The 72,089-nt window shown below is 39.5% G+C and overlaps 2 non-coding genes across 2 annotated transcripts; both read right to left on the reverse strand.

The window, feature by feature from the left end:
• Positions 1–13,674: 13,674 nt before the first annotated feature.
• Positions 13,675–13,778, reverse strand: LOC148574441 (small nucleolar RNA R71). Its single transcript, XR_015906627.1, has one exon. It is a non-coding gene; the product is annotated as a small nucleolar RNA R71 (small nucleolar RNA).
• Positions 13,779–35,251: 21,473 nt separating this feature from the next.
• LOC148574442 (small nucleolar RNA R71) lies at positions 35,252–35,355 on the reverse strand. Its single transcript, XR_015906118.1, has one exon. It is a non-coding gene; the product is annotated as a small nucleolar RNA R71 (small nucleolar RNA).
• Positions 35,356–72,089: the final 36,734 nt, after the last annotated feature.

The following is a 72,089-nucleotide window of genomic DNA, read 5'->3' on the forward strand; positions in this document are numbered from 1 at the left end:
GTGAAACGGGGAAGAAGGTGGCCGCGGCGGCGTCCGGCGCGGTGGCGGGGCACGGCGTCGTGGTGGCGGCTGAGGGGGCAGTGGCGGAGAGGGTTTAGGGTGAGTGATAGAAGAAGGGGGGACGGTTGGGTGACGGAGAAGGGGGGCACGGCTGATGGCCGGCGGTGGTTGGCGGTGGGCAGTGGTGCAGAGGGGAGGGGAGAGGAAGAAGGAAGAAGAAGGGAGGGGAGGGGGTTGCGGCGGCAGCGTCTAGATGGCGGTGGCGTCTGGGTGGTGGCGTTGGTGGCGGCTGGGTGGTGCTGGAGGAAGAAGGAGGAAGGAGGAGCAGAGAGGGGGAAGAGGGTTGGGGGTGGGGGGCTGCGTGACTGATAGGGTTCGCGGGCTGGGGGGTTATATTTTTGAATCCACGCGGCCGCGTGGGGCACGCGGTCGCGTGGTTGGGATGAAAATGGGAGTGACGCGATCGCGTGAGGCGCGCGATCGCATGAGAGGGGGGAAAGAAGGGTGACGCGATCGCGTGGGTCGCGCGATCGCGTCGCTGGAATTCGTGCTAAACGCATGACTCCAGCGCTGTTTTAGCGCAACTCTCTGTCTCCTTTTGGGGTGATGTACAATCCATGCGACGCTATCGCATCGCTCACGCGGTCGCGTTGGATTGGTATTGTGTAAGTGACGCGATCGCATGGGGCATGCGATCGCGTGGGCCAATTTGTGCGAAACGCACAAGGGCCGCACGATTCCAGCCTAACTTTCTGTTCGTTGGATCCTTACGCCGATATATATATATCACGCGGCCGCGTGGGTCACGCGGTCGCGCGGGTGGTGTTTTTCGCAATATGACGCGATCGCATGGGGCGTGCGGTCGTGTCGTGCACCCTCATTTTTTTTATGCATGAAAAATGCATAATGCAATGGTTGACATGAATGCTATGCTTGATTCCAGGTTTAATAAATTGAAATTAAAAAAGGAAAAATGAAAGCAATCAACAAGAAATAAATTGAAAAAGAAGCGACCATACCATGGTGGGTTGTCTCCCACCTAGCACTTTTAGTTAAAGTCCTTAAGTTGGACATTGGAGGAGTATCCTGTTATGGTGGTTTATGTTTAAATTCGTCCAAAAATCTCCACCAGTGCTTGGAATGCCAATAGCCTCCGGGTTCCCAAACTAGGCATGTGAAGCTTCTGAGCAGCTTCAAATAGATTTCCAGGCTCCCAGGACTATGACTATCAGGATAGAGTCCAGGATTCCAAGCCTTGCTTTTAAATCCGCCTCCGTCTTGATCTACATTTTTCCATCCGGGCGGTTTAAAAAGTAGAATCTCACCGTGGTGACCAAACGTTCTCCGTGATCCATGCAATTGAGCATGATACCAATCCGTGTACTTCGAGGTAAAGCGTGGAATCTTATTGAACCTTGTGCACTAGCTCTGAGTACGAGCCATTTCCCTCTTACTCTTAAAGCCGCAGAGAGCTCTAAGCTGGCCATCTGTTTCAAGCAAACCATATTCAAGTGAATAAGTAAAATTATAAGTTAAGGATTGTACCCACTTGAAGCTTGTATTAGGTGGTAATGGCCTTGGGGTAGGTATTTTTGGTGGTTCTGCAAGTTCCATTTCTTTGTACTCTTCTGTGAATTCCTCCACTTCTTTGCAAAGATCTTCAATTGTATCTGTGTTCTGGTCAAGGTCTTCTATGTCTTCCTCATCACTTGAGTCATAGATTGGAGGTTGAGAGAAATCTACCTCTGCATCATCTTCATATTCACTTGGGGAAGATTCTTCGATCTCAGAGAATTCACTTGCGGATGCAAGTTCATCACCAAGAGAGCTAGACTTGTGACTATCATCATTAAGGGAATTTGCTTCTTGGGTTATTCCGTCTGATTCCTCATAAACGACTTGCCTTGGAGATTGTACAGCATCCTCCTTAGCATCAACTGTAGCATCCTGGACGGAGTTTTCCTCAATTTTGGATTCTCATGGAAGTTCAGCATCTCCTAGGTCTTCAACCAACTCTTCTTCTTGAACAAAGACATCTTCTTCTAATTGTTCTAGTAAAAATTCATGCTCTGTCTTGTCCATTGGAGTTTCTGGTATCTCCTTCATGTTACGCTCTTCATTGGGCTGTCCACATGGAGCTGTGGCTGATCCTTGTGTATTTAAGCGCCTAGAAGCCCATTGAATTATCACTTGCTCCAGTTGTTGAATGGTTGTGTGAAATTTTCTTACTGTTTCCCTTAGGCGATCCTCTGCTTCTCGGGTTGCTGGACTTGGACATGATACAAAGGAAAGTGGTGGTGATTGGGAACGATTGAATTGGTATTGGGGTAAGGAAGGATCATATGGTGGCGAATGGTGAAGAGAAGCTTGTGAGTGTGTTGGTTCGAGGTTATGTTGAAAGGATGGTTTATATGCACGGGGTGGGGCTTGTTGGTAGTTACAAGGTTGTCCACCATGTCTTTCAGCTGGGTATGCATTGTAGAATGGTCTTTGTCCAGGATATCTCGGAGGGTGTTGCTGCCAAAAGGGTTGATTAGATCCTCTTGGTTCCATCCATCCTTGATTGGTCTGACCTTGATGCACATTCCTACTGTAACTTCTATTTTCTTTAACAATATTAGAACCAAACTCAAAGCGAGAGGGGTGAGAGTTCATAGTAGCAAATAAAGATAAAAAGGAAAAACAACAATAAATAAACAAGCAAAAGAAAAATATTTACAATAACCAATAATAAGGCACACGTTAGCAGTTCCCCGGCAATGGCGCCATTTTGACGTTAGGATTTTTGCCAATAAAGAATGTCATAAAAACAGTCACGTTGTAGATATAGTCTCTAAACCGACAAAAATCCCTTCGCACAAACATTTTGGGTGTCACGAGTAGCAAACCCTTTTAGAAATTGTTAACCGAGTATTCAAACCTCGGGTAATCTTCTCAAGGAACTGCGAGGAAGTATGTTCTTATTATTGGCTATAAAGGTTGTAATCGGGGTTTAGAAGATGAAAAGCAAGGAATTTGAATGACAAGTAAAGTAAATGGCAATTAGAATAAATAAATACTGTAAGGCAGACTTTTGGCAAGGTAAGAGAAGTTGGAGGTCCAACGTAGTTATCTCCCTCAACTATAATGAAAGTTGAATCTAAACTCCACTTGATCAACCTGTACTAGGGCAAAGGAAAGTCAAGGGACTAATTAAATTGATCTTTGAATCCTATTTATTTCCTAAGAAAAGGTTGGGATTACTTAAGTTCAGCTCAATTAGCAAGATAACGATTATCAATTATGTTGAGTTTAATAACTGTTGAGTTACTGAATTCTTAACCAGGACCAAAAGAGGAAAAAGTAAAATTGCTGGAATAATAAAAATATCCTTAGATGTGAAGCAGTGGTAACTTAAATCAAAGAGAACAATCATAAACTGAAAATACCTCAATTATCATTAATTCAAAGAACAATCTGTGACATGGAATAATTCATAAATCAAATTATAATAATCAATTCAAATATTGGAATAAATAAATAAAAGTAAAACTAAAATAAAAGAACATTAAACCTGGAATCCAGAGTTACTCTTAAAACAAGAAGAAATCCTAAATCCTAAAAGAGAGAGAGAAGATCTCCCTCTCAACTAAATCTAAATCATTGAAAGTAACAAAAATTGCGAGCTCCCTTTTGAATGAGTGCATTTCCACAATTTATAACCTCTGGTCTATGCTGTCTGTACTTGGATCTGGGCCAAAAAGGGCTTCAGAATTCGCTGGGGGCGTATTCTGTAATTTCTGGTGCGTGGCCTCTGTCACGCGTCCGCGTGGGTCACACGATTGCGTCATTCGAAGCTTTTCCTTGCCACGCGGTCGTGTCAGTCATGCGACCGCGTCATGTGCGTTCTGCTTAAGGCGCACGGTCGCGTCAGTCATGCGGCCGCGTCGCTGCTGATTCGTGCTTGGCACGCGATCGCGTCGTCTATGCGATCGCGTGAATACCAGTTTCCTTAAAAGCTCTGTTTTGCTTTCTCCTTCCATTTTAGTATGTTTCCTTTTCCATCCTTTAAGTCATTCTGCCTTAGAAAATCTGAAACTACTCAACACACTAATCACGGCATCGAATAGAAATAAAGGTAATTAAATTAATTAATTTTAAAGCTTAGGAAACATGTTTTTCATTTACATCACATAATAAGGAAGGGAAGGTAAAATCATGCAATTAATGTGAATAAGTAGGTGAAGGATTGTATAAATCACTCAAATTAAGCAAAAAAGAACTCATGAAATATGGGTTTATCAGTCGTCTCTCAAGGAATTGTAGGGAGGTGTGTTACTTATAATTGGTTATGAGTTTTCTGAGAAATTTTTGAATGAGGAATGGAAAAATAAATGATTATAAATTAAAGCAATAAAAATTAACAAGAGGTTTAATGTAATTAAAATAAAAAGCCTTGGCTAGGAGAAGATTAGTCAGAAGTTCTATCCTTGTTAGATTTCCCAATATTAATAGTAATAGGTTGTTGTTTCTACTTAGTTAATCCGTACCGAATAAAAGAAAGTCAAGTAGTTGAGCCAACTTCTATTCACAAGTCCTAATCCTCTCCCTTGGGAAGGATTAACGTTAGTAACTAGAGAGCCAGCCAACAATTCCCAATTACAAATTAACTCTTGAGTCTTCCAACTCAAGGGTCTCCAAATATTAATCAACTCCAAAGCCAAGTTGGAAGCCTACTCCATTGACATGGATGACAATTTTGCATACATGTAAAGGGAGTAGAAAGAAGACATGATAATTGTACTCAATTGAAAATAATTAAGAAATAATGAAATTAAATAGAAAAGTATCTTTCAATTAATAAATTCCAAAATCGAAGGTATCCATATAACTCTAAACAAAGTAAATGGGGAATAAAAAGAGTAAAGGAATAGGAAACAAACTATAATGATAAAGACTTCAACGGAGGTAGTAACTCTTCTCAATATCCAACTCAAAAGCATAAAACTAGGAATCCTAAAACCTAGAAAGAGGAGAGAGCCTCTCTCTCTAGAAAACTACATCTAAAACCTAAAATTATGTGAATGATGGGAAGTGTCTCTTCATTCCTCCACTCTGTAGCCTCTAATCTGTGTTATCTGGGACAAGAACTGGGCCAAAAACAGCTCAGAAATCGCTGGGAGCGAATTCTGATATGCTGAATTTTCGCAGATGCACGCGTGCACATGATGCACACGTGCACGCCGCTTATCTGCAAGGCAACTATGGGAAATTATATATCATTTCGAAGCTCCGGATGTTAGCTTTTAAACGCAACTAGAACCGCCTTATTTGGACCTCTGTAGCTTAAGTTATGATGGATTTAGTATGAAGAGGTCAGGCTAGACAACTTAGCAATTCCTTCAATTTCTTGTATTCCTTCCACTTTTGCATGCTTCCTTTCCATCCTCTAAGCCATTCCTGCCCTATAAACCCTGAAGTCACTTAACACACATATCACGGCATCGAATGGTTATAAGAGAGGATTAAAATTAGCAACTTTAGGGCCAAAGAAGCATGTTTTTAATCATAGCACAAAATTAGGAAGAAAAATGTAAAACATGTGAATTCAATGAATAAGTGTGAGTTTAGTGGATAAAATCCACTCAATTAAGTACAAAATGTGCCACGAAATAGTGGTGCATCAAATCTCCCCACATTTAAACATTAGCATGTCCTCATGCTAAGCTCAAGAGAAGCTATAAAGGAGTGAAGAGGAATGGTAAAACTTATGAAATGCAACCTATCTATATGAATGCAACTAAATGTAAAAATATTTCTACCGACTTGGTTAAAAGTAAACAAATTCTTCAAGATAAACATAAATCAGATTTCACTAATTCAAATCACACAATAAAAGGCAAGTAAACTTGTAAGAAGATAGCTCATGAAAGTAGGGAACATAGAATCAAGCATTGAACCGTCACTGGTAGTGTATATGCACTCTAATCGCTCAAGTGTCTAGGGTTAATCACTCTACTCTTCTCTAGTCATGCTTTCTAAAACTTTGTTCTTCATCTAATCAATCAACAAATTTTTAGTATACCAATGCAAACATCATGAGGTCTTTTCAGGATTGTAATGGGGCTAAGGTAAGGGTGAGGATATATGTATGGCCAAGTGAGCTATAATATGAATCTTTGACTAACCTAAGCTCTCACCTAACACACACTCACACACACACTCTATATAACTCTAAAATCATGCCTAGCTACCCGAAATTACCGCTTTTGCATCACATACTCATGCATAAACTTTTCTTTAATTTTATCACATATGCATTGATCCTTCATTAAACTTAATATTGGGATAATTTTGTCCCCTTATTTATTTATTTGAATATTTTTTATTTTTTTATTAAAAATATAAAAGTAAACATAACATATCAATGTACATGCATGGTTAAATTTTTCTGGTCTCTCATAAGTAGGTACCCAAATTTCCAATATTTTGTCAATGAAACACTGTACAATTTCATCAACCAAAGTTTTCACAGTTTCCCACACTTAATTGACACACAATCTCTATCTTATGCTAACCAAAGATTCAATTGAGGTAATTAATTGTTTTTCCGCTTAAGGCTAGTGATGTGGTAAAATATAGAATAAATGGGGATTAAAAGGCTCAAGGTGGCAAACAAAAGTGATTGAAAGGGTAGGCTATTTGGGATAAGTGAGCTAATAACAAATGATGGCCTCAATCATATGCAAGCATGTAAATACACTAAACAATGGACATATAGAATGGAACAAAATATAGATTACAGTCATAGAGAAGAAAACACACAAGAATAAAATATTATGGTTAAATAATGTAACCATATAATTAAGCTCAAATCTCACGGGTTGTGTGTTCTTAGCTATAATTTGTGTTCCAAATTACAATCCTCAAACAAGTTTAATACAAATTTTCAATTTAAATTAGTGAAATATTGTAAAACAGGGTCTTGAAAAGAAACTAATTACTCCAACCAAGTAGTGGTAGAAGAACATGCACAAAATCAAACAAATATGCAACCAAACATGCAAATGCAACAATTAACAAGGAAAATAAAGCATTGGTGTTGAAATAGGAAATGACTAACCCATGGAAGTCGGTATCGACCTCCCCACACTTAAAGATTGCACCGTCCTCGGTGCATGCTAAGATGTGCAAGTGGACGGCTGGCTCCAACTGATGCCTTTCTCTAAAGATTGTGCAGATGGACTTGTCTGTCGTCCCATGTAAAAGTTTTCTGTTTCCCTTCCTCGGTGGCCATCCTGAAAGAAGAGGAAAAAGAAGAAAAGTAACCCAAAAACAAGGATAGGAAACAAATAAAATATGGTTGGATTAATGCCAAATAATGAGAGTCTCAATTACATGGTAGCTACAACATGTACGTGAGAAAACAATAGGAGCACATGGCATATCAATAGTGCAAAAAAAAAATTACAACAATGAGGAGAGAGTGGGTAATGAAGGCAGTGCAAGTGCATATGTTTGTAAATGGAATACAAGTGTCATAAAAAATTAGCATTGACAGATAAATAATATCACCCAACAGTGTAAATAATCACTAAGCACCAAAATAATACCAGAAAAGATATAACAGTTGAATAAGAACATTTAACACCAACGGAGAAAGTAATAAACGTAGAAAAGAAAATAAAAATATGCACAAAAGTAAAATGCAATGAAGAAAAATATGCAAATGCAATAAAGATAGAAGTTAAAGAAATGAAGAAGAAGAAAGGGAGAAAGGAGAAAGAAAGAAGGAGAGAAGATAGAAGAAAAGAGAAAGGAATGAAAACGGGATGTGACGCGAGCGCGCAGGGCACGCGTACGCGTGGGTGGTCTGAAAGTGGAAGGACGCGCACGCGTCCAGGACGCGTACGCGTGGGTGGGTTATGTGCCTCTAGCACAGTACTATCCTGATGAATCCATATTTGATGATTATTTTTTGTTAGAATTGAATGGATTTTCATCACATAAACTCACACTTATTCCCTTGAATAGCATGCTTTTGATCTCTCCTCCCAATGATCATGAAAATATGCTCTTTTATACTTAATTTAATCTATTTTATTCCATTTGCCTTCCATTTGATGCCTTGATGTTGTTGGTGAGTGCTTTCAGGTATGTAAGGTAGGAATGGATTGGAGAAAATGGAAGAAGAGTATGCAAAGAGGAGGAAGCAAAAGAAATCAAAGGAGTGAGCTCAGAGACGTGTGCGTGCGCACACAGCCATCCAAGCAAAGCGCGTGGAGTGCAGCGAGCGCGTCCGCGTCAAGCCATGCATCGCCTAGTGTGCGAACACACGCGTTTGTGCGTCCGCACATGACTTCATTAAAATAGCACGTGCCTCGCAATTTGGGGGCTTTGGAGGCCCATTTCTGAAGTTTTCTAGCTCATATTAGAAGGGAGAATGAAGCCATAACATACTATATCATTTAGGATAGTTTAGGAGTAGTAGTAGGAAGTTTTAGTTTAGTTTTTCTCTAAGTTTTTCATCATCTCTATTAGGGTTTATATTAGGATTTTACATTCAAGTTCCATTTCCATTTTTTATCTTGGATTTTGCAAGCTCTCATTGTAAGTAATTTCTTGTTATTACTTTTTATAGTTACATTGTCATTACTCTTTCTTCTAATTCAAGTTATAGTTCAATTTTGCTTTTCTCTTGCAATTTCAATTTCTTGTTGATGAATTTGATGTTAGAGGTTGATTATATGCTCTCTTGTGTTATCTTTGTTGATTGAGATCAATTGTTGCTTTTAGTTTCAAGTCTTTACTCATTTTTCTCATGTTTAAGCTTTTTGCCCACCAAGTGTTTGACAAAATGTCAAACATGGTTTTAGGCTAAATTGTTGGTTCTTGGCTTGGGTAAAGTGAGCAAGCGGGTTCCTAGAGTTGGAATGTCCAACATTTAGTTTCAATTCTTGGGTTGTTAATTGTTCTTGTTCCCACTAACGATAATTTGTTGCTAAGGTAATTAGCAAGCAAGTTAGGATTTGTGGGTTGAGGACACTTATGCTCATTTAACTTACTTTCCGATGTCAGGGTTGATCAAGTGAGACTAATTCATTATAATTGTCATAGTTGTGGTTCCAACAAGGAAATGACCCTTAGCTCACTCCAAGCCAAGACTCCTTTTTGATGCTTTCAATCTTTTATACCTTTATATGTTGATTTCTTTTATACTTTACATGTTTATATTACATAGTCGGTTCTTTAATCTCTTAATTAATTCAATCATCATAATTTTGCATGTTCTTTTATTGCTTTATATGTTAATTTCTTAATTCACAACCCGTTGATCACTACAACCGGAATTACACACTCGTTGTTCTAAAGTGCTCCTAGGGAGACAACTCGGGAGTCTAATACTCTCGGTTAATTTGGATTTGCTTATGACATATCTTGTGAATTTTCAATTTGATCCGAGGGGCCAATTCGTGTGGTTGGGACTATACTTGCAATGTTAAATCCGTTTTCTTTGGATAACCGAGTTCCTAACCCACATGCAAATTGATCCTAGCCTCTCTCTTCATCACATCCCCAGACCATCACAACTCTCTGTTTAGCACGCTTTTACACCGATTTTCATGCCCACGTGTACGCATCGCTGATGCTTACGCGTGGGTTGAACTTTCTACAGGGGATGCGTACGCATGCGGTACGCGTACACATGGTGTGGCCTGTGCGCCACGCACCCCACCCGCGTGTCTCTCGCGCAACTCTCTGTTCAATTGCGCATACACATACAACGCGCACGCGTCGATCCCTCTTTTTTTTAATGCAAAATGCAGATGATGATGCAGAAATTATGAATGATCACTGATAAAAATAAAATAATATAAAACTAGGAATAAAAAGGGGCGATTATACTATGGTGGGTTGTCTCCCACCTAGCACTTTTAGTTAAAGTCCTTAAGTTGGACATTTGGTGAGCTCTTTGTCATGGTGGCTTGTGCTTGAACTCGTCTTGAAACTTCCACCAGTGCTTGGACTTTCAGTAAGCTTTAACATCTCCAGATAAATTCACAAAGCCTTGATGAAGTTCTCTACAAGCTTTGAGCTACCAAAGTTGATCCTCTCGTATGCCGAGATCCCAAATCTTGTTTCCACACCGGTCTTCTAGTTGATCATCATGATTCTAGTCGGGTGGTTCAGCCTTGGAATTCTTATTTAAGCGCCCAAACATCCTCCTGGACCCATTCACTTTGGTTCTATACCAACCATTGTTATCAAACCTTGAGTGTGCAACCATCATGAACCTAGAGTGATGCTTCCAACCACCACACAATTCCCCCTTACTCTTCAATCCGCAGAGAGCTCTAAGTTGACCATCCGTCTCAAGCAAACCATAGTCAAGTGGGAATAAAGGTTAAGGATAAGAATTTTACCCACTTGAATGTTGTATTGGATGGTAATGGCTTTGGGAGAGGTGTTTCTAATGATCTTGCAAGCTCCACTCCCTGATGCCAGGGCATCTTGGCCAGTTTCACTGACCTTTTCTTTACAGTTTTTAGGTTAGTTTCATGCATTTCTTTAGGAAATAAGCTAGTTTTGGGTAAATATTCACTTATACCTTAACTCAAGCATACATTGTGCATTTCACATGATTTCATGAGGATTTTGTATAAGTTTAGTGACAAATATTATGTTGCATTACTCATGACTTGGACTAGAGCTTTGATGCATTTTGTTACTTGATTTCAGGACCAAAAAGAAGCAAGAAAAGGGGAGGTAACTTGCAAGATTAATGAGAAAAGTGATTGCCAATAACACTCTCAAAAAAGCCATCAATGCCCACGTTAGAGAGTCATGTTAACCAAGTTAACGTGAACTCTAACGTGGAGAAGAGAAGTTGAGCCAACGTTAGTGACACTCAACATTGTCACTAACGTTGGCAATCACTCATAAGTGGCCACGTTAGAAGCCACGTTAACCTAGTTAAGGTTAACGTGGCCTCTAACATTAAAGGGGGGAAGAGAAGCCAACGTTATTGACACTCAACATTGTCACTAACGTTGGCCTATGGTGCAAAGTACCACGTTAACTCCCACGTTAACTTGGTTAACGTGGGAACTAACGTAGAGGATGAAGAGTTGTCGACAACGTTAGTGACACTCAACATTGTCACTAACGTTGAAGCAACCACACAACCACCAAGAGTCACGTTAACTTCCACGTTAACTTGGTTAACGTGGAAGCTAACGATGAGAAATGAAAGATGAGCCAACGTTAGTGACACTCAACATTGTCACTAATATTGGGATGGCTAAAAGATGGCCACGTTAGAAGCCACGTTAACCTAGTTAACGTGGACTCCAACGTGAGACCTAGGGGCACATTGGAACGTTAGTGACAATGTTGAATGTCACTAACGTTCTCGAAGGATGGCAAAGGCCACATTAGAAGCCACGTTAACCTAGTTAATGTGAGCTTTAACATGAAGCAAGAAGGGGCACACTGGAACGTTAGTGACAATGTTGAGTGTCACTAACGTTCTCGAAGGTTGACAAGGCAACGTTAAAAGCCACGTTAACCTAGTTAACGTGGGTTTTAACGTGAGGCAAAAGGGGTGCATTGGAACGTTAGTGACAATGTTAAGTGTCACTAACATTCCCGAACTTGGACTTTCACTAAATGATTAACACTCCTTACGCCCTGAGCTTAAGTCTCTGCCCACTCCGCACTTTCTCTCTGCAAGTAAAGCCAAGCCCAAATAAAGAAAGGAACTGCTTCAAACTCAAGATCCAAAGGCCCAAGACTTGAAGAGTGAACTAGAAGCTGAGAAGAGTAGTATATATAGGAGTAGCTTTGAATTGTAAAGGAGTTCTAGAGGCTGAAGAACCACTCTCTGTATTTTACTTTCTTTGCAATTTCTAGTTTTATGATGTATTCTCCATCTTTGTTTTCATTTTCAAGAGCTATGAACAACTAAACCCCTTTCATTGGGTTAGGGAGCTCTGTTGTAATTTGATGGATCAATACTAATTTTCATTATTCTTCTTCTATCTTTCCTCTTGATTTTACTTGAAAGCTTTCGATCTTCATCCAATTGAGTAGTTATCTTGGAAGAGAAGCTATTCAAACTTGGATCTCTTTTGAACCTTGGAAGAGGAATGAAGAGATCAAGCTAGAAATGCTTTCTCATGCTGGACCAAATTGGGTTTGGATGGGTATGTGACTGTAACCCTCTCAATACTTGGTTTGGGAAATGCATGTGGTATAATCAGTGACCATACTTCATCTCTTCTCATGAGCAATTGACCAAGGAATTGGCTATTGATCAAGATTTGAGAGATTGAATTGCAAGGAATTGCAATTCAATCACTTAAGATTGCCAAGGAGATCAATGAGTGTATTGATTGAGGAAGAGATGAAAATGAACTTGATCCGGAGAATTGCAACATCTCCTAAGCCCAATGAACTCCCCATCTCTAATCTTACCAACTCTCTTTAATTTCTGCGATTTACTTTTATGAGCAAATCCCCCATTCCCATTTATAATTCTGCAATTTATTTTCAGTCATTTACTTCCAGTCCTTTAATTCTAGCATTTACTTTTCTGTTATTTACATTCCCGCCATTTTATTTTCTGCAACTCTCAACCCAATTTCTGGATTCGCTCAACTAGAACATTCTTCTAATTAAAGTTTCTTGATCAATCAATCCCTGTGGGATTCGACCTCACTCTATTGTGAGTTTTTACTTGACGACAACTTTGGTACACTTGCCGAAGGAAGATTTGTTGAGAGACAAGTTTTCCCCGCATCAAGTTTATGGCGCCGTTACCGGGGATTGATTGTGCATCAACAATGATTAGATTGGAAGATCACTAGATTGAGCATTTTATTTTGTGAATTTTATTTTTCTGTTTGAGTGATTTACTTTTTGTTTTAGCTAAACTTCTTCCCTTCTCCCTCTACCCGTTTGTTTTTCTTTGTTATTTTCAATTCTGTTTGCTAACCCACTAACTGTTTGATATATTGCATCACCCACAACTAACAATAACTCTGACACAAATACTGTCTACACCTATTTTCTTTGCTTGTACTTGTTGGTTGTATGACAGGGAGAAGAAGCGGGGCTTCAACTTCCTTTGATTCTGAACCAGAGAGAACCTTCCTTAGACTAAGGAGGGAGGCAAAAGGAAAACGAGTAGTTGGTGCTGAAGAAGAAGAGGAACAGTTTGAGGAATACTTTGAACCAAACATGGAAGAAAACATGGAAAATCATCATGAAGAAGAGACTCACAACCATGGCAGAGGAGGTAGAGCAAATCATGCTGGGGAGGATAGAAGAGTTTTGGGCTCTTACATTAATCCAAACCCAGGCAATTGTGGAAGTAACATCCAAAAGCCAACAATTCATGCCAACAACTTTGAACTTAAACCACAGCTCATCACCCTTGTTCAGAACAACTGTTCGTTTGGAGGAGGTGTTCAAGAAGATCCCAACCAACATTTGACCACCTTCCTGAGAATATGTGACACAGTGAAATCTAATGGTGTTCATCCTAACGTCTATAGATTGCTCTTATTTCCCTTCTCACTCAGAGACAAGGCAGCCAAGTGGCTGGAATCCTTCCCAAGGGAGAGCTTGACAACTTGGGAGGATGTGGTGAACAAATTCTTAGCAAGATTCTACCCTCCTCAACGAATCAATAGGCTGAGAGCTGAGGTTCAAACCTTCAGGCAACAGGATGGTGAGACTCTGTATGAAGCATGGGAGAGGTTCAAAGACTTAACAAGGAGGTGTCCACCTGACATGTTCAACGAATGGGTCCAACTACACATTTTCTATGAAGGGCTCTCTTATGAGTCAAAGAAGGCAGTAGACCATTCATCTGGAGGGTCCTTGAACAAGAAGAAGATCATTGAGGAAGCCATAGATGTTATTGAAACAGTAGCAGAAAACGACTACTTCTATGCTTCCGAAAGAGGGAACACAAGAGGAGTGATGGAGCTAAACAATGTAGACGCTCTGTTGGCCCAAAACAAGCTCATTACCCAGCAGCTGGCTGACCTCACCAAGAAGATGGAGATGAACCAAGTAGCAACAATCTCCACTTCATCAACAACACAAGAAGGAGTAAACCAAGAAGCAGAAGGGAGTCAGGAGCAAGCCAACTACATTGGGAATTCACCAAGGAAAAACTATGATCCATACTCCAAGACTTACAACCCTGGATGGAGAAATCACCCGAACTTTGGGTGGGGAAGTGAGCAAGAGCAAAACCAAGACCAGAGACGTTACAACTCTAACAACAATGCAGCTCACCAGCAATTCACCCAGAGGACATCTCAACACCCCCACAATAACACTTCTCCACATACTTATCAAAACCAAAATATCACATCTGCTCCGAACCACTCATCAATTGATGACAGGCTCTCTAAGATTGAAGCCTTACTTGAAGGAATATGCCAAGAGATTCAAGAAAATAAGGTGTTCAAAGAGGAGGTGCGAGCCAATATTAAGAGCCAGGGAGAAACCATTAGGAAGATGGAATTCCAGGTGGGATATTTAGCTGAGAAGATTCCCAAACCTACTGATAGCTTCCCAAGTGACACTGAGAAAAACCCCAAGGGAGAAGCAAAGAAAGTAAGATGGGAAGATTGCAAAATGGTCACTACAAGTGATCAAGAGATTGAAGACAAGCAAGGCAAAATGTGCAAACAACCTGAAGACAACTCAACAAAGGAGGAGGATAGAGATCACAAAGAACCAGAAATCTCACAACAAGAGCTGCTGAAGCTCTATGCACCATTCCCTCAACTGCTCAATGGTGCTATGGGAAAAAGAATATACTCAAGGTTCCTAGACTTGTTTGCATCTCTGCATGTGAACATACCATTCATCAAGGCAATTCAACAAATGCCTGCATTCATCAAGTATATGAAGGAACTTCTTCCCAGGAAAAGCTCACTCAAGGGAGGGCAGACTATAGTGATGAACAAGGAATGTAGTGCCCTTATTCAACCTGAGTTGCCTACAAAAAGAAGAGACCCAGGAAGTTTTCATATCCCTTGTGCCATAGGTGAAAATATGTTCGACAGAGCACTATGCGATCTAGGGGCCAGCATCAACTTACTGCCTTTATCCCTGGTGAAGAGGCTGCAGATCAATGAGATAATGCCCACAGATGTCATTATCAGACTGGCTGACAAAACTCAAAAGCAAACAATAGGAGTGGTGGAAAATGTGTTGCTAAAGGTTGGGAAGTACTTTCTCCCAACAGACTTTGTCATTCTGGACATGGAAGAAAGTCACACTCACCCAATCATATTGGGAAGACCATTTCTAGCTACGGCCAGAGCACTTATCGATGTAGAGAAAGGGGAGCTAATATTGAGAATCCATGATAAACGACTCAGCTTCAATGTTTTCAAACTCTCACAAGAAACAGATCAAGAGGACAAGGAACTAAGCACAAATGATAATGAGACACTGAAGGAGGAAACAAGCACTGAAGCACAGCCAGTTCGTTCTGAGACCCCCTTAACTGACAAACAAGGAAAACAGCAATTGCCACAGCTCAAGGAAAAGTTAGAGGAACCCAAACCTCTAGAGGCAGGTGAAGACAGCATCACAACTCCTTGGAGAAAAGAGGTCACCAAGGGGAAGGTAACCTCAAAAGAAACAAAGAAGAAGGTACCAAGGAGATGGAGGAACAAGAAGATCCCTACGGAAGACTTCTCTCCAGGGGATAGAGTTGTCTCAGCCTACTTCCTAGATATTTCCCCTAATCTCCCTACTGTGCCATCTCAATTACCTAAGGTCTTCACTATCAACAGAGTTCTTTCCCTGGAACATGTGGAGATCATTGATCCAACCAATGGATACAAGTCCACAGCAAGAGGGGAGGACTTTAAGCACTACCAACCACTGTGATGAAAGAAAAACGTCAAGCTAGTGACGCTAAAGAAGCGCTTCATGGGAGGCAACCCATGTTTTATATGCTTTCAGATGATAATGAATAAGTTAATCTTTATGATTTCAACCCAAACTTGACAAACACTTGGTGAAGTCTTTATCATGCAGTATATAGTGAATAACATGTTTGGTGTTCAAAGCAAACCAAGATGCATGCTAGTCTTGGAAGCTTTGAACAAAACTTTTCATCACATTGCTTCAAACTAAGTTTGGTGTCACCCCATGGTGCCACCAAAATGCATATAAGGAACGACCAATAGTTAGTTAGTTAGTTGGAATTCATAAATAAACAATCAAATCCTTTCTTTCATTTTATTCTAGCCGTAGAGTTTAAATTTTTTTTATGATATTAATTTCCTTAATTCAAATCTTTATAGGAAAGAAAAAGACGTATGAAAAGGGATTGATTGGACAATTAAATGGGGGAGATTTCACCACTTAATGAAGAGCACTACACACATGTCTCAAGAGGGAACGCATGGGGAAACGCTGCCATGCAACATTGGAGAAAGAAGACCCTTGAAGACCAAACCAATCACTCTCATTAAGTGATGATCCTTGTTTTTCCTTCATACACAACCCCATCCGTCCATCTAGTAAACATTCATGCAATCCACACCCTTCATTCACTCATGATTTTCTTATATAAGTGAACCTTAGTGCATGCTCACTCCTCACATTCAAATCCCCACTCTCCACACTTCTATTGGCACATTAAACCCTTCATCACACATTGCTTTAACCAACCCACTCTTCATCTATCCGAAGCCTCAAACCCCCTCAAACAACAACTCAAGTCATGGCATCATCAAGCTCAAAGAGGCAAAAGAGGAAGGAACCTATGGTGAGTACTCCTTTTGATGACAAAAGATTCAAGACTGCCTTTCATGAGCATGAATTTGAGCGGATAAGTGCCAGAAGGATATTGCCAGAATTAATCTTCCAAATTAATGCCAATGAATCACCACAGATTTGGAGAAAAATCGAACAGAGGGGGTGGCAATTGCTCACCAGTCCAGAGGGGAAGATCAATGGAAACCTCATCAAAGAATTCTATGCAAATACAGTTAGAGAGGATAAGACCAAAGCCCCAACCTTCAAAAGCTATGTGAGAGGAAGGGAGGTGGACTTCAGCCCAAGTGCCATAACAAGAACTCTTCACTTGAAATCACCTCATTTTGATGAGGAGAGTTATCAGGCAAGGATAAGTAGAAGCCCCGATAAGGATGAGCTCTCAGAAATAGCATAAGATATCTGTGTCATAGCCGCTGACTGGGAGAGGTATTCAGATGGGAGACCAAAATTCATAAAAAGGGAAGACCTTCACCCTGAAGCCAAAGGGTGGTTTGAGCTTGTAAGGAGGTCCATCCTACCAGCTGCTAATAATTCAGAGGTTAACATCAATCGAGCCACTATGGTACAATGCTTAGTACAAGGTGGGGAAATCAAAGTGCATGAGCTCATTGCCGAAGGGATACAAGAGTCAGCTGAGAAAGCTCACTCAGGTGCTAGACTTTGGTACCCCAACACCATTCTCCGCTTGTGCAACAAGGCCAAGGTAATATTTGAGGACAGCAGCCCAGACTGGGTGAACCCAGGGAGGCCAGTCACACTCGAGCGAATGGTCTATACCACACCGGCTCAGCAACTAAGAAGGCCACATATAGGAAGGCAAAGGGCCCAGGAAAAAGCTCATCAAGAAGAATACCATCAGGAAGAATATCAACAAGAAGAACATCATGACCCAGCCAACTTGAATATGACTCACCTTCTAAGAGCCATTGAAGATTTAGGACAAAGACATATGGAAGGACAAGAGCAAATACTGAACCGGCTGAGTCAACAGGAAGCATGGCAAAAACAACAAATGGAGCAGCAGCAGGAACAATACTCCCAGCTCACTCAATCCATCAACCAAGTGAATGAGAAGCAAGAGAAGCACTTGCAAGAGCTCAACCAGCGGCAGATAGCCCAAATGAAAACTTTCAATGAGTTCAGTGTACTCAATGAAGGAAGGCAACTACATAGGGAGGAGTTCTATGTAAACACTCAAGCCGAGTTGAACTACATGACCAGTAATATGCATCATCTACACTATGCCATCCCCACATATGATGAGGTCCAAAAAGAATTTGTAGAACAAGAAGAGAGAAAAGTGAAACAACAAAAGGAGACACTCAAGAAGAAGATGGAAGATAGTGGTTTCTGGAAGAAGCTGCTTGGAAAAGGCAAAGGAAGTGGGAGCACAAGCACTCAAGAGAGACACAATGAGGACAAGCAAGGAGGGGAGCACGGGCATCCACATGAATGAAAGGTGGTGGAGTTCCTTTTAGTCCATCGTTTTCTATGCTTTAAATAAGGAAGATCTTGTATGAAATAGAACCTGCTTCTATGTCATGTTTATTTTTTAAAAAAAAATTCTGTCTTTTAAGTTTTTTTTCTGAATAGGTCCATGATTTCTGGTTTAAATGTCACTGCATCATTCCCTTATTTACTTGTAAGCTTGTCCATTTTAAATCAAATGAAGAAGAGAATGATTGTTTTCAAAAGACCAGGGTAGAGTTCATATTGTTGAAGTGCATTCATGAATCTTTGGGGTAGTCATAAGTTAGCTAAGTTGGTTCAACCACAAGGTTAGGAGGACAACTATCTATCCTGAATACTTGACTTTGGATATACCCATGAGACTGAGCATATGACAAGATCCTAATAAGAGAAAAGGGAAAGAATAATGGAAGTGAAAAAAAAACAAAAGAAAAAGAGTAAGCAATAAGGCTAGGCATCAATGGTTTTAAGCTTGAGGCAAGTGTCTGTGGTGCTCCTGTGTGAGGGATCTACTTGGATGAATAAGCTCTTAGGGGTGCCTTATCACTTGGTAACTTGGGTTAAATAACTCGGGATTATCAGCTGAAAGTCCACTATCAAGAGTAACCTTCACTACAGAACACTTAGTAACCCAAAGAGGTGCTGGACACCAAGGTCTCAAGAAAAGAAAATAAATAAACTAAATGCCTGTAGTGTGTATGTATGGGGGAGAGACTTGAGGGAGTAAGTCCTTAGGGGTGCTTCAACACCTAGCACCTTGAACCAACTGGTTCGGGAGTGTTGGCTGAAAGCTTATTTTAAAGAGTTGCCCCCTTACAGAGCACTTAGCCTAAATAACACAAATAACCCTTGAAATAACAATAAAAGGATCAATGAATAAAAGTCTCATGGGATATGAACAAAGTGGGTGTTTTAGGACAGAATAAAGGTCTGAAAGCCAGTAATGGAATGAACCTAAGTTGCTATGCATGAAACCACCATAAAATCAGTAATATGACTTCCACAAGGATGACTCATTCCTCTAGATATTCCATTCATCATTCTCTTGTTCCAGTACTTGCTTAGGGACAAGCAAGCTTTAAGTTTGGTGTTGTGATTCCAGGGCATCTTGGCCAGTTTCACTGACCTTTTCTTTACTGTTTTTAGGTTAGTTTCATGCATTTCTTTAAGAAATAAGCTAGTTTTGGGTAAATATTCACTTATGCCTTAACTCAAGCATACATTATGCATTTCACATGATTTCATGAGGATTTTGCATAAGTTTAGTGACAAATATTATGTTGCATTACTCATGACTTGGACTAGAGCTTTGATGCATTTTCTTGCTTGATTTCAGGACCAAAAAGAAGCAAGAAAAGGGGAGGTAACTTGCAAGATTAATGAGAAAAGTGATTGCCAATAACACTCTCAAAAAAGCCATCAATGCCCACGTTAGAGAGTCACGTTAACCAAGTTAACGTGAACTCTAACGTGGAGAAGAGAAGTTGAGCCAACGTTAGTGACACTCAACATTGTCACTAACGTTGGCAATCACTCATAAGTGGCCACGTTAGAAGCCACGTTAACCTAGTTAACGTGGCCTCTAACGTTAAAGGGGGGAAGAGAAGCCAACGTTAGTGACACTCAACATTGTCACTAACGTTGGCCTATGGTGCAAAGTACCACGTTAACTCCCACGTTAACTTGGTTAACGTGGGAACTAACGTAGAGGATGAAGAGTTGTCGACAACGTTAGTGACACTCAATATTGTCACTAACGTTGAAGCAACCACACAACCCCCAAGAGTCACGTTAACTTCCACGTTAACTTAGTTAACGTGGAAGCTAACGATGAGAAATGAAGGATGAGCCAACGTTAGTGACACTCAACATTGTCACTAACGTTGGGATGGCTAAAAGATGGCCACGTTAGAAGCCACATTAACCTAGTTAACGTGGACTCCAACGTGAGACCTAGGGGCACATTGGAACGTTAGTGACAATGTTGAATGTCACTAACGTTCTCGAAGGATGGCAAAGGCCACATTAGAAGCCACGTTAACCTAGTTAACGTGAGCTTTAACGTGAAGCAAGAAGGGGCACACTGGAACGTTAGTGACAATGTTGAGTGTCACTAACATTCTCGAAGGTTGACAAGGCAACGTTAAAAGCCACGTTAACCTAGTTAACGTGGGTTTTAACGTGAGGCAAAAGGCGTGCATTGGAACGTTAGTGACAATGTTAAGTGTCACTAACGTTCCCGAACTTGGACTTTCACTAAATGATTAACACTCCTTACGCCCTGAGCTTAAGTCTCTGCCCACTCCGCACTTTCTCTCTGCAAGTAAAGCCAAGCCCAAATAAAGAAAGGAACTGCTTCAAACTCAAGATCCAAAGGCCCAAGACTTGAAGAGTGAACTAGAAGCTGAGAAGAGTAGTATATATAGGAGTAGCTTTGAATTGTAAAGGAGTTCTAGAGGCTGAAGAACCACTCTCTGTATTTTACTTTCTTTGCAATTTCTAGTTTTATGATGTATTCTCCATCTTTGTTTTCATTTTCAAGAGCTATGAACAACTAAACCCCTTTCATTGGGTTAGGGAGCTCTGTTGTAATTTGATGGATCAATACTAATTTTCATTGTTTTTCTTCTATCTTTCCTCTTGATTTTACTTGAAAGCTTTCGATCTTCATCCAATTGAGTAGTTATCTTGGAAGAGAAGCTATTCAAACTTGGATCTCTTTTGAACCTTGGAAGAGGAATGAAGAGATCAAGCTAGAAATGCTTTCTCATGCTGGACCAAATTGGGTTTGGATGGGTATGTGACTGTAACCCTCTCAATACTTGGTTTGAGAAATGCATGTGGTATAATCAGTGACCATACTTCATCTCTTCTCATGAGCAATTGACCAAGGAATTGGCTATTGATCAAGATTTGAGAGATTGAATTGCAAGGAATTGCAATTCAATCACTTAAGATTGCCAAGGAGATCAATGAGTGCATTGATTGAGGAAGAGATGAAAATGAACTTGATCCGGAGAATTGCAACATCTCCTAAGCCCAATGAACTCCCCATCTCTAATCTTACCCATTCTCTTTAATTTCTGCGATTTACTTTTATGAGCAAATCCCCCATTCCCATTTATAATTCTGCAATTTATTTTCAGTCATTTACTTCCAGTCCTTTAATTCTAGCATTTACTTTTCTGTTATTTACATTCCCGTCATTTTATTTTCTGCAACTCTCAACCCAATTTCTGGATTCGCTCAACTAGAACATTCTTCTAATTAAAGTTGCTTGATCAATCAATCCCTGTGGGATTCGACCTCACTCTATTGTGAGTTTTTACTTGACGACAACTTCGGTACACTTGCCGAAGGAAGATTTGTTGAGAGACAAGTTTTCCCCGCATCACTCCCTTGTGTTCTTTCTTGACAATTTCCACCTCTTTGCAAGCGTCTTCAATTTCAACCTCTTCCTCTTGGTAGTTCTCTGGCAATTCAATCTCTTCTTCATTGCTTACCAAGGGCATGAAAGGTTGTGCCTCTTCTTCTTTAATCTCCATCTCTTGATCAACCTCTTCAAAGTCTTTAACCATGATATGCCTTGGAGGTTATACACCCTCCTCAACATCAAATTCAAACGTCTTGGAAGGAGGCTCTATGACTTGACTTTCCCATGGAGATTCCACATCTCCTAAGTCTTCAACCACTTCCTCTTCTTTGATAATTTCAGCCTTCTCCACTTGCTCTAATACAAAATCAAACTCCTCCTTGATGTCGCTTAGTGTAGAGTTGTCTTCAATGATGGAGCTTCCCTCTTTTGTTCAACCTTCACTAATTCTTCAACTATTCCTTCATCTTCAAGGGTCTCTCCTAAGTCCTACCTCTACCTTTTGGGCCTCCTCTTGCTTCTCTTGAAGTATTTGTGCATAAAACCGATCCATTACGTCCCTAAAACGATCCCTTCTCTCTTGTTCCGGGTCAATAGCATAATTAGGATCATGTTGCTCTTGGATTGATGGATATGGGTATTCTTGTACGGAGGGTGGTGGTGCAGTAAAGCTTGAGGGTTGAATATTGGAGGTAGAGGGTTGGTCCATGCGAGATATAAGATTTTAGAGTTTAGAGGTGAGACCAATGAGAGTAGAGATAAGTGTGGTTTGACGCTCTCTTTTCCCTTGGTGAATAACATTAAAGGTATCATTTATGGGAGCTTGGGGGTGGATAGGAGGGTTCATTTGTTGGGAGAAAGGGCTCATGATAGGAAGGTGGTTCATCTTGATAAGGATATGGAGATGGTGTATATTGAGGTGGTGATTCTTGGAAGTATGGCTCGTAAGGCTCTTGGTACGGTGGGTAAGGATTAGGGTCATATGGGGGTGTTTGGTGGTAAGGGACTTGTGCGTATGGTGGTTCAAAATTATGTTGAGGAGGGGGCTCATAGGTATAGTGTGGCTCGTAACCATTGTCCTGGTATGCCTCTTGGAATGGCTCTTGGTCATAGTATGTTGGTGGAGGTTGTTGCCAAGAGGGTTGATCAAATCCTTGTGGCTCCTCCCATCTTTGACTTTCCCATCCTTGATGCATATTCTCATTGTAATCTTCTCTTCCTGCAACATAGTTGTAACCAAACTCATAGCCAAAGGGGTGAGAGTTCATAATAGCTAAAGAAAATAAAAACAAAAGCTAGAAAAAATAAGCAACTAATTCCTAAACTAACAAAAACTAGCAAACAAGCAAAAAGCAAATATTTACAATAACTAATAATAAGGCACACGTTTGCAATTCCCCAGCAACGATGCCATTTTGATGAGTGGAATTTTTGCTAGTAAAGAATTCACAAATAAATCCTCGTTGCAAGTATAGTTTCTAAACCAACATTAATCTTTTCATACAAAAATTTGGTTGTCACTAAAACAAACCCAATAAAAATAAACCGAAGTATTTAAACCTCGGGTCGTCTCTCAAGGAATTGCAGGGAGGTGTGTTACTTATAATTGGTTATGAGTTTTCTGAGAAATTTTTGAATGAGGAATGGAAAAATAAATGATTATAAATTAAAGCAATAAAAATTAACAAGAGGTTTTATGTAATTAAAATAAAAAGCCTTGGCTAGGAGAAGATTAGTCAGAAGTTCTATCCTTGTTGGATTTTCCAAGATTAATAGTAATAGGTTGTTGTTTCTACTTAGTTAACCCTTACCGAATAAAGGAAAGTCAAGTAGTTGAGCCAACTTCTATTCACAAGTCCTAATCCTCTCCCTTGGGAAGGATTAGCGTTAGTGACTAGAGAGCCAGCCAAAAATTCCCAATTAAAAATTAACTCTTGAGTCTTCCAAACTCAAGGGTCTCCAAATATTAATCAACTCCAAAGCCAAGTTGGAAGCCTACTCCATTGACATGGATGCCAATTTTGCATACATGTAAAGGGAGTAGAAAGAAGACATGATAATTGGACTCAATTGAAAATAATTAAGAAATAATGAAACTAAATAGAAAAGTATCTTTGCATTAATTAATTCCAAAATCGAAGGTATCCATATAACTCTAAACAAAGTAAATGGGGAATAAAAAGAGTAAAGGAATAGAAAACAAACTAGAATGATAAAGACTTCAACGGAGGTAGTAACTCTTCTCAATATCCAACTCAAAAGCATAAAACTAGGAATCCTAAAACCTAAAAAGAGGAGAGAGCCTCTCTCTCTAGAAAACTACATCTAAAACCTAAAATTATGTGAATGATGGGAAGTGTCTCTTCATTCCTTCACTCTGCAGCCTCTAATTTGTGTTTTCTGGGCCGAGAACTGGGCCAAAAACAGCTCAAAAATCGCTGGGGACAAATTCTGATACGTTGAATTTTCGCAAATGCACGCGTGCGCGTGATGCACTCGTGCGCACTGCTTATCTGAAGGGCAACTATGGGAAATTATATATCATTTCGAAGCCTCGATGTTAGCTTTCCAACGCAAGAGGTCAGGCTAGACAGCTTAGCAATTCCTTCAATTTCTTGTATTCCTTCCACTTTTGCATGCTTCCTTTCCATCCTCTAAGCCATTCCTGCCCTATAAACCCTGAAATCACTTAACACACATATCACGGCATCGAATGGTAATAAGAGAGGATTAAAATTAGCAAATTTAGGGCCAAAGAAGCATGTTTTCAATTATAGCACAAAATTAGGAAGGAAAATATAAAACATGCGAATTCAATGAATAAGTGTGAGTTTAGTGGATAAAATCCACTCAATTAAGTATAAAATGTACCACGAAATAGTGGTACATCAAATTGTCAATACAAAACCAATCCCCAGCAACGGCGCCATAAACTTGATGAAAGATTTTTTACATCACTACAAAAATCCCCTTCGGCAAGTATACCGAATTGTCGTCAAGTAATAACTCACTAAAGAGTGAGGTCGATCCCACGAGAATTAATGGATTAAACAATTAATGGTTAGTTGATTAGCCTAGTTAGATGATTCAGTTTGAGTGATAAGCAGCAGAAAAGTAAATTGCATTAAAGTAAATAAAAGCAGTAAAGTGCAGAAAAGTAAATTGACATAAATGTAAAGTGCAGGAAGTAAATGACAGAAAGTAAAAGAAGAAAAATAAAATGAACATTGGGATCAAGAGATATTGTAATTCTCCGGATCAAATTCATTTTCATCTTTTCCTCAATCAATGCATTCATTGATCTCCTTGGCAATCTTAAGTGATTATATCCCAATTCCTTGGCAATCTAGTCTCTCTAAGCATGAACAATTGCCCAATTCCTTGATTTAAGTGCTCATGGGAAGAGATAAAGTTTGGTCACTGATTATACCACACAAATTCATAGATCAAAGTATTGGTAGGATTAAATGTCACAATATCCATCCAACCCCAACCTAATCCATTATGAGAAAGCATTTCTAGCATGATTTCCTCATTCCTCTCCCAAGGTTCCGAGGAAATCTAATTATGAACAATTTCTCCATCGAGACAATTGTTCAATTGAATGAGGATCGAAAGCTTTCTAGTAAGACCAAGAGAAAAGACAGAGAAAGGATGATGAAAAATACAATTAATCCATTAAATAACAATAGGGCTCTCTAACCCAATGAAAAGAGTTAGTTTAGTTCATTGCTCTATTCTAACAGAGAAGAAAGAAAATTGCAGAAAATTAAAGAAGAAGAATTAGAATTCAAATAGAAATGGAAACTTTAAATTCATAATGGAAATTACAAACTAAAATTAAACTACCAGAAAAGAGAAAAAGAAAAGAAAAGAAAGAGGAGTGATGAATGGTGTGTGTTAGGGGATGTGTATGCATGACCCTGGACTCCCCTCCAATCCAGAGTAATTCCTCCAATCCAGCTACTGCCTATATATAGGCTTACAAAGATGAAAATTCAAATTACAAAAATGAATTAAAATTCCTAATCTAGATCCTTATTGTGCCTTGGGTGAGTGATAATTGATGGGCTCAGCTTGCTTGCATGATCCAGGGGTGTATTGGGGCCTTAAGTGATGTTGCAGCGTCAAAATTTTGCTCTCAGACTCTGTCATTCGCGTTGCGTCAACGTTGGCATGCAAACTTCCGCTGCAACATTTTTCAATCCACGCGTATGCGTGACCCATGCGTACGCGTGCATGCTGCTTTTTGCCAATCGACGCGTACGCGTGACCCACGCGTACGCGTCATATCAAATTTTTCCCAGGGATGTCATCACGGACGTTGGCCACCAACGTTACATCCAACGTTGGCCTTTTCACACGTGCGCGTAGGTGACACGCACGCGTGGCTTATCATTTTACTACTCACGTGAACGCGTGGGTTGCCATTTCTTTATCATTCACGCGTACGCATGAGGGACGCGTACGCGTGGCTGCAAATTTTTCCCGGCTTCTTTTGCGCGCACGTTGGGGTTGACGTTAGATCACCAACGTTCCCTCTAACGTTGCTTCTTCAATTTTTCTGTACAGCGTTGGTTCATTGCCAACGTTTATTCAAATTTTGCCATCAACGTTGGCTCTCCAACTCTGCTTTTCTCTGCTTCTTTGCTTCTATTTAGCCTGTCATAAAACAAACAAGTGTATCAAAGTAACATACAGGATAATCTTTATTCTACTAAGTGTGCTAATAATGCTCAAAAATTATAACTTCACTTAGTGTGATCTATTCCATCATATTTACCCTGTATATTAACAAAAATTCACCTGTGCTTGAGATTTGATTCATGCAGAGATTTTTCATGCTTTTGCTCCTTTATTCATAAAATTTGTATGAAAACTGATGCACGAAAACTTGTCTCTCAACAAATTTCCCTCGGCAAGTATACCGAATTGTCATCAAGTAAAAACTCACAATAGAGTGAGGTCGAATCCCACAGAGGTTGATTGGTCAAGCAACTTTAATCGGAGGAATGTTCTAGTTGAGCTAAGCAGAAGTTGATTTGAGAGTTGCAGAAAATTAAATGGCGGAAAAGTAAATAGCAGAAATTGTAAATGCTGGAAATAAAGAACTGAATATAAATGACAGAAAATAAATTGCAGAATCTTAAATGGGAAATGGGGAATTCAGCATAAAAGTAGATGGCAGAAAATAAAGAGAATGGGTAAGATCAGAAATGGGGAATTCATTGGGCTCAGGAGATGTTGCATTCTCCGGATCAAGTTTATTTTCATCTCTTCTTCAATCAATGCATTCATTGATCTCCTTGGCAATCTTAAGTGATTGAATTCCAATTCCTTGGTAATTCAATCTCTCAAATCTTGATCAATAGCCAATTTCTTGGTCTAATTACTCATGAGAAGAGATGAAGTGTGGTCACTGATTATACCACATGTATTCCCAAATCAAAATGTTGGTAGGATTATATGTCACTATATCCATCCAAACCCCAATTTGGTCCAACATGAGAAAGCATTTCTAGCATGATCTCTTCATTCCTCTTCCAAGGTTCCGAAGAGATCCAAGTATGAATAGCTTCTTTTCCAAGACAACTACCTAATTGGATGAAGATTGAAAGCTAGTGCACGAAATCACAATCACATTGTTGCAATTCCGCACAACTAACCAGCAAGTGCACTGGGTCGTCCAAGTAATACCTTACGTGAGTAAGGGTCGATCCCACGGAGATTGTCGGCTTGAAGCAAGCTATGGTTATCTTGTAACTCTTAGTCAGGATATCAATAATTCTCAGATTTAATTGTAAAAAGTAAAAGAACATGAAATAAATACTTGTTATGCAGTAATGAAGAATAGGTTGAGGTTTTGGAGATGCTTTGTCTTCTGAATCTCTACTTTCCTACTGTCTTCTTCTTCATGCACGCAAGGCCCCTTCTATGGCAAGCTTTATGTTGGGCATCACCGTTGTCAATGGCTACTTCCCGTCCTCTCAATGAAAATGTTCCAAATGTGCTGTCACCATACGGCTAATCATCTGTCGGTTCTCGATCATGTCGGAATAGGATCCATTGATCCTTTTGCGTCTGTCACTACGCCCAACACTCGCGAGTTTGAAACTTGTCACAGTCATCCCTTCCCAGATCCTACTCAGAATATCACAGACAAGGTTTAGATGTTTCGGATCTCAGGAATGGCCGCCAATAATTCTAGCCTATACCACGAAGGTTCCAATCTTAGATTAGAAACCCAAGAGATACACATTCAAGCTTGATTGCATGTAGAACGGAGGTGATTGTCAGGCACGCGTTCATAGGTGAGAATGATGATGATTGTCACGGATCAAATCCATCAGGTTGAAGTGCGAATGAATATCTTAGAATAGAAGCAAGCGTGATAGAATAGAAAATAGTAGTAATTGCATTAATTCATGAAGAACAGTAGAGCTCCTCACCCCCAACAATGGGGTTTAGAGACTCATGCCGTAGAAGATACAATATGAAATGTGTAAAGTATCATGAGGTACAAGATGAATCACTAAAAGTAGTTTTTATAGTAAACTAGTGACCTAGGGTTACAGAAAATGAGTAAGCTAGGGTGTTTAGCGTAAAAATCCACTTTCGGGGCCCACTTGGTATGTCCTTGGGCTGAGGATTGAAGCTTTCATGTGTAGAGACTTTTCTTGGAGTTAAACGCCAACGTTTGTGCCAGTTTGGGCGTTTAACTCCAGCTTTTATGGCAGTTCTGGCGTTAAACGCCAGAATTCTTAAGCTGACTTGAAACGCCAATTTGGACCATTAAATCTTGAGCAAAGTATGAACTATTATATATTTCTGGAAAGCCCAGGATGTCTACTTTCCAACGCAATTGAGAGCGTGCCAATTGGGATTCTGTAGCTCGAGAAAATCCACTTCGAGTGCAGGGAGGTCAGAATCCAACAGCATATGCAGTCCTTTTCAGCCTCTGAATCAGATTTTTGCTCAGATCCCTCAATTTCAGCCAGAAAATACCTGAAATCATAGAAAAACACACAAACTCATAGTAAAGTCCAGAAAAGTGAATTTTAAATAAAAACTAATAAAAATATAATAAAAACTAACTAAAATATACTAAAAACATACTAAAAATAGTGCCAAAAAGCGTATAAATTATCTGCTCATTACAACACCAAACTTAAATTGTTGCTTGTCCCCAAGCAACTAAAAATCAAATAGGATAAAAAGAAGAGAGTATACAATGAATTCCAAAAATATCTATGAAGATCAGTATTAATTAGATGAGCGGGGCTTTTAGCTTTTTGCCTCTGAACAGTTTTGGCATCTCACTTTATCCTTTGAAGTTCAGAATGATTGGCTTCTATAGGAACTCAGAATCCAGATAGTGTTATTGATTCTCCTAGTTAAGTATGTTGATTCTTGAACACAACTACTTTATGAGTCTTGGCCGTGACCCTAAGTATTTTGTTTTCCAGTATTACCACCGGATACATAAATGCCACAGACACATAACTGGGTGAACCTTTTCAGATTATGACTCAGCTTTGCTAGAGTCCCCAATTAGAGGTGTCCAGAGCTCTTAAGCACACTCTTTTTGCTTTGGACCACGACTTTAACCGCTCAGTCTCAAGTTTTCACTTGACACCTTCACGCCACAAGCACATGGTTAGGGAATGCTTGGTTTAGCCGCTTAGGCCAGGATTTCATTCCTGAGGGCCCTCCTATCCACTGATGCTCAAAGCCTTGGATCCTTTTTATTACCCTTGCCTTTTGGTTTAAAGGGCTACTGGCTTCTTCTGCTTGCTTTTTCTTTCTTTCTCTCTCTTTTTTTTTCCGCATATCATCCTCTCTTTTTTTTTCTATTCACTGCTTTTTCTTGCTTCAAGAATCAATTTTTTTGATTTTTCAAATTATCAATAACATTTCTCCTTTTCCATCATTCTTTCAAGAGCCAACAATTTTAACATTCATAAACAACAAATTCAAACATATGCACTGTTCAAGCATTCATTCAGAAAACAAGAGTATTGCCACCACATCAAAATAATTAAACTGTTTTAAAATTTGAAATTCATGTACTTCTTTTTCTTTTTCAATTAAAAACACTTTTTAATTAAGAAAGGTGATGGATTCATAGGACATTCATAGCTTTAAGACATAAACTTTAAATTTTATTAATCATGGAATGACAATAAGACTCAAAAATAAATATAAGAGCCTTCTAATAATAGAAGACGAAAAATAAAAAAAACAAAAAAAATAAATGACTCTTAAAATAGACTCTTAATAATAAAGGTTATCACAGAGTTAGGACTCAACAACCTTGATTTTGAGAAGTGGATGCTCCCTCAATCTGTGGGGTGCTTGGTCCTTCAAGGGAGAGCTTCTGGCGCTTCAGCTTCTGTAGCTCACACCCCTGCTTCTCCTGTTTCTTCAGCAGTTTGTAGAGCATGCAGTTTTGATTCTGCTGTTCTTCCTTAAGTTGTTCCATAGCTTCTTGCAGCTTGGTAGCAGATGCTTCTAGGCGGGTCCAGTAGTCAATTTAAGGAATTTCTGGGAGGAACTCCTGTGCCCTCCTTTTTATGGAGTTGTCTTGCACTTGTCCTTCTATTGAATTCTTGGTGATTGGGTGTTCGATTGGGATGAATTCATCTACTCCCATCCTCACCCAGCATCTTTACATAGCAGAGAAATTAAGCTTCGGTAGGCCAGTTTGGCTTCAGTGGAGTTCTTGTTTGCAATTGTGTAAATCTCACAAGAAATCAGATGATGAATCTCCACTTCTTTTCCAAGCATAATACAATGAATCATCACTGCTCTTTTGACAGTGACCTCAGAGTGGTTACTAGTGGGCAATATAGAACGCCCAATGAAGTCCAACCAGCCTCTTGCAACTGGTTTGAGATCTCCCCTCTTGAGTTGGTTTGGGACACCTTTTGAATTGGTTATCCACTTAGTTCCAGGGAGGAATATGTCCTCTAGAACCTGATCCAACCCCTTATCTACTCTCACCATTCTCCTATTAAAGGATTCTGGATCATCTTGTAGTTGAGGCAATTTGAAGACCTCTCTTATTTTGTCCAGATGGAAGTAAATAAGCCTCCCTCTGACCATGGTTCGGTAGGTATGAAAGGCGGTTCCAGTTATTCTCTGCTTATCTGTTAGCCACAGATTTGAGTAGAATTCCTGAACCATGTTTCTTCCAACCTTTGTTTCAGAATTAGCTAGAATTTCCCATCCTCTGTTTCGAATATGCTCTTGGATCACTGGATATTCATCTTCTTTTAGATTGAATTTAACTTCTGGGATCACTGATCTCAGACCATTATTTTGTGGTAATGGTCTGCATGTTCTTTGGTTAGGAGCCTCTCTTGATTCCAAAGACTCTTTGGAGTATTCTCTTTCTTGCCTCTTGATTTGGTTTATTTTCCCTTAGGTGCCATGATCTTGATGAGTCTTAGCTCAGTGATCACGGAAAAACACACCAAACTTAGAGGTTTGCTTGCCCTCAAGCAAAAGAAAGGAAAGAGGAGAGAGAGGAGAAGAGGCAAATTCGAATGATGGAGAGGAGGGGATGGCCGAATGTATATTTATAGGAGGAGGGAAGGGATTTCGAAAAATTTGAAAGAGATATGATATAGAGATATGATTGATGGAAGAAAATAAAATCATGATATGAACAAGATGAGATTTTTATAATTGAAAAAGATATAAAGATGTTAAATCTTAAAATTTGGTTATGCATCTAAGAATTAAGAGATGATATGATGAGTTGAAAAAGATTTGGAAAGAAATTAAGAAGATAATTGAGTTTTTGAAGAAGATTTGGGAAGGATTTAAAAGAAAATTGAAAAGAGATTTAGAAAATTTTTGAATTTTTGAAAATTGAGGGTGAATGATGAAGGTTTGAAACATGTTTATGCAGAAAAGTATGAGTCAAAACATGAAAATTTGAAAAAATTTGAAGTTGGAAACAAAATATCCTCCCCCTGCCTTTCTGGCATTAAACGCCCAGAATGGTATCCATTATGGCGTTTAACGCCCAATTTTTGAAAATTTTGAAAAATCCTTTATGAACCTCCTATAGAATCCTGCATGGCCTAGAAAGCTTCTGATTGCCTTAACATTAGCAGGTGTTGGTAATTTTTCAATTATCTCTACGTTGGCTTGATCCACCTCTATTCCCTTGCTTGAAATTTTGTGCCCAAGGACAATTTCTTCAGTCACCATAAAGTGACATTTTTCCCAGTTTAAGACCAGGTTAGTCTCTTGGCACCTTTTCAGGACAAGTGCTAGATGATCAAGACAGGAGTTGAATGAGTCTCCAAATACTGAGAAGTCATCGATGAAGACTTCCAGGAACTTCTCTACCATATCAGAGAAGATAGAGAGCATGCACCTCTGAAAGGTTGCAGGTGCATTGCACAGACCAAAAGGCATTCTTCTGTAAGCAAATACTCTGGATGGACATGTGAATGCTGTTTTCTCTTGGTCTTGAGGATCCACTGCAATTTGGTTGTTGATGCCAAGGCATCTTAGGCTAGTTTCACTAGCATTTTTCTGTTAGTTTTAGTTGTTTTATGCATTTTCTTGAGCTTAAAGTAACCAAGAATGGTTAAATGAATAACAAAGCAATGAACCATCCAAACAGTATGATTTTGATGCAAATTCCATGAGTTTTTAGTTATATTACTTGAATGCTATGAATGGAAGATTTCTCATGAAATTTTGCAAGACTTTGATGCAATTGTTTGGATGATTTCAGGGAAGAAGAGGCTAGGCAAGGAAGCAAAAAAATCAATAAAGGAAGCTTGAATATCACATATGGAGTTTAAGTTCCAGTTTAAGCTTAAACTGGAACTTAAACTACCAAGCCATATAATGCTGGAAATGGCGTTTAAGTTCCTGTTTAAGCCTAAACTGGAGCTTAAACGCCAGAATCATGAAGGCTAAGAAATGCTGGAACTGGCGTTTAACCTCCAGCTTAACCTTAAACTGGAAGTTAAACGCCAGAATGAAAATCTCACCAGGAAGCATTTCCACGTTTAACCTCCAGTTTAACCTTAAACTGGAGGTTAAACGCCAGAAGTAAGAAAGGCACCAGGAGCATTTCCACGTTTAAGCTCCAGTTTAACCTTAAACTGGAGCTTAAACGTGTTCGACTATTTTTCTCCTCCAGGGTTGCTTTCTCATTTCCACGTTTAAGCTTCAGTTTAACCTTAAACTGAAGCTTAAACGTGTTCGACTATTTTCCTCCTCCAGGGTTGCTTTCTCATTTCCACGTTTAAGCTTCAGTTTAACCTTAAACTGAAGCTTAAACGTGTTCGACCCAATTGCTCCTCCAGGGTTGCTTTCTTCATTTCCACGTTTAAGCTTCAGTTTAACCTTAAACTGAAGCTTAAACGTGTTCGACATTTCACACTCCTGGGTTGCTTTCTTCCATTTCCACGTTTAAGTTTCAGTTTAACATTAAACTGAAACTTAAACTTCAACTTAAACGCCACTTTTTGAAAGGGGTTTCTGGGCCAAATATATTGAAGTTTAAGTTAGCATTTGAGCACAAACATTAACTTAAACGTATTATGGTATGAAACCCAATTGAATATCATGGTTTATGGGATTGGACCTGAAGAATTGATGAGTCTGGAGCTTCAATTTGTTGAGTCTTGTGTCATTACTTGTTTATCACTAAGTTTGCTCAATGAATGTTACAGAATTGGATCACAGCCTCATCAGGATTATGGACCATAAACCCAAAGCAAAAGGAAATCAGGGAAAGGCCTCAAAGCCCAAGAAACACAACAGAAGCTCAATTTAGAAAGTGTATAAATAGGATAGAATTTAAGTTAGTTAGGACTTTTACTTTTACACGGAGAACTTTGGATCATTTTCTTTTAGTTTTGTAATTGAATTCAGAGCTATGACTCACTAAACCCCTTTCATTGGGTTAGGGAGCTCTATTGTAATTCAATGAATCAATAATAGTTTTATCTTCTTCTTCAATCTTTTTTCTTGAATTTTGTTAGAAAGCTTCTCGATCTAATTCCATTGGGTAGTTGTCTTGGGAAAGAAACTACCCATAATTGGAATCCTTCGGAACCTTGGGAAAGGAATGGAGGATTCATGCTAGAGAAGCTTTCTCACAGTGAATTGGATTGGGGTTTGGATGGATATTGTGACATGTAATCCTACCAAATTGTGGTTCATGAAACTGTGTGGTATAATCAGTGATCGAGCATCATCTCTTCTTATGAACATTTAAACCAAGGGATTGGGAATTTGTTTGTTTTTAGAGAGAATTGGTGAGCCAAGGGATTGGGATCCAATCATATAAGATTGCCAAGCAAAATTCAATGAATGCATTGGTTGAGGAAGGGATAAAAGTTGTTTTGATTCGGAGATCTCAATATCTCCTAACACCCAATGAACTCCCCATTCCTGATTTACCACTTTCTCTTTACATTCTGCAATTAAATTCATGCAATCACCCCCATCCCTTTTAATTTCAGCAATTTAGCTTCTCGCTCTTTAATTCATGCAATTTTACATTCCGCAATTCTCATCTAAATCTTGATTCCGCTCAACTAGAACATACTTCTAATCCGAATTGCTCACTCAACCAATCCTTGTGGGATTCGACCTCACTCTATTGTGAGTTTTTACTTGACGATAACCGGTGCACTTGCCGGAAGGAATTTTGCCGATTGTGCAATTTCCTAAATCGTAGCATATCAAGTTTATGCAACATCAAGTTTATGGCGCCGTTGCCGGGGATTGGTTTTCGATTGACAATTCTCAAATTGGAAGTTAACTAGATTGAGCATTTTTTTTGTTTTGATAATTTAGTTCAAGTTACTTGTTGAATTTTAACTTCTGCACTCTGTTACTTGTTTTCTTTCTTTATGCCTTTAAATTCAAGCAACTAAATCACTGACTCACTAACTATTTGAATTAATTCCTCAACTGCTCTAACCATACTCTTCCATTAACCAAGAGTATTTCACTTGTTTGGTGCCTGTGCTGTGTTCTTGTATGACAGGTAGGAGAGGAGAGACATCAACTCCTCCATATACCGAACCAGAGAGGACCCTTCATAGACTTAGAAGGGAAGCAAGAGGGAAGAGAATACTGAGAGAAGAGGAATCTGAAGGAGAATCTGAGGACAATTTTGAGGAAGCTTTAGATCTCAACATGGATAGAGAAGTTCACAACCATGAGAGGGCTGATGGAAACAATGTCATCCCTGAGAGGAGGGTTCTTGGTTCATACATAAACCCAACCTCTGGGAATTGTGGTAGCAGCATTCAGAAACCACCCATTCAGGCCAACAATTTTGAACTCAAACCACAGCTAATATCACTTGTGGAGGATCATTGTTCATTTGGTGGGAGTGCTAATGAAGATCCAAACCAACATCTCACAAAATTCCTGAGAATTTGCGACACTGTGAAGTCCAATGGAGTCCAGGAAGATACCTATAAACTGCTCTTGTTCCCATTTTCACTTAGGGACAAGGCAGCTAAGTGGCTGGAATCATTCCCAAGGGGGAGCCTAACAACCTGGGATGAGGTGGAAAGTAAGTTTCTGGCACGTTTCTACCCCCCACAAAAGGTCAATAGGCTTCGATCTGAGGTTCAGACTTTTAGACAACAAGATGGTGAAACTCTCTACGAGGCATGGGAGAGATTCAAGGATTTGACAAGGAAATGCCCACCAGACATGTTCCATGACTGGGTGCAACTGCATATTTTCTATGATGGACTTTCTTATGAATCAAGGAAGGCTGTAGACCATTCATCAGGAGGTTCATTGAACAGGAAAAAGACTGTGGAAGAAGCCATTGAAGTGATTGAGACAGTGGCTGAGAATGAGTACTACTATGCTTCAGAGAGACACAACACTAAGGGAGTCATGGAGCTGAACCATGTTGATACAATTTTAGCCCAAAACAAGGTGTTTGCCAAGCAACTAGCAGAGCTCACCAGGAAATTAGAAACAAAGCAAGTGGCTGCAATACACACACAAGATCAAGAGGAAGTAAGCATTGAAGGAGGTGATTGGGAAGAGGCCAACTATGTGGGATACCAACAAAGGCAATCATATGATCCACATTCCAACACTTACAACCCAGGATGGAAAAACCACCCAAACTTTGGGTGGGGGAAACAACAAACCCAACCACAAAACCACAAACCTTACAACCACAACCAACATAACAATTCCACATACCAAAAATCTAACCAAAGATCATACCAAACCACACAAAACACTTACTCTCAACCACCATATCATGACCAAAATAATCAACCTGCCCAACCTAATCCGAACCAACAATTTCAAGATCAATTAAACAGGATAGAAGGAATGCTTGCAACCATGAGTCAGGACATAAGTGAGTTGAAAAGCTTTAGGGATGATGTGAGATCTACCTTAAGGAACCATGGTGAAAAACTCAAGAGGATGGAGTCTCAAGTAGGAGAGCTATCTCAACAGGCCCCCAAGTCAACTGCAGTGTTCCCTAGTGACACAGAAAAGAATCCTAAAGGGGAACAAAAGAGAGTGAGATGGGAAGAATGCAAGACCATCACCATATTGAAGGAAGTCTCAGAAGAAGAAGGAATCAGACCCTCAGAACAGGAGCCAGAAATCTTGAAGGAAGGTGTGGAAGAAGCTAAGCAGGAAAGTGAAACTGAGCAAGCCTAGGAACTGCAAAAAGGCATGCTGGAAACATACCAACCAAAAGTACCATTTCCTCAGAGGTTAGGAGGAGGTGAAAAAGGGAAAACCTATTCAAGGTTTTTAGAGACATTTAAGTCTCTCCATATCAATATTCCCTTCCTTGAGATTCTCCAGCAGATGCCTACACATATCAAGTATTTAAAGGAATTGCTGAGCAAGAAAAGAGTTTTGAAGGGAGGACAAACTGTAATAATGAACAAAGAATGCAGTGCCCTCATCAAGACGGACATAGTCTCTAAGAAAACAGACCCAGGAAGTTTTCATATCCCCTGCATCATAGGGGAAACAAAAATTGACAAAGGATTCTGTGATCTAGGAGCTAGCATAAATGTGATGCCTCTGACTCTTATGAAGAGGCTACAACTGAATGAGGTGAGATCCACTGATGTAATCATACAACTGGCTGACAAAACTCAGAAGCAAGCTGAAGGGGTAGTTGAGAATGTGCTGGTGAAAGTGGGAAATTATTTCTTCCCCGCAGACTTTGTCATTATGGACATGGAGGAAAGCTACCTACACCCTATCATTCTGGGAAGGCCATTTCTAGCCACTGCTAGAGCGCTCATAGATGTAGAACAAGGAGAGCTAATTTTGAGAATACATGATGAACAGCTCATTTTCAATGTTTTCAAACCTGCATCCGAGCCTGAACCAGAACCTGAAAAGCCTAAGGATGATAGTAGCCATCTGTGTTTGGAGGAAAGCAATCCAGCAGCTGAAACTCTGAAACAGTCCTTGGAAGGCAAACAAGAATTGCAAGAGTTAAAGCCACAAGAATCAATAGAAACAGATCAGAAGGATCCTCCTGGCATAAGGGTCAATGAAGAAATCCTCAAGAGAAAGGGAAGAATTGTAAAGAAATTGCCAAGAGGGTGGAGAAACAAGAAAATTCCCACTGAAGGTTTCTCTCCGGGAGATAAAGTGATATCAAGTCATTATCTGCCAATCCCACCTGGTCTCAAAACCATTCCTTCCCATCTCCCTCAAGTGTTCACAATCAGGAAAGTTCTTTCTATGGAACATTTAGAAGTCATGAAGGAATCAAATGGGGACGTTTTCATAGTGAGAGGAGAAGACATCAAGCACTACAATCCACCCTAACAAGGGACAACCGTCAAGCTAGTGACGTTAAAGAAGCGCTTCATGGGAGGCAACCCATGTTTTAGTATCCTTACTCTTTATTGTTTTGCTCTGCATCTAATAAAGCATGGTGTCTTATGCATGAACTTGAATCCTCAAGACAACTGTTGATAAAGTGCACTAAACATTGCATGTAAAATACAATTGGTCTCTAAGTTTGGTGTGCCTAAAGGCACCCCCAAATCTTATTCAAATTGTATTCAATCTTTCATTCAAGGTGCACAACCAAACATTAAGTTTGGTGTTCCTTTTAGAACACAGTTAATGAAAAGCAAGAAGTTCCTCTGGATTTAGAAATTCATGACAAGTATACCATTTGCATGTTTTAATACTTTGATTTCAATTACTTTAGGTAGTAAAATTGTTTAGGATCAAAGAGCCAAAGTGACTATGATTTATTAGAATTATGCACATTCATTAAGGACAACCAACATGGATTTCATGTCATCAGGAGACATTACCAAACACTAAGTTTGGTGTCCAGTAATGAGTGTGCATACATACAAAGGTCACGGCTATAAGCTCATGAAGTCAATCATTGATTTACAATTCAAAAAGAATGAAAAAACATGTGCAAGTACTATTCATTATTCACATGGACCGAAAAAAAAAATGATAGCAAATTTGTTTGTTTGTGCAGGTACAAAAGGGAGGATAAGAATGGAGGAAAAAGACAAGGGGGGAGGTACGGTGCTTGGTCAAAAAGAAAGTTCACAAGTCTTTGAAACTAACACATGGGAAAAGGAAGTTCTGCATGAAAAGATAGCTACATGTACAACCTAATGCACCCAGAATACTTCCAAGAAAATGAAAAGCAATTCGTCCTTCTCCCTAATTCATATATTTACCATCAAGCCACCCTTCACAAATCACCCTAGCCGTCCATTTTTCACTTGCGTGCACTATAAAGAACCACTTGGGGAACGAGTTCCACACCACCAAATCTCCTTCCTGCACATTTTCTTTCATCATAGCATAACTATCTCTTGCCGAAAACAACCTCACCACACTTCTAACAACACTTCTTGCTTCACCTTGTCAACTTTAGCTTGTCACTTACCAAAACTAAAGAACCCATGGCAGCCTCATCTAGCCACAAAAGAAGAAAAGACAAGCAGCCAATGGAGGAGGAAAGGGAATTCGATGCATGGAAATACAAATCAGTTTTCCATGAGATTCAAGCCGAATGGATGAGACCTAAAAGGGTACTAGCTGAGGTTCCCTTTGACCTTGAAAAGGATGAGTTCCCAGGTGTTTGGGAAAAGATCAAAAAGAGGAAGTGGGAGCTCCTGACTAAGCCAATCACTAAAATCAACATCAACCTGGTGAAAGAGTTTTATGCAAATGCAGTGAGGGAGGATCCAACCGTGGAACCCACATACAAAAGCTATGTGAGAGGGGTGGAAGTTGACTTCAGCCCCAAGGCAATCATGAAAACTCTTGGCCTGAAAAACATACGTTTCAGCCAAGCAAGTTATGAGGAAAGGATGATAGGAGAACCTGACTATACGACTATTGCTGAAGACCTTTGTGCCATCAGAGCTGAATGGGTGAGAAAAACAAGAGGGGCTCCAAGAGTCTTGAGAAGGGGAGACCTAACACCTGAAGCTAAAGGGTGGTATGCAATAGTTAGGAGATCCATCCTACCCACTGCAAACTCTTCAGAAATAGTCCCTAAAAGAGCCATCTTGCTACATTGCATTATGGTGGGGGGGGGAGATCAAAGTTCATAAACTCATTGCTGAACAGATACAAGAGTTTAGTGAGAAAAGTGACCCTGAATCCTGGCTCCACTTCCCTAGCACCATCATTAGACTATGCATCGATGCCCAAGTACCACTTGAAGATAAAAGACCTAATTGGCTATATCCTGGAATGGCCATAACTGCGTACAGAATGACTCTTGGCCCAATTGCTCCAAGACATACAAAAAAAAGAAATGAAGAAGGGCAACAAGCAGAAGCAGAGCAAGAAGCAGAGCAAGAAGGAGAAGAAGAGCAAGGAATTCCAGAAGGAAGACAACAAATTCCCAGAGACCCCATGGATATGAGCAGAATGCAGGAAATCATAGAAGGAATGTCTCAACAATACATGAGGTCTCAGGAGAGACAAGAGGACTTTCACCTAAAAATGATGGATATGCAAAGGAACTTTGAATCAAGATTCTTAGATCTGCAAAGGGAACAGAATTTACAATTACAGGGATCCCTCAGCCACATATGCCAACACCAAGATGCCAATATCTTGGCAATCAAGGAAGCCACTACTTTGCAGAATGCAAGATACTCAGTTCAAGCTGATTACAACATCAGTTCTCAAATCAAGCTTAACTACATAGGGGAATATCTACACAAGATGGACCCAGCATTCCCAGCTTTTGATGAGTATTTCAAAGGGAGGAAAGAAGGAGAAATAAACAAGGCAATGATCCTTGAAAAAGGAGTGGAAGAAACAATGAAAAAGGCTGGATTCTGGAAAAAGCTCATAAGAAAAGACAAAGGAAGTACAAGTAGTCAAAAAGAGGTAAGAAGCAAGAAGAAGCAGGATCCCAAGAATCAAGAAGAACCAAGCAATAAATGAGAGGTGGTCTCGTTCCTTAATAATCAAATGATAATTGGTGAATTGTCTTTATGAGCTTTCTTTCATTATAAGTCATTTAAGTTTTATGTGAAAGTTCTAGTATGTTTGTCTGTTTATTGCTTTGAATAAAGTGAATGCCTAGATGTTTGGATATAACTTCACCTTCTTAAACAAATGCTTGCCATGCTTGTTCTGTTTCCAAAAAAAAAGAAAAGTTTGAACAAAAGTAACTTGGCTCAATTAGTGACAAATCAAGTAGAATTAAGTGGTGGTATGCATGCTTGATTGTTTAGTCAGATCACTGGAAATAGAGTGTAGAATTATCATTTTTTGTGTAGAAATTGAAAACTGTCTAGGGATCTTGATGAATAAATGTCTTTGGCCATGAAAAAGAAAGAAAAAGAAGAAGAAAAAGCCACTGAAAAAGGGCAACCAAAAAGCAAAAAAATTGAGAAAATAAGCTAGGCACCAATGGTTTGAACTTCTGAGACAAATGCCTGTGGTGTTTGTGTATTAAGGATATGCTTGGATGAATAGGTTCTGAGGAGTGTTTCAACACTTGGTAACTTGGGTTAACTAACCCGGGATTATCAACCAAAAGTCCATTATCAAGAGCAATCTAAATACAAAACATTTAGTCACACAAAGAGGTGCTGGGCACCAATGTCTCAAGAAGAAATGTGAACTAAAATGCCTGTAGTGGATATGTGTAGTGCACTGATAAGAAAAAGAAAATGCCAAAGGCTTGTGCAACACATGACACTAAGCAAACAAGGAGCAAAGGAGCTCTAAGAAAAAGAAAAGAAAAACAAAAAAAAAAAAAAAAAAGTGCCAAGGACATAAGAATAACAAGAGGCCATAGCAGTGTTTGATGGATGCAATGAAAAAGTGATAATCTTACCTGATAAGAATGAAAAAGTGATGCTGCAACTTTCTGCATAAAACCCTTCTGATGAACTTCAAATGCTTGCTAATATAGCCAATGTAATTGCTTTCTGTTTCATACTTTCTTCTCAAATAACTCAGGACTTGCTTAGGGACAAGCAAGCATTAAGTTTGGTGTTGTGATGCCAAGGCATCTTAGGCTAGTTTCACTAGCATTTTTCTGTTAGTTTTAGTTGTTTTATGCATTTTCTTGAGCTTAAAGTAACCAAGAATGGTTAAATGAATAACAAAGCAATGAACCATCCAAACAGTATGATTTTGATGCAAATTCCATGAGTTTTTAGTTATATTACTTGAATGCTATGAATGGAAGATTTCTCATGAAATTTTGCAAGACTTTGATGCAATTGTTTGGATGATTTCAAGGAAGAAGAGGCTAGGCAAGGAAGCAAAAAAATCAATAAAGGAAGCTTGAATATCACATATGGAGTTTAAGTTCCAGTTTAAGCTTAAACTGGAACTTAAACTACCAAGCCATATAATGCTGGAAATGGCGTTTAAGTTCCAGTTTAAGCCTAAACTGGAGCTTAAACGCCAGAATCATGAAGGCTAAGAAATGCTGGAACTGGCGTTTAACCTCCAGTTTAACCTTAAACTGGAAGTTAAACGCCAGAATGAGAATCTCACCAGGAAGCATTTCCACGTTTAACTTCCAGTTTAACCTTAAACTGGAGGTTAAACGCCAGAAGTAAGAAAGGCACCAGGAGCATTTCCACGTTTAAGCTCCAGTTTAACCTTAAACTGGAGCTTAAACGTGTTCGACTATTTTTCTCCTCCAGGGTTGCTTTCTCATTTCCACGTTTAAGCTTCAGTTTAACCTTAAACTGAAGCTTAAACGTGTTCGACTATTTTCCTCCTCCAGGGTTGCTTTCTCATTTCCACGTTTAAGCTTCAGTTTAACCTTAAACTGAAGCTTAAACGTGTTCGACCCAATTGCTCCTCCAGGGTTGCTTTCTTCATTTCCACGTTTAAGCTTCAGTTTAACCTTAAACTGAAGCTTAAACGTGTTCGACATTTCACACTCCTGGGTTGCTTTCTTCCATTTCCACGTTTAAGTTTCAGTTTAACCTTAAACTGAAACTTAAACTTCAACTTAAACGCCACTTTTTGAAAGGGGTTTCTGGGCCAAATATATTGAAGTTTAAGTTAGCATTTGAGCACAAACATTAACTTAAACGTATTATGGTATGAAACCCAATTGAATATCATGGTTTATGGGATTGGGCCTGAAGAATTGATGAGTCTGGAGCTTCAATTTGTTGAGTCTTGTGTCATTACTTGTTTATCACTAAGTTTGCTCAATGAATGTTACAGAATTGGATCACAGCCTCATCAGGATTATGGACCATAAACCCAAAGCAAAAGGAAATCAGGGAAAGGCCTCAAAGCCCAAGAAACACAACAGAAGCTCAATTTAGAAAGTGTATAAATAGGATAGAATTTAAGTTAGTTAGGACTTTTACTTTTACACGGAGAACTTTGGATCATTTTCTTTTAGTTTTGTAATTGAATTCAGAGCTATGACTCACTAAACCCCTTTCATTGGGTTAGGGAGCTCTATTGTAATTCAATGAATCAATGATAGTTTTATCTTCTTCTTCAATCTTTTCTCTTGAATTTTGTTAGAAAGCTTCTCGATCTAATTCCATTGGGTAGTTGTCTTGGGAAAGAAACTACCCATAATTGGAATCCTTCGGAACCTTGGGAAAGGAATGGAGGATTCATGCTAGAGAAGCTTTCTCACAGTGAATTGGATTGGGGTTTGGATGGATATTGTGACATGTAATCCTACCAAATTGTGGTTCATGAAACTGTGTGGTATAATCAGTGATCGAGCATCATCTCTTCTTATGAACATTTAAACCAAGGGATTGGGAATTTGTTTGTTTTTAGAGAGAATTGGTGAGCCAAGGGATTGGGATCCAATCATATAAGATTGCCAAGCAAAATTCAATGAATGCATTGGTTGAGGAAGGGATAAAAGTTGTTTTGATTCGGAGATCTCAATATCTCCTAACACCCAATGAACTCCCCATTCCTGATTTACCACTTTCTCTTTACATTCTGCAATTAAATTCATGCAATCACCCCCATCCCTTTTAATTTCAGCAATTTAGCTTCTCGCTCTTTAATTCATGCAATTTTACATTCCGCAATTCTCATCTAAATCTTGATTCCGCTCAACTAGAACATACTTCTAATCCGAATTGCTCACTCAACCAATCCTTGTGGGATTCGACCTCACTCTATTGTGAGTTTTTACTTGACGATAACCGGTGCACTTGCTGGAAGGAATTTTGCCGATCGTGCAATTTCCTAAATCGTAGCATATCAAGTTTATGCAACATCAAGTTTTAGCCTGAATAGCCATCCAAAAAGCAGTAGTATTCATGGCCTGCTAGTCTCTCTTGCATTTGGTCTATGAATGGTAAAGGAAAATGATCCTTTCTGGTGGCTGTATTGAGCCTTCTGTAGTCAATACACATGCGCCACCCTGTAACTGTTCTTGTGGGAACCAGTTCATTCTTTTCATTATGAACCACTGTCATGCCTCCCTTCTTGGGGACAACTTGGACAGGGCTCACCCAGGGGCTATCAGAAATAGGATAAATAATCCCAGCCTCTAGTAACTTAGTGACCTCTTTCTGCACCACCTCCTTCATGGCTAGATTTAGCCGCCTCTGTAGTTGAACCACTGGCTTAGCATCATCCTCCAATAGGATCTTGTGCATGCATCTTGCTGGGCTAATGCCCTTAAGATTACTTATGGACCACCCAAGAGCTGTCTTGTGTGTCCTTAGCACTTGAATTAGTACTTTCTCTTCCTGTGGATTTAAAGCAGAGCTTATGATCACTGGAAAAGTGTCACCCTCTCCCAGAAATGCATATTTCAGGGATGGTGGTAGTGGTTTGAGCTCGGTTTAGGAGGTTTCTCCTCTTCCTGAGGGATTTTTAGAGGTTCTTTTATTTCAACTGGTTCCTCCAGATCAGGCTGAACATCCTTAAAGATGTCCTCTAGCTCTGATTCAAGACTCTCAGTTATATTGATCTCTTCCACCAAAGAGTCAATAATATCAGTGCTCATGCAGTCATTTGATGTGTCTGGATGCTGCATAGCTTTGACAGTATTTAACTTGAACTCATCCTCATTGACTCTCAGGGTCACTTCCCCTTTTTGTACATCAATAAGAGTTTGTCCAGTTGCTAGGAAAGGTCTTCCTAGAATGAGAGTTGCACTCTTGTGCTCCTCCATTTCCAGCACTACAATGGGAAAGGCAAATGGCCCAACCTTGACAATCATGTCCTCAATTATGCCTGATGGATATTTAATGGAGTCATCAGCAAGTTGAAGACATATTCGGGTTGGTTTGACTTCTTCAGTCAACCCAAGCTTTCTGATAGTAGATGCAGGTATTAGGTTGATACTTGCTCCAAGGTCACATAGAGCTGTCTTAGTACAAGCACCCTCTAATGTGCATGGTATCATGAAGCTTTCTGGATCTTGAAGCTTTTCTGGTAAGCTTTTCAGAATGACTGCACTGCATTCTTCAGTGAAAAACACTTTTTCAGTTTCTCTCCAATCCTTCTTATGACTTAAGATCTCTTTCATGAACTTAGCATAAGAGGGTATTTGCTCAAGTGCCTCTGCAAACGGAATCTTTATCTCAAGAGTCCTGAGATAGTCTGCAATGTAGGCAAATTGTTTGTCCTGTTCCGCTTGGCGGAGTTTCTGAGGATAAGGCATCTTGGCTTTATATTCTTCAACCTTAGTTGCTGCAGGTTTATTCCCTATAGAAGTGGTTGGAGAAGCCTTCTTAGAGGGGTTATTATCAGCACTTACAGGTGTCTGATCCCTCATTGGCATTTGAACGCCAGAACTGGGTAAGGAATGGGCGTTTAACGCCAGCTTCCCACCCTTTTCTGGCGTTTGAAAGCCAGAACTGGGCAAGGAATGGGCGTTTAACGCCAACTTTTCTCCCTTTTCTGGCGTTTGAAAGCCAGAATTATTCCTCTCTGGGCCCTTGCTGTCCTCAGAGGGATTTTGGGCAGTGGTTTGGTCATCCTCTGTCAGTTGTTCCTTTCTTGGCTTTTTACTATTTTGAGCTGAATTATTCAATGTCTTCCCGCTCCTTAGTTGAACAGCTTGGCATTCTTCTGTTATCTGTTTAGATAGCTGTTGTCTTGTCTGATTTAATTGTGCTTCTATATTCTTGTTAGCATTTTTAGTGTCTTGGAGCATCTCTTTAAATTCTGCTAATTGTTTTGTCATAAGGAGTAATTGCTGATTAAGTTCAACAATCTGTTCTTGAGGATTAGGATCAGTAGTTACTGCCATAGCCTCTTCTTTTATGGAGGACTCACTGTTTGAGTACAGATGTTAATTTCTAGCAACTGTATCTATGAGTTCTTGAGCCTCTTCAATTGTTTTTCTCATGTGTATAGATCCACCAGCCGAGTGATCTAGAGACATTTGAGCTCTTTCTGTAAGCCCATAGTAGAAGACGTCTAACTGTACCCACTCTGAAAACATTTTAGAGGGGCATTTTCTTAGCATCCCTCTGTACCTCTCCCAGGCATTATAAAAGGATTCATGATCCTCTTGTTTAAAGCCTTGGATGTCCAGCCTTAGCTGTGTCATCCTTTTTGGAGGGTAAAATTGATTCAGGAATTTGTCTGATAAATGTCTCCATGTTTTTATGCTTGCTGTGGGTTGATTATTTAACCACCTCTTAGCTTGATCTTTTACAGCAAATGGAAATAGTAATAATCTATAGACATCCTGATCCACTTCTTTATCACGTACTGTGTTAGTAATTTGTAAGAACTGTGCCAGAAACTCAGTAAGTTCTTCCTGTGGAAGACCAGAATACTGGCAATTTTGCTGCACCATGATAATGAGTTGAGGATTTAGCTCAAAACTGCTTGCTTTGATGGGAGGTATACAAATGCTACTCCCATATGCAGCTGTAATGGGGTTAGCATATGACCCCAGAGTCCTTCTGGACTGTTCACTTCCACTTAGGTCCATGATGGAGAAAGGGAGATGATGTGGATTGTAAATAAAATATATTTTTGTTTTTATTTTATTTTATTTTATTAAAAGAAACCGAATAAAATAAAGTAAAATAAATGGAAAATAAAATAATATTTCGAAAACAAAAAGAAAATAAAATAAAAGCAAATTGAAAACTAAATTAATTAATTAATTAAAAAGATTTTGAAATTAGCAATCAAAAAGATATGATTGAAAATTATTTTGAAAAAGATATGATTAAGAAGATGTGATTGCAATTTATTAAAAAAAAGATATGATTGAAAAGATATGATTGAAGAAATTAAAAAGATTTGATTTTTTTGAAAAAGATTTGAAAAGATCAATTTTTGAAATTAGAATTTTGACTTGATTAAAAAGAAGAGATATGATTTTGAAAATCTTTGACTACTTTAATGTTAAATTTCGAAAATTATGAGTAAAATAAGGAAAAGATATTTTTTTATTTTTAAATTTTAATGAGGAAAGAGAAAAACAACAAAACGACACTAAACTTAGAAATTTTAGATCAAAACAAAGAGAACAAACAAGAAAACTTAGAGTGTCAAGATGAACACCAAGAACACTTTGAAGATAAAGATGAACACCAAGAACAAATTTTTTTGAAAAATTTTTAGGTAAATAAGAGCACAAAAACACACCAAACTTAAAATTTTTAGAAAATCAAACAGAAATTTTCGAAAAATTAAAGGAAAACACAAAGAAGACACCAAACTTAAAATATGAAACTAAACTCAAATAAAAGACTCTAAACCAACAAAAATAAAATATTCCTAATCTAAGCAACAAGATAAACCGTCAGTTGTCCAAACTCAAACAATCCCCGGCAATGGCGCCAAAAACTTGGTGCACGAAATCACAATCACACTGTTGCAATTTTGCACAACTAACCAGCAAGTGCACTGGGTCGTCCAAGTAATACCTTACGTGATTAAGGGTCGATCCTACGGAGATTGTCGGCTTGAAGCAAGCTATGGTTATCTTGTAACTCTTAGTCAGGATATCAATAATTCTCAGATTTAATTGAAAAAAGTAAAAGAACATGAAATAAATACTTGTTATGCAGTAATGAAGAATAGGTTGAGGTTTTGGAGATGCTTTGTCTTCTGAATCTCTGCTTTCCTACTGTCTTCTTCTTCATGCACGCAAGGCCCCTTCCATGGCAAGCTTTATGTTGGGCATCACCGTTGTCAATGGCTACTTCCCGTCCTCTCAGTGAAAATGTTCCAAATGCGCTGTCACCGCACGGCTAATCATCTGTCAGTTCTCGACCATGTCAGAATAGGATCCATTGATCCTTTTGCGTCTGTCACTACGCCTAACACTCGCGAGTTTGAAGCTCGTCATAGTCATCCCTTCCCAGATCCTAATCAGAATACCACAGACAAGGTTTAGACGTTCTGGATCTCAGGAATGGCCGCCAATAATTCTAGCCTATACCATGATAGTTCCAATCTTAGATTAGAAACCCAAGTGATACACATTCAAGCTTGATTGCATGTAGAACGGAGATGGTTGTCAGGCACGCGTTCATAGGTGAGAATGATGATGATTGTCACAGATCATCACATTCATTAGGTTGAAGTGCAAATGAATATCTTAGAATAGAAGCAAGGGTGATAGAATGGAAAACAGTAGTAATTGCATTAATTCATGAAGAACAGCAGAGCTCCTCACCCCCAACAATGGGGTTTAGAGACTCATGCCGTAGAAGATACAATATGAAACGTGTAAAGTGTCATGAGGTACAAGATGAATCACTAAAAGTAGTTTTTATAGTAAACTAGTGACCTAGGGTTACAGAAAAGGAGTAAGCTAGGGTGTTTAGTGTAAAAATCTACTTCCGGGGCCCACTTGGTGTGTGAAAATGTGGGTTCGAGAACGTTAGTGACAATCACCTTTTTCACTAACGTTCCTAGCCCAAGATAGTTCACGTTAACTTCAACGTTAGTGGCACTAATGTGACCACTAACGTTGCCTCTAGGTCCATCGCAAGCGTTATTGGCGTTTACCTTTGCCAATAACGTTGCTCTTAGCCCCCCCTTTTCTCACATTAGAGTCCACGTTAGTATAACTAACGTGGCTCTTAACGTGGGCATGCCTTAGCCTCGAGAGCATTAGTGATACTTACCTTTGTCACTAACGCTCCAAACGCCCCTTCTCACGTTAGTGCCTCACGTTAATTGTCTTAACGTGGCCACTAACGTGGTGGTGATTGCCAACTCCAACGTTAGTGACAAAGGTGAGTGTCACTAATGTTGGCTCATCATTTCTTTCCTCCACGTTAGCTTTCACGTTAATACAATTAACGTGGCAACTAACGTGGCTCATAGTGGCTTAGTCCAATGTTAGTGACAAAGGTGAGTGTCACTAACGTTGGCGATTCCTTGCTCCTCCCACGTTAGAGTTCACGTTAATGTAGTTAACGTGACTCTTAACGTGGCCAATTGGGCTTAGTCCAACGTTAGTGACAAGGTGAGTGTCACTAACGTTGGCATTGTCTTCCCTTTCCACATTAGAGTTTACGTTAACTGAGTTAACGTGACTCTTAACATGGCTAATTACCAATTTGGAGCGTTAGTGGTATTCACTTTTACCACTAACGCTGGAGCTCCCTTTCTTTCCACGTTAACTACCACGTTAATGTGGTTAACGTGGCAATTAATGTGGGCCATGATGGTTTCGAAGGCGTTATTGGCAATCACTTTTCTCATTAACGTTTCAAGTTTATTCCGATTCCACGTTAGTGGTCACGTTAATTAGATTAACGTGGCTGCTATTGTAGCTCTTCCTTGCTTCTTTTGTCCTGAAATCAAGCAAATAAAGTGCATCAAAGCTCTAATCCAAGTTATGAGGCATGCATTATCCAATTTGTCATTCAATTCATGCATAATTCTCATAAAATCACATGAAATTCACAATGTTTGCTTGAATCAAGATGTAAGTGATTATCTACCCAAAACTTGCTTATTAACTAAGAAAATGCATGAAACTACCCTAAAACATTAAAGAAAAGGTCAATGAAACTGGCCAAAATGCCCTGGCATCACAACACCAAACTTAAAGCTTGCTTGTCCCTAAGCATGTACTGAAACATGAGAATGATGAATGAAATAACAAGAGAAATGAGTCATTATTGTGGAAGTCATGTCCTTGATTTTATGGGGTTTCATGCATAGCAACTTAGGTTCATTCCTTCATTGGCTTTCAGACCTTTACGATGCCCTAGAATACTCACTTGATTGCACCCTATGAGACTTTTATTCATTGATCCCTTTGTCTTTTCAGGGTTTGATTGTGTTCTTTAGACTAGGTGCTCTGTAAGGGGGCGACTCTTTAAGATAAGCTTTCAGCCAGCACTCCTGAACCAGTTGGTTCAAGGTGCTAGGTGTTAAGACACCCCTAAGGACTTACTCCCTCAAGTCTCTTTCCCCCATACATACACACCACAGGCATATGGTTTGTTATTTCTTTCTTAAGACCTTGGTGTCCAGCACCTCTTTGGGTTACTAAGTGCTCTGTAGCAAGGGTTACTCTTGATAGTGGACTTTCAGCTGATAATACTGGGTTAGTTAACCCAAGTTACTAAGTGATAAGGCACCCCTGAGAGCTTATTCATCCAAGTATATCCTTTGCACAGGAGCACCACAGACACATGCCTTAAGATTCAACCCTTGGTGCCTAGCCTTATTTCTTACTCTTTTTCTATATTTCTCAACTTTCATTTTTCTTTCCCCTTTTTTTATTGGGATCTTGTTATTTAGCTAGTCTCATGGGGTGTGTTTCAAGCATATGATTCAGGACATATAGTTGCCTTCCTACCTTGTTGGTGAACCAACTTAGCTAAGTAATTACTACCCCACAAGCTTAAGAACTTACTCCACAAATTGAACATCACTCTGGTCTTTTATAACATCTCTTTTTATTTGACTTAAAGGGACAAGCATACAAGTGAGCAAAGTGAGAATGCAGTAGTGACATTAGACTAGCAAGCACAAACCTAAGCAATGAAAATACTAAAGACAGAATTGAAAATCCTAAACTACCATGGAAACATGTTCTATTTCATACATGATTTTTCTTATTTAAAACTTGAAAAAGATGGGACAAAGAGGGAACTCCACCACCTTTTACTCACGGGGGGTGCCCATGCTCTCCCTCTTGTTTGTCCTCTTTGTGTCTGATGAGTATTTTGGTGGAAAAATGAATTTTTCCCAAAACACACAAATCTAACCGGCAAGTGTACCGGGTCGCATCAAGTAATAAAAACTCACGGGAGTGAGGTCGATCCCACAGGGATTGAAGGATTGAGCAATTTTAGCTTAGTGGTTGATTTAGTCAAGCGAATCAAGATTTGGTTGAGTGATTTGTGATTTGCAGAAGCTAAATTGCATGGAAGGTAAAGGGAATGGGTAAATTGCACGAAATTAAAGAGAGCAAGAAAGTAAAGTGCTGAATCTTAAAGAACAAGAAATTAAATGGCAGAAACTTAGAATGCAAGAAATGTAAATTGCGGAATCTTAAAGTGCAAGAAATGTAAACGGCTGGAATTGTAAAGGGAATTGGGGATTGGATTTGCAGAATTTAAACAAGAAAAAGTAAATTGCATCAAACAGAAGAGTAAACGAGTGTTTGGGTTGAATCGGATCTGAAGCAAAACAAGTAAATGAACATGAAAAGCAAAAACAGAATGTAAATTGGAATTTCAGATCTCAGGGGTCCAGAGACTAGAAAACCAGGTCTAGATCTCACTACCTTCCTTGATCCAACAAGAATAATTGCAAGGGAATTGTAAATTGCAAGGAAAGTAGATGAAGAGCAATTAACAGAAATTAAATTCAATCAAGCAGTAAATAAAACAGAGAGATCCAAGGATGAGATTGAAACAGAATTTCTTCAATTCTCCAACCCAAGATCCAAGACAATTGTAATTGAAATTGAAAGCAATAAAACTAAGAGGAAGAGAAGTGAATTCTCCTTCCCCAAGACTAAGAAATTAAAGATCACTCAATATCCAAAGCTCTCCGAAAACTATTATGAAAATTCAAAGGAAAAGCTCCCCGAAGAACTTGAATTCTATCCTATTTATACACTTTCTTCAAATGATCTTCAAGCCTTGAGTTGGGCCTTTGCTCTTGGTGGAATTGGGTTGAAAGAGGCCTTGGTTGATTGCTCTTGGAGTTTGGAGAAGAACCAAAGTGAACCAAATGAACCGGGTTGGAGTTTTGCAAAAGTTGGACCAAAAGTTGGAGCAAAAGTTAGGGTCTAACTTTTGGTCCAACTTTTCATATCAGCCAACATAACTTGCTGATACTCATGTTGGTGCAAAAGTTAGGGGTCTAACTTTTGCACCAACGTTGGCCTTCCTTGGTGCACTTGAGGTGCCAACGTTAGCCCAAAAGTTAGGGGCTAACGTTGGCGCAAACTTTTGCTCCTCCCCTTGTAGTTTTCATGTGCCAACGTTAGCCTCAAAGTTAGGGGCTAACGTTGGCGCAAACTTTTGGTGCCCAGGGAGTGTTTTTCTCATGCCAACGTTAGCCTCAAAGTTAGGGGCTAACGTTGGCGCAAACTTTTGGTGCCCAGGGGTGATTTTCATGTGCCAACGTTAGCCTCAAAGTTAGGGGCTAACGTTGGCGCAAACTTTTGGTGCCCAGGGAGTGATTTTCAAGTTCCAACGTTAGCCTCAAAGTTAGGGGCTAACGTTGGGGCTAACTTTTCACCCAAAAGTTTGTGCAAAAGTTTGAGGCTAACTTTAGGTCCAGCTTTTTGCTTCCTGGTTCATTTTCACTTATTCCATTGTCTTCTCTTTACTCCTAGCTATTCCTTCTTGCTTCAACCTTTCTCCAAGCTTTCTTCACCTATCATTAATCAACCAAACACATCAAAGCTATGCTTAAAATCATGAGATATTCATTCTTTCATAATATGTGACAATTATAGCATAAAACCTCATGAAATAGCATGAATTCATACATGGTTAATTAAATCAAAGGAAACATGAAAATCTACCTAATTGGCTTGCTTGTAGCTCAAGAAAGTGCATAATTCTAATGAAAACAAAAGAAAAAGGCTAGTTAAAATAGGCTAAGATGACTTGTCATCACAACACCAAACTTAAAGCTTGCTTGTCCCCAAGCAAGAAAAGATTTATTGAGAAGAAAGAATAAAATGGAAGAGGATGTTCATGCTAGCAGAGTATTATTGATAGTTCATGGGATTTTGTGTGGATATGTAAATACTCACTTCTTATTGACTCCTAGGCCTAGAAAGTCTCCTTCAAGCTTCAAGTAACATACTGTTATGACCTCTCATTATTCCTTTATCCTTGGCTATTACTTTGTTTATAAGCTTTATTTGAGTGTCATGTGTAGCAAGTTCATTTCCTTTTCTTTATACTTGACACATTATTCACCATAGACACTTGGCTCACATTCCTTCTTAAAACATTGATGCCTAGCACCTCTTTGGGTTACTAAATGCCTTGTAGTTAGGTTGCTCTTGATAGTGGACTTTCAGCTGATGATCCCGGATTAGTTAACCCAAGTCACCGAGTGTTGATGCACTCCTAAGAGCTTACTAATCCAAGCAGATCCTAGTACAAAGACACCACAGGCATATATTTTAAAGTTCAAGCTATTGGTGTCCAGCTTTGTTTCTTTTTGTTTCCTTTTGTTCTGCCACTTTTTGGCTATCTCTTTTCTTTCTTTCTTTTTGTTTTTCTTTCTAACCAAGGAATTTTTTATTTAATTGAGATTCATAGACAGTAGGCCACTCTTTACTTAGAATGAGATATCCTAGCTCTTTATTCACTAAAAGTGAGCTATTATACAACCACACTCATACCACCATTTACTTTTATTCTACTTCTATCTAACAGAGACTATCTTGCTTCACATTCAAACATTTCTTTTATTGAACTTAAAGATGCAGGGGACAAAACATGCTTCTTGTCAAGTGAAAGTAAACACACAAGCACACACATAAACTAGCCTACTTATTTTAAAAGAAACTTGAATCTGTTTGAACTAAATGAACACTTTAACAAGACATCAATCAAAAGTATTTCTCAACAGCAAAGGTTAAGTATAGATGCAACCTATTGGTTTGCATTTCTTTTGTTCTTCTTTCTGCTGTGCCCAGAATTGATCTTTTCATCAACTCATACCATCCTTTTGCTTCCGGGGTGAGGTTACATCTCTTCAGATACTTATATTTGTTCTTGTCATCTCCTTCCCACTCTGAGTTCTCCATACAAATATCTCTCGCATTCTCATCATAATCCTGATCCTCATTCAATCTTTGTTGGTAACCCGGTTCACTAAAGCGGACTGACTTTAGTTTCAAGACTTTCTTGATTGCATCCGGGCTAAAGTCTACTTCCACCCCCCTCACATAGCTCTTGTATGTTGGGGGCTCACGCATGTCAAGCCTTGAGACATTTGCATAGAACTCTCTTATGATATTGGCATTGATTTGGGTGGCTGGTGATGCAAGTTCCTCCCACCTCCTCTTTCGAATTTTGTCCTTCATTTCTTGGCAACCATCATCCGGCAACAAGAGTGGAATTTCAGGATAGATCCTTTTCTCGTTCATCCATTCAATTTGCATTTGATGGTACCGAGACTTGAATCTCCATTGATCATATCCATGTGTGTCTTCCTCTACCATGGGGTCTTTCCCTTTTCTTCGTTTGGTTCTTGAGGAAGAGGCCATGATCACTTGGTTGGTTGAGTTTTGTGAGGTTAGAGAGAGTGTGAAGAATGTTGGAGAATTTGATGTGTGTTTGGAGCAAGAAGAAATTGAGACCGAACTTGTTATGACAAGAAACGATGAAGGGAAGTTTAAATGGTTGGAGTTTAAAGCAAGAGAAATGTTGAACAGAGCTTGTTATGTTGAAGAGTGATGAAGGGAATGAAGTTCCAAGGGTTAGAGTGATTCGGTCATGTGCATGGCTTGAAGGTGGTATGTTTTTAAATGAACAATGAAAGGTTAGGATGCAATTAGACTTATAGGAATCAAAGGTGTGCATGTAAGGATAAATGAAGACAAAACTTGCTTCTTCACTTGCTTTTGCCGTGATCATTCTCAAGGAGTGGCAGATTTCCTTTTTGAAGCATGTGATGAGATTTTGTCCTCATGCTATGCTTTCCTTTGTCTTGTCTCTTTCATTGAAGATTCTTTGACCACCTAGTCATCACCACAAGACAACATATATCAGTTTTGTTCAACCGTGGCAAGAATGTCCCTTTTATTAATATTATATGAATCATCAATTCTCATATCCATTTGAACTGTGACTCTCCTTGGAGGACACCAAACTTGATGTTTGGTCATGCATGAAGAAATTGTGTCTCTTCCTCCAATTAGTGAAATCCCAATGTCACTCTTAGTTAAATGTTTATAAGAATTGCTTTCATCCTAATTTTCTTTTTCTCTCTTTTTTCATGAAGGGTCAATTATGTCCCTAAATCGGTTCATCAAGTTTTGATGAACACCAAACTTGTTTTTTGTCAAAGGGTATATCACAATTGATGCCTTCATTACCGAATAAGAATTTTTCCATTTATAAGATTTTGGAAAACAACAATTGTATGATTATTGATGCATGAACTTCAAATTTTCATGAAGCTATGTGGACACCAAACTTAGTGTTTGGCCATATGCTTTGTCAAGACACTCCAAGCATGCAAAATGGAATTATTTATAACATTGGTTTAGTGTGCTTGAAGGCACACCAAACTTAGCATATATTTCAAAATAGTGCATGCAGTCAATTGACACGTTCATGAAAAGAGAAAAGAATTCATGCTCAAATGATCATAACTTATTGAATTTAAATTGACATGAATCTTAAAGCATGGGTTGCCTCCCATGGAGCGCTCTTTTATTGTCATTAGCTTGACATTGAGGCTTTCTTTTATGGTGGTTGGTGTTTGTAGAGCCTCAATTTGTCTCCCTTGACTGTGATCCTCTTCTTTGTTTTCTGGTGTTCAATTTCAGCATGCTCTAATGAGAGTATGTTGCTGACAGTGTAGTAGTCCTCGGTTTGTTGATTTGCCCCCAGCTGTTGATATATCAGTTGCACTTTGTCACCTTTGGAAAGCCCCTCTGTTGGAATCTTTCTGTTCTTCCAACCCCTTTTTGTTTTGTTTCTGCGTTTCATCTTTCCTTTTGTTGCTCTTTCTTTTCTGGCCGTAGGCTTTCCTTGGGGACCTCTCTTTTCAGTGGCTAATACTCTAATATCTTCTTGGGCTTTTTCATCAGTTTGCACAATCCTTAGCATTGGGATGTTGCTGTGACCTTCCTGGTCATTTTTCATATAGTCTTTCTTCTCCTTGCTAAATTGTGCCTCTGGTAATACCTTCAGAGTGACACTCTGGTCATGCATCCTGAGAGTTAATTCCCCTTCCTCTACGTCTATGATAGCTCTAGCAGTGGCCAAGAATGGCCTTCCCAGTATAACAGAGTCACCATCATCATCGTTTGATTCTAGAACCACAAAATCAGCAGGGTATATAAAACTGTCCACCTTGACCAAAAGATTTTCAATTACGCCCCTGGGGTATACCATTGACTTATCTACCAGCTCCAGAGACATTTGTACTGGTTTGACCTCCTCTATATGCAGCTTTTTCACCAGGGAGGATGGTATTAAGTTAATACTTGCTCCGAGATCGCACATTGCTTTAGTGATGGTCAATTCCCCAATGGTGCAAGGCAACAGGAAGCTCCCTGGGTCCTCAAGCTTGGGAGGAAGCCCCTTTTGAATCAAGGCCCTGCATTCCTCAGTAATCACTATGGTTTCTTTCTCATCCCAGCTTCTTTTCTTGTTGACAAGCTCTTTCAAGAATTTGGCATACAGAGGCATTTGCTCAAGTGCTTCAGCCAAGGGAATATTGATTTCCAGCTTCTTAAAAATCTCAAGGAACTTGTGAAAATGCTGGTCTTTAACTTCTTTGTTGAACCTCTGGGGATAAGGCAGTGGAGGTGTGATGCTCTTTCCTATTTGTTGCTGTCCCTGGGTTACTTCCTTTGAGCTATGTGGCTGGTTGCTTTTCTCCTTGGGTTTCTCAGTGTTTTTGTTTGGCATCACAACTTTCTCCTTAACTCCATCTTCCTTTGTTTGCTTCTCATCCTCTGTTGGTTCTTTGATGCTCTCTGCTTGCTTCTGTGTAGTGTCATTGTTGCTTATCAATGTTCTCCCACTCCTTAATTGTATTGCCTTGCATTCCTCCTTGGGATTTGGGATTGTGTCACTGGGCAGTGAGTTTGAAGGTCTCTCAATAGATACTTGCTTGGAGAGTTGCCCAATCTGCCTCTCTAGGCTCTTTAATGATGCTTCATGGTTTTTGTTTGTTATTTCCTGGTGCTTCATCATTTTTTCTATCAAGGTTTCTAAATTGGTGAGTCTTTGAGGTTCAGGTGGTGCTTGTGGTGGGTTGTGAGATGTGGGTGGTGGATGATAGGCATTTTGGTTGGTGGGTTGGTTATTGGATTGGTACTGGTTGAGATTAGGGTAGTTGTTTTGAGGTTTTCTGTATGTGTTTTGGTTAGTCTGCTGCTGGTTGTAGTTTTGGTTGTTTCTTGGGTTGTTTTGGTTCGAGTTCCTCTGCCATGGTTGTTGGTTTTGGTTGTGAGTGTCTCCCCATCTGAGGTTGGGGTGATTTTTCCATGAGGGGTTGTAGGTATCACCATAGAATTCATTTGGATTTGAATGCATGTACTGGACTTGTTCCTGCTGTTGCTCCTCTTGGATTTCTTCATTTTGCCCCCATGTGGCTGATGGTTGGCTGGTGTTAACTGCTGCAACTTGGAGGCCATCAATCCTCTTGGTCATTTGCTCAAATTGTTGTTGAATTTGCTGCTGTATTAATTTGTTTTGAGCCAAGATTGAATCCACTCCTTCTAGCTCCATTACTCCTCTCCTTTGTGATGGTTGGCGGCCTCTTTGATAAGCAAAGAAATATTGGTTGTTGGCCACCATATCAATGAGTTCTTGAGCCTCCTCTGCAGTTTTCATGAGTTGCAAGGAACCTCCAGCTGAATGATCCAAAGCTTCCTGGGATTTCAGTGTTAAGCCTTCATAGAAGTTCTGCAGCTTCTCCTACTCATTAAACATGGCAGGGGGACATTTCCTGATTAGAGCCTTGTACCTCTCCCATGCCTCATAAATGGGTTCAGCCTCCATTTGTGTAAATGTTTGTACCTCAGCCTTCAACCTTATAATCCTCTGAGGTGGGTAAAATTTGGCAAGAAACTTGTTACCAAATCATCCCAGTTGTTGATGCTGTCCCTTGGAAAAGATTCCAACCATTGAGTGGCCTTGTCCCTGAGAAAAAATGGGAATAGCATCAGTTTGTAACTGTCAGGAGGCACTCCATTAGTTTTGACAGTGTTGCATATCCTCAAGAAAGTGGACAAATGTTGGTGTGGGTCTTCAAGTGGTCCTCCACCAAAAGAGCAATTGTTCTGAACCAAAGTGATGAGTTGTGGCTTGAGTTCAAAATTGTTAGCATTGACATTTGGAGCCAAGATGCTGCTCCTACAATGTCTAGGATTTGCAAAGGTATAGGAAGCCAAAACTCTCCTCTGGGGTGGGTTGTCATTGTTGTTGTCTGCTCCACCTGGTGGATTGGTTGAATGTTCCTCCATCTCTTGGAATTCTTCATCTAATTCCTCTTCTCCAACAATGTTTTTCCCTCTTTCAGCTCTTCTTAACCTCCTGAGAGTTCTTTCGTCTTGTTCATGAAAATTGGGTGTGGTTCTTCTTGTACCTGACATACAAGCAGAGCATGAGAAATACACAAAACCAGTGACACTTCAATCTACTGCTAGTGGACTTACTCCCTCAAGTCTCTTTCCCCCATACATACACACCACAGGCATATGGTTTGTTATTTCCTTCTTGAGACCTTGGTGTCCAGCACCTCTTTGGGTTACTAAGTGCTCTGTAGCAAGGGTTACTCTTGATAGTGGACTTTTAGCTGATAATCCCGGGTTAGTTAACCCAAGTTACTAAGTGATAAGGCACCCCTGAGAGCTTATTCATCCAAGTATATCCTTTGCACAGGAGCACCACAGACACATGCCTTAAGATTCAACCCTTGGTGCCTAGCCTTATTTCTTACTCTTTTTCTATATTTCTCAACTTTCATTTTTCTTTCCCCTTTTTTTATTGGGATCTTGTTATTTAGCTAGTCTCATGGGGTGTGTTTCAAGCATATGATTCAGGACATATAGTTGCCTTCCTACCTTGTTGGTGAACCAACTTAGCTAAGTAATTACTACCCCACAAGCTTAAGAACTTACTCCACAAATTGAACATCACTCTGGTCTTTCATAACATCTCTTTTTATTTGACTTAAAGGGACAAGCATACAAGTGAGCAAAGTGAGAATGCAGTAGTGACATTAGACTAGCAAGCACAAACCTAAGCAATGAAAATACTAAAGACAGAATTGAAAATCCTAAACTACCATGGAAACATGTTCTATTTCATACATGATTTTTCTTATTTAAAACTTGAAAAAGATGGGACAAAGAGGGAATTCCACCACCTTTTACTCACGGGGGGTGCCCATGCTCTCCCTCTTGTTTGTCCTCTTTGTGTCTGATGAGTATTTTGGTGGAAAAATGAATTTCTCCCAAAACACACAAATCTAACCGGCAAGTGTACCGGGTCGCATCAAGTAATAAAAACTCACGGGAGTGAGGTCGATCCCACAGGGATTGAAGGATTGAGCAATTTTAGCTTAGTGGTTGATTTAGTCAAGCGAATCAAGATTTGGTTGAGTGATTTGTGATTTGCAGAAGTTAAATTGCATCGAAGGTAAAGGGAATGGGTAAATTGCACGAAATTAAAGAGAGCAAGAAAGTAAAGTGCTGAATCTTAAAGAACAAGAAATTAAATGGCAGAAACTTAGAATGCAAGAAATGTAAATTGCGGAATCTTAAAGTGCAAGAAATGTAAACGGCTGGAATTGTAAAGGGAATTGGGGATTGGATTTGCAGAATTTAAACAAGAAAAAGTAAATTGCATCAAACAGAAGAGTAAACGAGTGTTTGGGTTGAATCGGATCTGAAGCAAAACAAGTAAATGAACATGAAAAGCAAAAACAGAATGTAAATTGGAATTTCAGATCTCAGGGGTCCAGAGACTAGAAAACCAGGTCTAGATCTCACTACCTTCCTTGATCTAACAAGAACAATTGCAAGGGAATTGTAAATTGCAAGGAAAGTAGATGAAGAGCAATTAACAGAAATTAAATTCAATCAAGCAGTAAATAAAACAGAGAGATCCAAGGATGAGATTGAAACAGAATTTCTTCAATTCTCCAACCCAAGATCCAAGACAATTGTAATTGAAATTGAAAGCAATAAAACTAAGAGGAAGAGAAGTGAATTCTCCTTCCCCAAGACTAAGAAATTAAAGATCACTCAATATCCAAAGCTCTCCGAAAACTATTATGAAAATTCAAAGGAAAAGCTCCCCGAAGAACTTGAATTCTATCCTATTTATACACTTTCTTCAAATGATCTTCAAGCCTTGAGTTGGGCCTTTGCTCTTGGTGGAATTGGGTTGAAAGAGGCCTTGGTTGATTGCTCTTGGAGTTTGGAGAAGAACCAAAGTGAACCAAATGAACCGGGTTGGAGTTTTGCAAAAGTTGGACCAAAAGTTGGAGCAAAAGTTAGGGTCTAACTTTTGGTCCAACTTTTCATATCAGCCAACATAACTTGCTGATACTCACGTTGGTGCAAAAGTTAGGGGTCTAACTTTTGCACCAACGTTGGCCTTCCTTGGTGCACTTGAGGTGCCAACGTTAGCCCAAAAGTTAGGGGCTAACGTTGGCGCAAACTTTTGCTCCTCCCCTTGTAGTTTTCATGTGCCAACGTTAGCCTCAAAGTTAGGGGCTAACGTTGGCGCAAACTTTTGGTGCCCAGGGAGTGTTTTTCTCATGCCAACGTTAGCCTCAAAGTTAGGGGCTAACGTTGGCACAAACTTTTGGTGCCCAGGGGTGATTTTCATGTGCCAACGTTAGCCTCAAAGTTAGGGGCTAACGTTGGCGCAAACTTTTGGTGCCCAGGGAGTGATTTTCAAGTTCCAACGTTAGCCTCAAAGTTAGGGGCTAACGTTGGGGCTAACTTTTCACCCAAAAGTTTGTGCAAAAGTTTGAGGCTAACTTTAGGTCCAGCTTTTTGCTTCCTGGTTCAATTTCACTTATTCCATTGTCTTCTCTTTACTCTTAGCTATTCCTTCTTGCTTCAACCTTTCTCCAAGCTTTCTTCACCTATCATTAATCAACCAAACACATCAAAGCTATGCTTAAAATCATGAGATATTCATTCTTTCATAATATGTGACAATTATAGCATAAAACCTCATGAAATAGCATGAATTCATACATGGTTGATTAATTCAAAGGAAACATGAAAATCTACCTAATTGGCTTGCTTGTAGCTCAAGAAAGTGCATAATTCTAATGAAAACAAAAGAAAAAGGCTAGTTAAAATAGGCTAAGATGACTTGTCATCAGTGTCCACTTGTGTTTCCTTGAATCCGCGCCAGTCTGGCTTTTTTCCAATCCTTAAGTGCCTTCCTTACTGATTCATGACTCTTTTCTACCCTCTCTCTTTCTTCTCGCGCTAAGTCATCTTTCACCTCTTCATATCTTGTGATTCCTGGATGCAATATAGGCAGTTGTCCAACTAAGTACCCGAACCTGGCTTGAGTGTTCACATGATGTCTAGTCTCATTCATGTAAACTCCCTCTGTGAATGCTCTGTATTTGTCAAAGAGTTCTGCCTGTTCCAATTGTTTCCGATGCATTTTATGTATGTGTGCACCTTGATGTGCTTGGATGTTAATTAGCTTTTGGATGGCTTCTTGTTGTTGATCCTGCCTCTGCTCTATCCTATGGAAGGATTCACCCCATTATTTCCCTTGTTCCAGTTGCTGTTCCATTATTTGCTTTTGCCACTCCCCCTGTTGATTCATCCATCTAGAGAGTGATTCTTCTTGACGGTCCATCAACTGTAGTTGAAGCTCTTTCTGTGCCCCTTGATTTTCCAAGTATTTTCTAGATAAGCCATCAATGGCTTCCTGTAGTTGGTGCATGTCTAGAGGGGCTTGCTCCTCTAGGTTTTGTCCTTCTACCACTTGTTGGGCTGGCCTCTTTCTTGGCTTTCATTGAGGTAGGGGAGGTGCAACAGCATGCATCCGTCGAACAGTAATTGGGATGCCTACTTTTATCCACTCGGGGTTCTCATCCTCGAACACCACCCCAGCCCTGTCACACAGACGAAAAATAGTGCAGGGGTAGCCTAACCTTCCTCCAGAGTCGCTTTTCTCAGCCATCTTCCTAATACCTTGGGCTATGAGTTCATGAACCTTAATCTCTCCTCCTTTAAGTATACATTGCACCATTGTTGCTCTCTTAAGATTCATCTCTGAGTTATTCCCGGCAGGAAGGATGGATCTCCTTACAATTTCGAACCACCCCTTTGCTTCAGGAGTGAGGTCCCCTCTCTTAATGAACTTGGGCTTACCTTGAGGGTCTCGTACCTAATCAGCTCCTTGTACGCAAATATCTTGCACAATCTGGTCATAGTTGGGACTGCTATCTATTTTGGAGTGATAGCTTTCTTCTGCAAATGGTATGGTTCGTAGTTTCAACGCCTTCATGATGCTCATGGGACTGAAATCCACGGTCACCCCTCTTACAAAGCTTATATAGGATTCATCGGCCTTATCATACCTGACTGCATTTGCATAAAACTCTCTTACAAGAGTTGTGTTTACTTTTATGATCGGATCAGTGAGGAGCTCCCATCTCCTCTTTTCCACCTTCTCTGTGATTTCGGGACACTCAATTTTTCTGACTTGAAAGCCCAGCTCATATATGATCTCCTTATCAACCATCCATCCGAATTGTAATGCATGGTGAAAGGTTCTAAATTTCTTCTCATCGAAAGGGCGTTGCTCTATAGGCTCCTTCCCCTTTCTTCTTTTAGAGCTTGACGATGCCATGAATAAGAGTTGGTATGTAAAGGTGGTGAGGAGTATGAGTTGCTGGTGAAATTCGGCCGGTTAAGATGGGGTGTAGTGAAGGGAGTGAATGATAGTGTTTTTGATGGGGTAAGAGGAGTTAGGTGTCGAAAGTGGGGAGTACAAAGAATGGGAATTGGAATGTGAAGGGAGTATGGAATAAGGACCACTTATATTGGGAGGTGGTGAGTAAATGAAAGGTGTGGATTGATGGAGTGGGTGTATGATGAATGGATGGGGTTTAGCATGGGATGAGCACAAGGATCATCACTTTTATGATGGGGTTGGTTCAGTTTCCAAGCGTGTTCTTCTTCCAATGTTGCATGGCAACATTTCCCAATGCATTCCCCTTGAAGACACGTGTATAGTCCTCTTCTTTTGAAGTGGCTGAACCCTTCCTCCTTCAATTATCCCATCAATTTTCCTACAAAACAAAAGAAATGTGATTAATGAATTTGTGGATAGTAGCAGCAAAATTTAAAAGGAAAGAATAACTACTTTTTAAAATTTTTGTTTCTAAATGGTAAGTGCTATTCATGAATACAAACCAACTGACTAATTAACTGTCCATGTATGCAACATTGGTGACACCAAACTTAGTTTGTGGCACTGTGGTGTAAAAAGTTTTGTTCAAGGATCTAAGAGTAATATGATATGAATTGCATTTATGCTTTCTTAGTATGCCTTGAACACCAAACTTGTTCTTCACTATGTGCTGCATAAAAAGATTCATTCAAGTATGTGCCAAAGTTGATTTGGAATTCATGAGCCTTGCATTATTAACTACTTTAAAAGCATATAAAACATGGGTTACCTCCCATGAAGCGCTTCTTTAGCGTCACTAGCTTGACGTTCTGCCTTTGTCAGGGTGGTTGGTAATGCTTCAAATCTTCCCCCCTCGCAGTAAATCTATCTCCATTGGCTTCATCAAGGATCTCCACATGTTCTAAGGAGAGAATCCTGTTGATGGTGAAAACTTTAGGTAGCTGAGATGGGATGGTGGGGAGATAAGGTGGGATAACTGAAAAATAAGCTGAGATCACTTTATCCCCTAGAGAGAAGTCCTCTGTAGGGATCTTCTTGTTCCTCCACCTCCTTGGTGCCTTCTTCTTTGTTCCTTTTGATGTTGCCCTGCTCTTTGTGACCTCTTTTTCCAAAGAAGTTTTGTTGCTGGTCTCATATGACTCTGGTGGTTTAGGTTCCTCCTGGTTTTCCTTTTGCTGTGACAACTGCTGACTGTCTTGTTCATCAACCAAAGGGATTCCCAGGTGTACAGCTTGTGCTTCAATGCTTGTTTCTTTCACCAGTGCTTTGTCGTGCTCTCCCCTTGGTTCCTTGCTTTCCTAATCTGCTTCTTGTGAGGGTTTGAAGACATTGAATGTGAGTTGTTCGTCATGTATCCTCAGTATTAGCTCTCCTCGCTCCACATCTATGAGCGCTCTGGCTGTAGCTAGGAATGGTCTTTCCAATATGATTGGATGAAGGTGACTCTCTTCTATTTCCAATATGACAAAGTCTGTGGGAAGGAAGTAGTTCCCAACCTTTACCAACACGTTTTCAACCACTCCTACTGCTTGTTTTTGAGTTTTGTCAGCCAGCCTGATGACTACGTCTGTGGGCATTAGCTCATTGATCTGCAGCTTCTTCATAAGGGATAAAGGCATTAAGTTGATGCTTGCTCCCAGGTCACAAAGTCCTTTATCAAACATTGTTTCTCCTATGGCACAGGGGATGTGAAAACTCCCTGGGTCCTTCCTTTTTATAGGCAACTCTGGTTGAATGAGAGCACTGCACTCCTTATTCATCACTATTGTTTGTCTTCCTTTGAGTGAGCTTTTCCTGGTCAGCAGCTCTTTCATATACTTAATGTACGAGGGCATTTGTTGGAGAGCCTTGATGAATGGTATGTTTACATGGAGATATGCAAACATATCAAGGAACTTTGAGTATATTCTCTTTTCCACACCATCCTTGAGTCTTTGGGGAAAAGGTGCATAGAGTTTCAGCATCTCCTTCTGTGTAATTTTGGTTTCTTGGTGACCCTCTTCCTGCTTCTCTGCTGAAGTATCTCCAGAGTGTTCGAAGGGTTTGTTCAGCTCTTCCTAAGTCCCCTTATCACTTATAGTGACCATCTTCCAGTCTTCTGATGACAAGTCATCTTAGCCTAGTTTCACTAGCCTTTTTCTTTTGTTTTCAATTGAATTATGCACTTTCTTGAGCCATAAGCAAGCCAATTGGGTAGATTTTCATGCTTCCTTCGATTTAATCAACCATAGATGAATTAATGCAATTTCATGAGGTTTTATGCTATAATTATCACATATTATGAAAGAATGAATATCTCATGATTTTGAGCATAGCTTTGATGTGTTTGGTTGATTAATGATAGGTGAAGAAAGCTTGGAGAAAGGTTGAAGCAAGAAGGAATGGCTAGGAGGAAGAGAGGACAAAACGTTTGAGCAAAAGTTTGCCTCAAACTTTAGCTCAAACTTTTGGATTAATTGAAAACGAACCAGGGAGCAAAAAGCTTGACCAAAAGTTTGCCTCAAACTTTTGGGCAAAAAGCTTGAGCAAAAGTTTGCCTTAAACTTTTTGGCAAACTTTTGGCATCACAAATCAACACCCTAGAGAACAAAAGTTTGCGCCAACGTTTGCCTCAAACTTTTTGGCAAACGTTGGCGCATGAACAACACACCCTGGAGAGCAAAAGTTTGCGCCAACGTTTGCCTCTAACTTTTTGGCAAACGTTGGCGCCATGAGTGTGCAAGGGGAGGCCAACGTTTGAGCAAAAGTTTGACCCCAAACTTTTGCCCAAACGTTGGTATCAGCAAAATGGGGTGGCTGATGTGAAAAGTTTGAGTAAAAGTTTGCCTCAAACTTTTACTCAAACTTTTACTCAAGCTTTCATGATTCCAAACCCGGTTCACTTCGGTTCTTCTCCAAACTCCAAGAGCAATCAACCAAGGCCTCTATCAACCCAATTCCATCAAGAGCAAAGGCCCAATTGAAGGCTTGAAGACCATTTGAAGAAAGTGTATAAATAGCATAGGATTTAAGTTTTTCGGAGAGCTTTCCTTGGAGTTTTCATAGAGAGTTTTCGGGGAGCTTTTGGTATTGAGTGAATTTTAATTTCTAAGTCTCGGGGAAGGAGAATTGAATTCCCTTCCTCTTAGTTTTCTTGCTTTCAATTTCAATTACAATTGTCTTGGATCTTGGGTTGGAGAATTGAAGGAAATCTGTTTCAATCTCACCTTGGGATCTTGTTTAATTCTCTGCTTAATTAAATTTCAGTTTCGGTTAATTGCTTCTTCATCTACTTTCTTTGCAATTTACATTTCCTTTGCAATTGTTCTTGTTGGATCTAGGAAGGCATTGAGATCTAGACTTGATTATCTAGTCTCTTGAGTCCTGAGATCTGGATTTCCCATTTTCAATTCACTGTTTACTGCTTTCAAGCTCATTTACATTTCTGTTTTAAGATCCGGTTCAATTCAAGTCATCCTTTACTTCTCTGCTTGTTGCAATTTTACTTTTCCTTGTTTAATTTCTGCAAATCCAATTCCCAATTCCCTTTACAATTCAAGCCATTTACATTTCTTGTACTTTAAGATTCTGCAATTTACATTTCTTGCGTTCTAAGTTTCTGCCATTTAATTTCTTGTTCTTTAAGATTCAGCACTTTAAATTTCAGTTCTCTTTAAATTCAATGCAATTTACCCATTCCCTTTACTTTCCATGCAATCTAAATTCTGCAAATCACAAATCACTCAACCAAATCTTGATTCGCTTGACTAAATCAACCACTAAACTAAAATTGCTCAATCCTTCAATCCCTGTGGGATCGACCTCACTCCCGTGAGTTATTATTACTTGATGCGACCCGGTGCACTTGCCGGTTAGATTTGTGTGTTTGGAATTCGTTTTCCAAAATTACACATCATCTTCCCATCTTACTTTCTTTGCTTCACCTCTCGGGTTTTTCTCTGTGTCACTTGGGAAGCTGTCAGTAGGTTTGGGAATCTTCTCAGAGAGGTATCCCACTTGAAATTCTAGCCTCTTAATGGTGTCTCCCTGGTTTTTGATATTAGCTCGCACCTCCTCCTTGAACATCTTGTTCTCTTGGAGTTCCTTACATATGCCTTCAAGTAGGGTCTCAATCCTTGAGAGTCTATCTTCGAATGATGGTGAGCTGGAGTTGGAGGGATGAGAATGGCCATTTTGGTTTTGATATGGATGTTGAGAGGTGTTGTTAGGTGGGTGTTGATATGATCTCTGTGTGGAATGTTGGTGAGTTGCATTGTTGTTGGGGTTGTGACGTCTCTGATCTTGGCCTTGATATTGTTGATTTCCCCACCCAAAGTTTGGGTGGTTCCTCCAACCAGGATTGTAAGTTTTGGAGTATGGATAATGGGTCTGAATAAGTGAGTTTCCAATGTAGTTGGCTTGTTCCTGTTCACCCTCTGCTTCTGCATTCACTCCTTCTTGGGTTGCTGATGAGGTGGTGATTGCTGCTACTTGGTTCCTCTCCATCTTCTTGGTAAGATCGGCCAGCTACTTGGTGATCATCTTGTTCTGGGCCAGCAGTGCATCCACGTTGTTTAACTCCATCACTCCTCTAGTATTGTCTCTTTCAGAAGCATAGAAGTAATCATTCTCAGCTACAGTCTCAATAAAATCTATGGCTTCTTCAATGGTCTTCTTCTTATTCAAAGATCCCCAGATGAGTGGTCTACTGCTTTCTTTGATTCATAAGAAAGACCTTCATAGAAAATGTGTAACTGCACCCATTCATTGAACATATCTGGCAGGCACCTTCTTGTCAAGTCCTTAAACCTCTCCCATGCTTCATAGAGAGTTTCACCATCTTGTTGCCTGAAGGTTTGTACCTCAGCTCTCAACCTGTTGATTCTTTGAGGAGGATAGAATCTCACCAAGAATTTGTTCACCACATCTTCCCAGGTTGTTAAACTCTCTTTCAGGAAGGATTCCAGCTATTTAGATGCTTTGTCCTTGAGTGAGAAGGGAAACAGAAGTAGTTTGTAGGTGTCAGGATGAACACCATTAGACTTCACAGTATCACATATCCTCAGGAATGTGGTGAGATGTTGATTGGAATCTTCTTGGACACTTCCTCCGAATGAACAGTTGTTCTGAACAAGGGTGATGAGCTGTGGCTTTAGTTCAAAGTTATTGGCATGTATGGTTGGCTTTTAGATGCTACTTCCATAGTTTCCTGGGTTTGGATTGATATAAGAGCCTAGAACTCTTCTTTCTTGTCCAGCATGATGCACTAGTCCTTCTCTGCCATGGTTGTGAGCCTCTTCTTCATGATGGTTCTCCATATTCTCATCCATGTTTGGTTCAAAATACTCCTCCTCTTCCTCAGCACTACTAATTCTCTTTCTTCTTGCTTCCCTCCTTAGTCTAAGGAAGGTTCTCTCAGGTTCAGAATCAAAGGAAGTTGAAGCCCCGCATCATCTACCTGTCATACAACCAACAAAGTACAAGCAAAAAGGGAGATAGAGAATATTCTTGTTAAAAATGCTGTTAGTGTGAGTGATGTAATATATCAAACAGTTAGTGGGTTAGTGAACTGAATTGTAATAAATAAGAGAACACCACAAACGGGTAGGGGTAAAGGGAAGAAAATAACTAAAACTGAAAGTAAATCACTTAAACAGAAATTAAATCAAACAAAAAAAATGCTCAATCTAGTTATCCACTAATTTAATCATTATTGATACAAAATCAATCCCCAGCAACGGCGCCATAAACTTGATGCACGGAAACTTGTCTCTCAACAAATTTCCCTCGGCAAGTATACCGAATTGTCGTTAAGTAAAAACTCACAATAGAGTGAGGTCGAATCCCACAGGGATTGATTGGTCAAGCAACTTTAAACGGAGGAATGTTCTAGTTGAGCTAAGCAGAAGTTGATTTGAGAGTTGCAGAAAATTAAATGGCGAAAAAGTAAATAGCAGAAATTGTAAATGCTGGAAATAAAGAACTGAATATAAATGACAGAAAATAAATCGCAGAATCTTAAATGGGAAATGGGGAATTCAGCATAAAAGTAGATGGCAGAAAATAAAGAGAATGGGTAAGATCAGAAATGGGGAATTCATTGGGCTCAGGAGATGTTGCATTCTCCGGATCAAGTTCATTTTCATCTCTTCTTCAATCAATGCATTCATTGATCTCCTTGGCAATCTTAAGTGATTGAATTCCAATTCTTTGGTAATTCAATCTCTCAAATCTTGATCAATAGCCAATTCCTTGGTCTAATTGCTCATGAGAAGAGATGAAGTGTGGTCACTGATTATACCACATGTATTTCCAAATAAAAATGTTGGTAGGATTATATGTCACTATATCCATCCAAACCCCAATTTGGTCCAACATGAGAAAGCATTTCTAGCATGATCTCTTTATTCCTCTTCCAAGGTTCTGAAGAGATCCAAGTATGAATAGCTTCTTTTCCAAGACAACTACCCAATTGGATGAAGATTGAAAGCTTTCTAGTAAAATCAAGAGAAAAGAAAGAAGAAGAATAATGAAAACTATTATTGATCCATCAAATTACAACAGAGCTCCCTAACCTAATGAAAGGGGTTTAGTTGTTCATAGCTTTGGGAATGGAAAGCAAAGATGGAAAATACATTCTGAAAGTAAAACTAGAAGTTGCAGAGAAAGTAAAATTATACAGAGAGTGGTTCTCTCAATCCAAAAGCTCTTCTCTAGTTCAAAACTACTCCTATATATACTACTCTTCTGATCTTCTAGTTGGCTCTTCAAGTCTTGGATATGGGCCTTTGGATCTTAGGTTGAAGCAGTTACAGTCTTCAGTGGGCTCAGCTTTACTTGCAGAGAAAGTGTGAAGTAGGCATGGACTTTAGCTAGGACGTTAGTGGCGTTAACGTTAAGTGAAAATGTGGGTTCGAGAACGTTAGTGACAATCACCTTTTTCACTAACGTTCCTAGCCCAAGATGGTTCACGTTAACTTCAACGTTAGTGGCACTAACGTGACCACTAACGTTGCCTCTAGGTCCATCGCAAGCGTTATTGGCGTTTACCTTTGCAAATAGCGTTGCTCTTAGCCCCCCTTTTCTCACGTTAGAGTCCACGTTAGTATAACTAACGTGGCTCTTAACGTGGGCATGCCTTAGCCACGAGAGCGTTAGTGACACTTACCTTTGTCACTAACGCTCCAAACGCCCCTTCTCACGTTAGTGCCTCACGTTAATTGTCTTAACGTGGCCACTAACGTGGTGGTGATTGCCATCTCCAACGTTAGTGACAAAGGTGAGTGTCACTAATGTTGGCTCATTATTTCTTTCCTCCATGTTAATACAATTAACGTGGCAACTAACGTGGCTCATAGTGGCTTAGTCCAACGTTAGTGACAAAAGTGAGTGTCACTAACGTTGGCGATTCCTTGCTCCTCCCACGTTAGAGTTCACGTTAATGTAGTTAACGTGACTCTTAACGTGGCCAATTGGGCTTAGTCCAACGTTAGTACAAAGGTGAGTGTCACTAACGTTGGCATTGTCTTCCCTTTCCACGTTAGAGTTTACGTTAACTGAGTTAACGTGACTCTTAACGTGGCTAATTGCCAATTTGGAGCGTTAGTGGTATTCACTTTTACCACTAACGCTGGAGCTCCCTTTCTCTCCACGTTAACTACCACGTTAATGTGGTTAACGTGGCAATTAACGTGGGCCATGATGGTTTCGAAGGCGTTATTGGCAATCAACTTTCTCATTAACGTTGCAAGTTTATTCCCATTCCACGTTAGTGGTCACGTTAATTAGATTAATGTGGCTGCTATTGTAGTTCTTCCTTGCTTCCTTTGTCCTGAAATCAAGCAAATAAAGTGCATTAAAGCTCTAATCCAAGTTATGAGGCATGCATTATCCAATTCGTCATTCAATTCATGCATAATTCTCATAAAATCACATGAAATTCACAATGGTTGCTTGAATCAAGATGTAAGTGATTATCTACCCAAAACTTGCTTATTAACTAAGAAAATGCATGAAACTACCCTAAAACAGTAAAGAAAAGGTCAGTGAAACTGGCCAAAATACCCTGGCATCAAAAACTAAACCAAAATTTAGTGAAAAAGCATAGAAAAATAGGCTATGATGCCCTGGCATCACAACACCAAACTTAAATCTTGCTTGTCCTCAAGCAAGAAGAGAATCATGCAATAAAGTGTGACAATCCAAGGTAAGAAGAGTAGCAGTGTAATGTTCATAGTTGGCTAGTTTTCTATGTATGCAACAATCACAAAAGAGATTCACATAATTAATGCCTCTATTTAGCTCATTTTATGAAATTTTTTTTCTTTAGGTTTCTTCCTTGAACAAACTTTTCATTCTGCTTATGGCTTATTCTTTTTGGGTGCTTTGCACCATGAGTTATATGCAAAGCTACGACTCTAAATGCGTTGTTTTCAAGTATTACCACTTGATACATAAGCACCACAAGCATTTAATTAGAGGACTTTTTTAGCTCATTTTGTTTCTTATCTTCTTGACTCTCTAATCATTGATGCTTAGAGCCTTGAGCTTTGAGGGAGTGCTTTTGCACTTGAGCCTAACCTTGACTCTAAGTGTTTTGTTTTCAAGCTTTTTGCTTGATACATAAACACCACAAGTACTTAACAATTAAATTGTTATTGGTACTCAGAGTCTTCAGCTTTCTCATACTCTCCCTTCTCATTTTCTTGCCTTAAATGCATTTGCTTCTTCAAGGTTTTCATGATTTCAAAAATTTCATAAAATAACCTAGATGAAAACTTCAATTCACAAATTCAAATGCAATTGAGCAACAATAGTCATGCTAGCTTCCCAATACTTATAAGCTCATGCTAACTTCTTCTTTAAGGACCTTGGTTGTTTATGATCATGAAACTAAATTGCTTTGGACTCACAAAAATTCAAGATGGTAATCATAAAGTCACAGCAATATGTTACAAGTCAAAACATCAAACTATGCTTATTCACAAGGAGCAATCACACATACATACATACAAAGAAGATAGAAGACAATTATACAATTTACAATAATGGAAATGAATAAGAGGAAAAGGAACTTTACCACCTTGTAGTTTATCTTCATTATTGTTGTCCTTCACCTCTTATTCTTCCCCTTCCCACACCAATTTAAGATGATTGCTTGTCTTCAAGCAACGAATAAGACAGTGGTGGTGGGATTCATGATGGGTCATGAATGTCTTACACACTTAAATGTGAGTGATGTATGTGGTTAAGCAAGCAAAAATTAAAGATAACACTGCAGTCCTAAGAAGCAAAGGCATTATGATTAAACAAACAAGTGATGTTGCTGGATACATTGCTTAAAAAAAATGAGTGGCACACTAAACTTAGTGTGACACTTTCTCTTAGAATTGATGCAAGTATCCAAAAAGATTGGAAAACGGATTGTTGCAAGGCAACACCAAACTTAGAATGTAACCATATATGCCAATTTTATTTGAAAGAAAGCTAAATAAAAGAAACTGTTCTATGTGTTAATAACACAACCACCAAGAGCTAGAGGTGTCACAACAAGGGCTTCTTGGTGAGGCATTAGCACAAACAGTCAAATAGCATAAAAAATAAAAGACAAAAGCAAGTAAATGAACAGAGAGAAAATGTCTAATCTAGGTAACCAACCAACCGGTAGTTTGTTAATCACGATTAATCCCCGACAATGGCGCCATAAACTTGATTCACGAAAATTTTCCTCTCAACAAACTTTCTACCGGCAAGTGCACCGGATTGTCGTCAAGTAAAAACTCACTGTAGAGTGAGGTCGAATCCCACAGAGATTGGTAGAGTGAGCAATTTTAATTGGAGAAATATGCTAGTTGAGCTAAATCGAAATTGAAATTGGGATTTGATGAGCGGATAATTTATACGCTTTTTGGCATTGTTTTTAGTATGTT

This window comes from Arachis ipaensis, chromosome B2 (genome assembly GCF_059453495.1).
Source record: "Arachis ipaensis isolate K30076 ecotype BB chromosome B2, ASM5945349v1, whole genome shotgun sequence".
Lineage (NCBI taxonomy): Eukaryota > Viridiplantae > Streptophyta > Magnoliopsida > Fabales > Fabaceae > Arachis > Arachis ipaensis.